General features: G+C 35.1%; 2 long non-coding RNA genes across 2 annotated transcripts; one reads left to right on the plus strand and one right to left on the minus strand.

Moving 5' to 3' along the window:
* Window positions 1–12,979: 12,979 nt before the first annotated feature.
* On the minus strand, window positions 12,980–50,825 carry LOC103098048 (uncharacterized). Its single transcript, XR_008915507.1, has 8 exons — window positions 50,772–50,825; window positions 47,467–47,520; window positions 45,425–45,565; window positions 44,620–44,707; window positions 42,787–42,941; window positions 21,171–21,320; window positions 20,841–21,003; window positions 12,980–20,085 (listed from the first exon to the last, which is right to left on the minus strand). It is a non-coding gene; the product is annotated as an uncharacterized LOC103098048 (long non-coding RNA).
* On the plus strand, window positions 39,439–51,469 carry LOC103097816 (uncharacterized). The gene is made up of 3 exons (XR_458773.3): window positions 39,439–39,565; window positions 43,747–43,812; window positions 49,412–51,469. It is a non-coding gene; the product is annotated as an uncharacterized LOC103097816 (long non-coding RNA).
* Window positions 51,470–72,089: the final 20,620 nt, after the last annotated feature.

Below are 72,089 nucleotides of genomic sequence, written 5' to 3' on the forward strand. Positions count from 1 at the left end.
AAGCAATATACCCTCTCTCCCCTCTCTCCTCCATACCCTGCTACAAACCTACCATTATCCCCCTGTTTTCCAATCCCATTTCCTTTCCCAATAAAATATTACACTACACAACTGGTAAGTGTCTGAAGTCAGATTTGAACCAGGTCCTCTTGAATCCAGGCCAGGTATTCTATCCACTCTGCTACCTAGCTGCCTCACTTCTCTTGATGATTTTCATTTTATTATGGCATGGTAATTTTACATTATATTTATATACCACAACATATTTAGCCATTTTCTAATTAATTAACATCTGTTTTGTTCAATAAATCAGCAAGTATCCATTAAGAATTTACTAAGTACTGGGCATAGAACTAGGTGCTGGGTTAGGAGTAAAAAAAAAAATACAATCTCTCAGTGAACTTGAATTCATTGAAGAATGTATATAGAGAGATATAGACAGGTATGGCTATAGATGTAAAAATGTATACAAAAGGCATACACATGTGCATATAAAACAATTATATGTATTGATCTGTGATGTACATATAAATATGTGTATAAATATATATATATATATACACACATACATATATACTGTTGTATAGTCTTTTCTTAGAGCTTCAAGGGAAATAATGTGATGATAGGGAGATCACTTGCCTGTAATCAGATAGTATGAGTTAAAATTCTAGATATGATATAACTTAGTTTAGCCATGTGTTCATAAACTGAGAAAGATAGACAAGCAAATAGAAATAGATTATCAGATACATACCTATGTATAACATAGATATATAAAAAATTTCTGTATCATAAATATAAAGTTAATTAATACATTTTATGCAATCCATATACATACACACAAAGTAGTTAAATTTAGAGCATTTTGAAGGGGAATGAGGTACCTGGATTGGGAAAATGAGGAAAGGTTTCATACAGAAGATGGTGTCTGAGCTGTTTCTCAAAAAAGGAGAGGAATTTGCTCAAGCAGAAGTGAGGAAGTAGTGAATCCGGACATAAGAAATGAACAATACAAAGGCTTGGAGATAGGAGATAGGAGTATTGTGAGTAAAGAAAAGAATCAATTTGGCTAGATTACAGGCTATAAGAGAGGATGTAATGTCCAATAAGTCTGGAAAGGTAAATTGAGATTAGGTTATAAATGGCTTTAAAAAGGTAAATTGAAAGTTTATATTTATTCTAAAAAAATAGAAAGTCATTATAGTTGATTGGGTAAAGAATTCACATGGTCAGGTCTGTAAGGAAAATTATTTTTATAGCCATATGGATAACTCTTTCATAACTGAAGTGGTGAGAGATTCAAGACAATGTGACAAGTTAAGAAGGTACTTCAATAATCTGGGCAGGAGGTGATGAGCACCTGAAGTAAAGTAGTAGCTTAGTAAGTTGAGAGGAGAGATATGAATTCTGTTTGTTGTGAAGGACAGATTTTGGCAATTGATTCAGTATGTGAGGTAATGGAGAATAAAAAAATTGAGGATAATATTGATGTTATGAACCAGACATTGGAAATATAGTGGTACCTTTGACAGAAATAAGGAAGTTTGGGAGAAGAAAGGTTTGGGGAGGAGGAGAAAAGAAGTTCAGTTTTAGAAATTTTGAGTTTCTGAAACATCTGGTTAGAAGTAACTAATAGTCAACTGGTGATGCAATGAAGTTCAAGAGAGAGAGAAGGTAGATATTTAGATTTTTGAGTCATTCATAGAAATAGTTATCAAATCCATGTGAGATGTTAAAGTTGCTAAAAGAGAATATAAAATGAGAGGGAAAAAGATATAGTATTGCGGGACATCCATAGGTAGGGATTTGAATATAGATGGATGAGAAGCCTGTAAAGGAGATTTAGAAGTAATAATCAAACAATTAAGAGACAAACTAGGAGAGAAAAGTGTCATAAACCTTAAGAGGAAGACTCACTCTCTCTGTAGAGTGTGATCAACAGTGGCAAATGCAGCAGGTCTATAGTGATAAGAATTTGTATTGGGGAGGCAGAGCCAAGACGGCAGATTAGTAGCAGGAAAAACCTAGAGCTGCTTAGAAATTTCTTCCAAATCAATCATTACAAAGCTTCTCAAAAGGACAGAGGTCAAAAAAGTATGAGTTAAAAAGTCTCTTCCACTAGACACAATGGAAGATAAGCAGTGAGAGACAATTCCTACACTATAAAGGGGGAAAGACTGCACAAGGGACTACCCCTCTACCCACTCACCATGCCAGTTAGAACCAGGGCTAGGAAAGTCTCCAAATTCTTGGGGGCTGGCTGAAAGCACCACAAACTCACCCCTGAAGAATGTGCCAGACCTGGGCAGTAAGTCTTGGGAAATATCAGGGAGTTCTGTCCCATTCAGCAATAGCAGCTAAGGAAGATAGCCAGAGGGCAAAATTAGATGAGGTATGCTACACTGTAGACCAATCCTTGAAAATACCAGACATAGGAAGTGGAGCATCAACTGAGAAAAAGAAGGCAGGAATCACAATCATGATATCTGATAAAGCCAAAGTAAAAATAGATCTGGTTAAAAGAGATGCAAGGACAGATTATTAGGAAAACCATTCACATAATTGACCATATTAATAATCAAACCAACAGAAATCACATTATTATCTCAATAGATAAGGAAAAAGCTTTTGACAAAATATAACACCCAATACTGTTGAAAACACTAGAAAATATAGGAATAAAATGGTCTTTTCTCAAAATAATAAACAGTATTTATTTAAAAACATCAGCAAGTATCATCTGCAATGGGGAGGTTAGATCCCTTCCCAATAAGATCAGGAGTGAAGTAGGAATGCCCATTATCACCACTACTATTTAATTTTGTACTAGAAATTCTAGCAGTAACAATTAGAGATGAAAAAGAAATTGAAGGGATCAAAGTAGGCAATGAGGAAACTAAACTGTCTTTGCAGAAGGCTTGATGGTATACCTAGAGAATCTAAGAAAATTCAACTAAAAAGCTAATATAAATAATCAATATCATTAGGAAATTTGCAGGGTACAAAATAAACCCATATATGAATCATTAGCATTCCTGTTTCCAACAAAACTCAGCAGCAAGAATTAGAAAGAGAAACTCCATTTAAAAACACTCTAAACAATTGTCAAATAACTCAGGAATTATATGAACATAATAACTACAAAACATTCTTCACACAAATAAAACTAGATCTAAACAATTGGAAAACATTAATTGCTCATGGGTAGGCTGAGTTAATATAATAAAAATGACAATCCTACCTAAATTAATTTACTTATTCAGTGCTATGCCTATCAAACTAACAAAAAACTTTTTTATAGAATTAAGAATAATTATTACAAAGTTCATTTGGAAGAACAAATAATCAAAAATATCAAGGGAACTAATGAAAAAAAATGTGAAGGTTGGAGGCCTAGACATTACCAGATCTCAAAATATATTATAAAATGGTGATCATCAAAACAATATGGTACTGGCTTAGAGACAAATGGCTGGATCAATGGAATAGACTTGGGGTAAATGACAGTAGTAAGATACTGTTCTATAAACCCAAAGATGCCAGCCTTTGGGACAAGAACCAACTATTTGACAAAAACTGCTGGGGAGAACTGGAAAACAGTATGTAAGAAATTAGGTTTAGGTAAATATCTTAAACCTTATAGCAAGATTAATTCAGAATGGGTAAATAACTTAAGTATAAAGAGGGAAATCATAAATAAATTAGATGAACATAGAATAGTATACCTGTCAGATATATGGGAAACTAAGGAATTTAAGACCAACCAGGAGATAGAGAACACTACAAAATGTTAAATGAATGAATTAAAACGTTTCTGTACAAACAAAACCAATGCAACCAAAATTTGAAGGGAAGCAACAAATTGAGGAAAAGGTTATAACAAAAACTTCTGACAAAAAGAAACTGAGTCAATTGTACAAAAAAAAATCAAGCCATTTCCCAACTGACAAATGGTCAAGGGACATCAAAAGGCAGTTCTAAGATAAAGAAATCAAAACTATCAATAAGCACATGAAAAAAGTGATCTAAATCTCTCATAATTAGAGAAATCAAAATGAAAACAATGCTGAGGTACCACCTCATACCTAGAAGATTGGCCAATATGACAATAAAGGAAAATAATAAATGTTGGAGAGGTTGTAGTAAAAATCAGGACACAAGTGCATTGCTGGTGGAGTTGTGAATTAATCCAACCATTCTGGAAGGCAATTTGGAATTATGTGCAAAGGGCTTTAAAAGAATGAATACCCTTTGATCCAGCAATACCACTACTAGGCTTGTACCCCAAAGAGATAATAAGGAAAAATACTTATACAAAATTTTCATAGCCACACTCTTTGTGGGGCCAATAATTTGGAAAATGAGGGGTTGTCCCTCTATTGGGGAATGGTCAAACAAATTGTGGTATATGATGGTGATGGAATACTATTGTCCTGTAAGGAATGATGACCTGAAGGATTTCTATATAAACTAGGAGAACCTCAATGAACTCATGCAGAATGAAAGGAGCAGAACCAGGAGAACATTATACATAGAAAGTAAATCATTGTGGAACTATCCAAAGTGATGGACTTTGGTACTAGTAGCAATGCAACAAGCCAGGGCATTCCTGAAGGACTTATGGAAAGAATACTAACCACATTGAGAGAAAGAACTGTGGGAATTAAAATGCAAAAGGGAAGAAATAACGTCACTTATCACATGTATACGTGGGTATGTGATTTGGAGTTTAGGCTTTAAAAGATTTCTCTATAGCAAAAATTAATAATATGGAAGTAGGTATCAAGTGAAAGAAGAAAGGAGGGAAAGTGAAACATGTAAACATAGAAAATATTTAAAAATAAACATTTTTAAATGAATTTGAATTGAGAGAAGACCATCAGATTTGACAATTTAGAGAGCATTAAAAACTATAAATAGAATCATTTTAGTTGTGTAATTTTGTCAAAAGTTAGATTTCTTGGAGTGATAAAGAGGAAGGGGAAAATTGAATGAAGGCAACTTTTAAAAAAATGTTGAAGAAAAGGAGGAGAGTAATAAGATTCTGATTCAGAGGATCATAATACCTAGGGAAGGTTTTGTTTGTTTTGAATGATAGAAGAGAATTGAGTATATTTGAAGGCAATAGGAAAGGCTGAAGATTTGAAAGTGACTGAGTGATTGAGGATAAACAGATGGAGAGGATATGAATGAATGGGATCCAATACTTATATAAAAGAATTGGCCCTGGTAAAAATCATTTTTTAAAAAAAATTCTTTGTTATAGAAAAGTAATATAAATATTTTAGTTTTCATTGGATTTTTTCCTACCTTAAACTTCCTCTAACTATATGCCTACTAATGGGGTAGTAGAGAAAGGAAGAAAGCACTAGAGAGAACCATAGAACTATACCTGGAAAGGATCTTTGAAATAACCTTGTCTAACTCTCCCATTAAAGGAAGGAAACAGAAGTACAGAGAATGGAAGAAACTTGTCTAAGGTAGTAAGCAACTGAGCCAGAATTTAAATTTAGATCTTCTGATTACAATTCCAGCTTTATTTCATTTGAAAAAAAGTTTGATTATTTAATTTATGTAATTAAAAATAAAAGTAATCTCAATATACTGAACATTTTAACTTTACATAAAATTATTTCTTCTTAAATTACATACAAAAATGCTTATTGTATTTGGTATTTACTACATTCAGAAAATGAAAAAAATAAAAAAATAAAGAATGGGGGAACACAAAATCCTATTCCCTTCATAGATGAAGAAATGCAATGGCTTTAAGTCTTTAGGGGTTATTTCTGAAAGGGCTATAATATGAAGAAAGTATTCCATAGCAATAGACCATTTGAGAAAATGTATCATTAAAGGGAAATCTATCCCAAACTATATTGGACAAAGATTAAAATAATGTATTAAAAATATCCTTTAAAATATTTAAACCATCTAAATATTATTTTATTGATAAATATTTCCAGAATTTATTTTAAAAGTGGAGTTAAGTATGCATACCCAAAGCTAGAAAAAAGCATTCTTAAACTCTTAAGGGGTGAGTTTTGTATGTTCTCAAGCCCCTAATGCAATATTTTGCATTTAGTAAGCATTTAACAGATACTTAAATTGAGTTGAATATTATTTCCCTCAGTTTCAGTAGAGAGTAATACTGATTTCCTGCTTTGAAAATTTAAGAATACTGCATCTTATTTTTTGGAGGAAAATGATATATTTCTATGGAATAACTTCTTTGTATGATACTCTTTTTTGCATTTACCTGTTAAAATTTAAATCTATTACATTTTCAATAAAATTTTATTTTTCAATCAATGAAAGTCCTTCTCTCCCTCCTATCTCTTCACTTTCTCTTACATTGAGAAAGCAAGGAAAACAAAGCCCCTCTTATAAATGTGTATAGCTAAGCAAAAATAATTTTCTTTATTGGCCATGTTAAAAAAAAAAAAAACATGTGTCAGTCTGCAGTTTGAATACATCATCTCACTATCTGTTGGTGGCCAAAATATTTCTTCACAAATCCTCTTGAATCATATATTGATCAGAGACAATGTTCTTTACTTTGGGATACTGCCAACTCAAGTCAGAAAATGTGCTGTATTTTCCTACTCCCTAACCTGCTGTGTTGTCTTATATTTGGCATCTGTAATATGAGAATACAAGACAAATAATCTTCAGGTTCCCTTCCATATCCATTCTGTGATTCCTTGATTCTATTTTTATAGAAACTAACTATAACATAGTGACCTATTTGGCAGAAATTCCGCCCCAAAAGAATCACTTAACAGACAAGATTTTGTGGGCTATTATAAAACAGAAAAAAAAATGTACAGACTCCCAACTGGCCTTGACCGTTTGTTAAATATCCTGATTTCTCCTACCTCAAAAATATGGGCTTCTATGCAAAGGCTATAATTTATGCTTTTTATTTCTTTAAAACTCTGCCAGTAGGGAAGTTACCTAGCTTGAGTATTATGAGGAAGTTATAAATTAATCTACACTCTAGAAATATGTGGAAGACTAATTAGAATTGTAGCCTTCTATTTAATGGCCATTCTCCTGAGAGTCTCCAAGTACAGGCTTTTTATCTTTCCCCAGATTGGAATTGAACTATGGCATGATCAAATACATTATCATAAGACCCATCATAGAATGTCATTGGGAATGATGACCCACTCTATTGGTGTTTTTCTTCATGTACAATCAGTTTATTAAATTATCCCTTAGATCTTATCACAAAGACTATAATTATAGGGGAAAGGTAGCTTTAAATCTCCAACTTAAAAAAAATAGTATGTCAATGTTCAAACAAATAATAATTAAAGAAGAATCCTCAGAGTTTCTCAGACCAAATTATTAAGCCACAATGTTTATTTCATTTTTATTTTCTTTTATCAAAACAATGGAGAATAGTGGGCCATTTTTCCATAATTGTAATGAAGTATTATTGGTTATTCCTTTAGTGTTATGAAAAAAATAAGTATGAATTATGTTAAATTTTCTACTTCCTCTTCATTTCAAAAAGTGCAGACCAAAGCAGAGTCATTGTTTTTTGCTGGTTGACTAATATTACCAAGTGGGTTCTTTGCATGGGATCTAAAAACCCAGCAGTATAGTGAGGTATTCCTCAATAAGATGGACTGGAGAGAGGCACAGCTTGAATAAACACTTGGATTGTCATGAATAATGAATGAGGAATGGATATAGGAGGAAGCAGAGGGAATTGTCTAAAAGAATGAAACCCAGGATCTAAGCACCCCATTGAGAATGTGAAAACAGAACATGTTCACACCTGAGCCCAAAGTGCCAACCATTTTATGAATTGTTATAATGGTCTTGATTTGGTATAATTATGAGACAAAGTATTTATATTTATGTAATTGGAGAGAGGTACAAACTGCGAAATCTGGGTTTTCCAAGAGTTTGACTTTTTCCTGTAATCAAAATATTTGTTTAAGATTCACCCTCCACTTCTTAGTTTGTAGGATGGACTTTCTCCTCCATCCTCCTCATTCAATGCATGATCATGGTTTCAAAATGGTCCTCCAACCTAGGGAACAATATGGCAATGAATTTAAGCTCTGTAAAGTCCTAGAGAGGTTCACAGCCTGCAAGTATTGGCCTAATAACAGACTGATGGATTACATGCCAACTCTGCCAATTCTTCTCACTTCCTTTTCCACAAGATCTCTCACATTAGTCGTCTTCTCTACACTCATACAACTGTACTAACTTATGCTTTCATTTGTCTTCTGAAATATTACACTAGCCTCCTCATTGGTCTTTCTTCATCTGATCTCAAAACCTTTCTGTGATGCAGGTTGAGGAGGCCACTGATTTTTTGCAGCTTGGCACGTCAGAGGATTTTTTTAAAGTGTAAAGGAAAAGGTGGGCATAGACAGGACCCAAAACATGAAGTTACCTCTTCTAGCTAATATATGAACAGGGAAATGCTCTCCAATTTTCTCCTGTTAAAGGAATTCAGAGTTAATTGAAAAAAGAACTTTGATGAATACCTTTATATCTAGGAAAGAAGAAACAAGGAAGGTTTTGGAATGCCAAATGGTCATATTCTCTCCACTTTGCAGAATAGTATGCTAGAAGCATATAACCCATCTACTTCACCTAGAAAGACCAAAAATTCTGTCTCTGTGTTATTAATAATGTGATTATGCTCTGATCAAAAACACTGAGCTTGGTTGGTTGGTTTGTTTGTTTGTTGTTGTTTTTTACCATAAGTGGTCAAAATATGATTCAGACAAGATCATGGATTCTTCACACAAGTACCTAATTGATATCCCTAAATCACAAGTCTATCCATGTCACTTGTACTCCAGTAGCTTCATTGGTTCTCTATTGGATCTGAAAGAGGTGATGGGACTTGCCCATGACTAGAGAACTATTCTTTAGTGATAGCACCCAGATCCTGTCACTATGAGTCCACATAGTTGTCATTTTCCCTATCATACTATACTTCCTCTCACATAATTTGTGTTACTCCTAAGGGCAATGCAATTTCACATACTATTATGATACTCTGTTTTGACTCTTGGCACTAAACAGAACCTCAGAAGTTAATCCAAAAATATGGGCTGCATATTGTCTTAGAAAGTCATGTTAACATTGTCTGTGTTCCATTGTGTTTTTACTTATTTGTTTAAATATATCCCAATTACACTTTATTCTCATTTTGTAGGACATTTGCTGGCTCTAATCTAGTTCAGACCCTATCTAGATAAGAAACTCTTCTATGATATACCTGACAAAAGGTCATCTAGCTTTGGTATAAGGTTTCCAGGAAAACCTACACTCCATAGCTTCCCCTTCCACCTTCAGGTAGCTCTAATTGGTTATGGGCTTTTCCCCCTCTTCCCTCAAGTCTAAATTTTCTTTTGGAATCAAACTGAATAAATCATTCTCTCAAATATTTGATAGCACTTTGAATACTTAAGGTCAATTACCATGTCCAACCAGTGACAATGGTAAACTTCTTCCCACCGCTGTTCCTTTTCCCATTCTCAGGAAGCACCTCACTATATCCCTCTATTATGGAAAGCTTAAATGACCTCAAGTTCCACATAAACTAATATTTTACACATTCACAAAAGCTTTTCTCCAACCCTACTTCTCTATAATCCAAAATGATGGATACTGATGGCTCCATCTGCCAAATACATTTTTAATACAATGTGGTATCATGCTCAGAGATAGAAAACCTGGATTTGAATCCAGGCTCCAACAATGACTAACAATATAGCCAAATCATTGACATTTCTGAGCCCATTCTTTTCATCTAAAAAATGAAAAGTAAAACTAGATTTTCTACCTCACCGGGTTGTTTTGAAAATCAAATGAAATTATGGATGAAGCATATTTTTAAAAACTTTAAAGAAAAGAAGTACAAATATTTGAGTTAGTTGTTTTTGATGTTGTTACTATTTTGTAATATATTACTATACCACAAAATATGAATTATGAGGCTAGAGAGGGGAAACAGACACATTACTGATAGACTTCAAATTCTGATTTTCAAATTCAAGTCACTCAGTTACTCCAAGCATCATTCTCTTCAACTGTAAAGTGGAAAAAGAATAGCACCTATGTAGCAAAGTTTTTCAGATCTATGTTATGATTCCAGCTGTTTTCTAGCTGATTGTATCTTCCTCAAAGTTAATTTTTTTTCCCTTGTTTATTTTCTTTCTGGCCTCCATGACCCAGTTAAGCAAAATGCATGTGGCACTGAAGTTCTTCCTCATACTGACTCTGCAACCACTTGCTTACTTTTCCACCTTCTATATACAGATAATGTTGTTCAAAGGAAGATTTAACTCACAAACAATGGTTCTCCATTCTCAGGACAAGCAAGACAATCCAATCTAGTAGGAGAACATTTATCTAACACATTCAACCATGAAAATAAGGATGTAATCCTGTTCCCATTCACAAATGGGTCCAGTTGTCTATAACTAAACTGGTGAATGAGGAAAAAAAATTCTCAGCTACTCAAGGGTTAGGAAAATAATTTCTCTTCCTCAGAGGAGTGAAGATCATCAGTCATTCCTTCATCTCCTCTTAACATGCTTCTTCATACCATTGCCAAATAAGTTGCCTCACACTTATATCCAAACATGTTACTTCTCTCCTCCAAGAATTTCATTGATTCCCCATTGCTTACAAGATGAAATACAAAATCTTTATCATAGAATTCAGTGTATTCACGAATTTGCTCTGACCCACTTTTTTGAACATATTTCACATTATCCCTAATCTCCCAAATATGAACTCAATGTTTCAGCCTAAATGAACTTGATATTTTATTCCTTCTCTCCATATAGATGAATGGGCTTTCTATGATGCCTGGAATACACTCCTTCCTCTTCTCATGAGAACTCAAGTTTCTTCAGGGTTCAACTTAGGTCATGTCACCTCTTACATAAAGCCATCCCTGATTCCTTTTAATAATCTCTTTTTAAAATGTATCATGTACATGATGTGGTCCCTCTCAAACCTCACAGAGAATGTATTTCCCACGAGAGTAGATACTGTTTAATTTTTGACTTTGATTCTTAATGTTGAATTCGGCATCTTACACAAAGGAATCACTTAAAATTAAAATATTAGTTGAATTTGATCCTCATTTTACAGATAATAAAACTGAGTCTTAAAGAGATGAAGTGAATGATTTATGGTCACTGAGCAGAGCTAGAACTTGAGCACAATTTTTCCTGCTACCATGTTCAATTGCTCTTTTCACTATATTATACTACTTATTTAGCAATGAAGAAATGTTGCAAGCAATATGATGATAAATTAAATATAATTACTTTTTTACACAAAGGGGTATCTCATTAATATATAGTCGAACTACATTTTTTTCCTTTTAAATCTGGCTTTTCCCTGAAGTATTTTTAGCCATTTGTTATTCATCTGCTTTGTATGGATGGTGCACAGCTGTCTGTTAAAAGGGTCTGGATGTGATGGGCATTTTTTAAAAATTGAAATGAGCCTGCTTTTCCCCTCCACAAAAGTTTGCCTCTGACTCTCTATTTGATAGGGAAAACTGGCAACATTTCCCAATTTTTTCTATTAAAAAGGGATTTTTACACCCATTCTGTTAGTGGCAGAAATTTTTCACATACTTTTAGATGCCAGAAACATTTGGCCCCAATCCTTGAATTTGGTTTTGTATTTTTCTGGATATTTTAGGGAGTCTATAACAAAGATTAAGGAGACAAGGAGGTGGGATTAGAATCTTGCTCATTTCTAGCAGATGACTTTAAAAGACCCTCATCAAGCCCCCACCATAATTGGAAGGCTGAAAAATTCGGAAGGAAAAGGAGCAACTCTCCAAAGGTGGCATTCCCTATCTTGTTCATGAACATCAGAGTTAAGTGTTTGTTCCTTGTCTTCTTTATCTCATCAGAAGGGAGCATCAGTTTGTCAAGAGGCCCTCCTAGCACCAAGGGCAGGGGCAAAGCAAAAGGAGTTAAAGCCTATAGAAAGCATTAGAAAATGGACATGGCTTAGCAGGAAGACTATTGAATTTGGCCTAAAGAAAACTCAATTCAGTCTTATGATTCTGGAACATGAGAGTTTTGTGATTATGGTCTGTCATTAAAACTTTAGTTTCTTCATCATTAATATAGGAATAATCATGGTAGATAATTAGATGGCACTTTAAAGATTGTAAAGTATGTTAAAGTATATCACTGGAACCTCATAATAATTTTGTTACATAGATGATATTTTATTCCCATTTTACAAATGAAGAAACTGTCTTATAGTGGGTAAGTGACTCAATCAGGGTCACACATCTAGTTAGGAAGAATAACAATTCAGATCTTCTTCAATACAAGTCCAGTGTCATATACATGAATACTAGTGCATACCTTCTTATTGAACAATAGTAATTAAATGAGATAATATAAGTAAAATTCTTTGCATACCTAAAAGTTTTATAAATATGTCAGCCATTACTCTGAAAACAAGTTCCTATTTCTGTGATAGATGATTGATTTGTAGGCCTCATAGTTCATTCAAGTTAAAGGGATATTAGTAAATATTTGCTTTTGACAAATAATGAAGAAAATCATTTTCACTCATTCATTCAATCAATCATTTATTTATATAGTGGTCTGGGCTGCACAAGGGCATCACAAGTATTTATAGATGCTGCTAGGTCAGAAAAGCTTCAAGTTCATTAACAGGGAACCATGATTCTACCATCTGAGTAGTAAACTAGCTAAGTTTAGAGGAGCTCATCAGCAGAGAGATTTCCATCAAAGAAGAGTTTATTTTGGCTATAGAAATTCATCAAAAACAATTAGCAATGACTCTGAGGGGCTATGAAAAGTAAGAAAATATTCATATTTTTAAATAATATATTTTACAATCATATGATATTTTAAATATATTTTATTTATTTTGTTAAATACCTTTTAATTACACTTAAAAATTTTAACATTCATTTTTAGATGATTTCTAAATTCTCTTCTTTTTTCTTGCCTCACTCCACCCCTTAAGAACGCTAGCTATGTGTTGATTCAACATTCAGTCATACAAAACATATTTTTATCATATAACAGCACCATTAAGAATATATCATTGATTCTTTAATTCAGTCCTAATATTAGTAACTTTTAAAGAAACAATATATTTGCTATTAACTTATATCCCAACATGATGCAGCAATATCAGCATCCACATGACAACTATTTCCAAATAATTTTATAAAATAGGATGTCGACAAGGGTGGTACTTGGGGGTAGGGAATGATTGATTATAAAATGTATTCACACCCAGCAAATGCATTATTGTCTTGTGATGAAATGGCCAAAGCTAGTCTATAGGTATCTCACATCTTTCACATATATGAATTTGCTACTGGAAGTGGTAAAAAAATATTTAGACAAACAAATACTTAATAAATTTTCAATTAATACTTAGAAAACACGTACATTTGATGACAAATGTATGCACTGATTAAGATTCATTCTGAACTGACTTCTCACCAGTAAAATCCCACTTCTTCCATGGAAAACAACAAATTCCTGCCACTGTGAGTAAGCAAAACTATCTGATAAAATGGGGAAGAGTAATAGAACTACTATTAGGAGACTCTCAAGCTCATACTCTACATCAAATATTTATAGGTTATTTCCTCAGAAAGTTATTTAAATGCTCAGAAGCCAAGTTTTCTCATTTAAAAAAATAGAAATGATAATTCTTGTCCTCTCTCCATCACAGGCTTATTATGAGGAATGTGCTTTATAAACATTAGACACAAAAGAAATGGTAATTATTGTTAAAATAAATGTCCATGTTTTTGATCGAGATTTCATTTCTGAGAATATACTTTAGAGATATCAATTACAGAAGGAAAAAATGTCCTGAATATAGGCAAGCTTGTCTAGATGATGTAGCAGGTCCCCTAAGGGAGAGAAAGGAGGCAACATATTCCAGACTAAGCAAATCAGCACTAGCACCTCCCCTCAAGTAACAACACAAACTGGCCTTGGAAAAGAGTTGAAAAACTACAGCAGATTCATGGAGGGGAGAAATGTGGTTGCAGAAAATCAAATGCATTGTCAGACATAGTTCATATGTTAATTTTTTAAAATAACTCTTTTTTTAGTTTTGCAAAATATTTTGTTTTAAGGAGTGGCTCACTAGGAAGGAAAAGGGAGGAATGTATTTAGAAATAAAGATAACAAGATGTCAATGATTTTTATAAATTAAAAAGAACTAGATGGACAATTACAAGTTGATTGTGAATCTATGTCAAGGTACCACAAGGTAGAAGATGACCAAAGATCATTGCCCAATATCTAGCATGTCTATCTGATCACTGATTATTAATATTTGCTAACATTTAATGCTTTATGGTTTACCAAGAAATATACAGATACTATGCATTCTATCCTAACAATCTTAAAAGGGCATTGGTATTATTATTTCCCTTTGACAGAGGAGAAAATTGAGGTAAAGTTTAAAGTTTAAGTGATTTGCCCAAGATCACACAATTTTCAAGTGTCAGAATCAAGATTTGAACTCAAGTTTTCTTAAATCCTGTTAAATACAGCAACTCTATCTACTTTGTTACCTAATGAATAGGCCCTCTTGAACCACTTCTGATAAAGGGAAGAGTTGGCATGATGGCTGCCTGACTGTATTCCTTGAAATTAGAACATAAGCTAGACTCTGCTTCCCTGCAACTTCTACAAGAAGTTCATCTGTAGTCCCAGTGACTAGACTTATACTGAAAGTTTTTCTTGAAGACAATAAAATATACAAAAGTGATTTGTTTTCTTAATTATGAGAAGTTCCCCCCCAGCTATGGGGCAGGTTGTTATAGTGGAGAAAGTATTGGGTTTTCAGTAAGAGGAACCAGGGCTTGGATTCAGGTTCAGACACTTACCAGTTGTGTAATACAACAATTTTCAAAGCCACTCTCAGACTCAGTTTTCCCATCTTTGAAATGGAGAAAAAATAGCATCTACCTTAGGAGAGTAATCTTGAGAATCAAATAAGATAATATGCATAAAGCACTTTGCAAAGATTAAAGTGCTGTGCAAACGATATTGCCTTCCTCATAATTATTATTAGCTATGTTATCTTAATTAAAGCATTTCAGATCTCTGAGTCCTATTTTCCTCATCTATAAAATGAAAGAGGTGAACTTAACCTCTAAGGTCCCTTCTAAATTTCAATCTATAGTTCTATGATATAAAAACACTTCCCTTATTGAAGTCCTCTAACTTAGAAGTTTGGTTCTAATTAAATCCATTTTCATGTAAACCAGAATACAACATAGTGTAGTGGGGAGAGATTCAGCCAGAAGTCAGAAAGATGTGTGTTCAAATTCCTCTTTTGAAATATACTAGCTATGGCCCCTGGACAAGTCATTAAATCTCCCAGATTTCCATCAAACTCTAAGAATATAGGTTTTAGAAAAAATGTTGTTTCCTCAAACAGGAGTAACCTATGCCAATGAAATAACAAGTCAGATTCCCATTTATTCTCTTTCCAGATCCTAAGAATAATTTCAGTCATGGGAAATAGTAGGAGCCCTAGGCAAGTTGCTAACACACTCAGCTTAAAGTGAGTTTTAAATGTTGAGAAAAAAGTTACCCTATCAGAATCTTTTTACAGTATGTAGCCCTTTATAAACAAAACAGGGAGTGATGAAGCAATAAATATCAATTAAAAATTTTTTAAACAAAATACTATTAAACAGACTGTAATACTCCATCCAAGAAATCATTCATCATGACCAACATACATTTACACCAAAGATGCAAGGATGATTTAGCACTAGGGAAACATTTGAAACAAATATATTAAAAACATCATCATCAATAGATAAACAAAAGTCTTTGACAAAGTACAAAATAAAATACTCATTTATACTAAAAATCCCTACAGAGTATAATTCTAAAGAATTATCTTAATGGTATAATAAGTAACCCAAAAGTACACATTACCAGGAAATATCTCCAACAAATAAACATGCTTCCTTTACCTACTATTGTTTTATACAATATCACAAAGGCTAGCAATAGCAATGAGGCAAGAAAATGGAAATAAAGGCACAAAGATAGGCAAAGAGGAGAAAATTTACATTATTTGTTAGTAAAATGAGGGTTACTTTAAATTTCTAGAGAATAAGCTAGGCAACTAATTAAATCAATAGTTTCAGAAAACTTGTAGGCTGCAAATTAAACCTGCAAAAATCAATAGCATTTCTACATACAAATTCGCAATAAAAACAAAATCCAGGAGACAAAACTACAGAAAGACGTTTCATTCCACCTAACTACAGACTATATATAATCTTTTGGAATCAATCTTCCAAAATCCACTCAATGGTAGTATCAATTCAATTACAACATGAAGAATTTATTTATTTATTTATTTATTTTTTGAAATGTCAGAGATTTATTCAGAGAAATAGGAACACTTTCAACTTGTTTCTGTGCCTTGGCAACTTTCTTCCCACTGTTCATGTTTTCTTTCTTTTTTTTTTAAATAATATTTTATTTGATCATTTCCAAGCATTATTCATTAAATGATTATTTTCTTTTCCTCCCCTCCACCCCCGTAGCTGACGCATGATTCCACTGGGTATCACATGTGTTCTTGATTCGAACCCATTGTCATGTTGTTCGTATTTGCATTAGAGTGTTCATTTAGAGTATCTCCTCTGTCATGTCCCCTCAACCACTGTAGTTGGGCAGTTGCTTTTCCTCGGTGTTTCTACTCCCACAGTTTGTCCTCTGCTTATAAATAGTGTTTTTTCTCCTAGATCTATGCAGATTGTTCAGGGACATTACACCACTACTAATGGAGAAGTCCATTATGTTCGATTATACCACAGTGTATTAGTCTCTGTGTACAATGTTCTCCTGCTTCTGCTCTTCTCGCTCTGCATCACTTCCTGGAGGTCGTTCCAGTCTCCATGGAATTCCTCCACTTTATTATTCCTTTTTTCACAATAGTATTCCATCACCAACATATACCACAATTTGTTCAGCCATTCCCCAATTGAAGGGCATCCCCTCATTTTCCAATTATTGGCCACCACAAAGAGCGCAGCTATGAATATTTTGTACAAGTCTTTTTGTCCAATTATTCTTAAATTATCTCTTCTTCCTCTATTTTCCAAGTCTGTCACCTTGTCAGTGAGATATTTTATGTTCTCTTCTAATTTCTTGATCTTTTGGCTTTGCTTTATTGATTCTTGCTCTTTTACCTGCTCGTTGTCTTCAAGTTGCCTAATTCTGACCTTTAAAGCCTGGTTTTTCTTTTCAGTTTGGTCAAACTGGTTTTGTAGATGCATGAATTTCTTTTGCATTATTTCCCACTTTTCCTCCCAGAAGGCTTCCATCTTTTTTTGATCCTTTTCCGATTCAAATTCTTCATGGGTTTGTGGAGAGTTTCCATTTCCTTTGGAAGGTTTTGGAGCATTTGCTTGTGTTTCCTCTTCTATCTCCTCTGTATTTTGTATTTTTGCTCCATAAAATGTGTCCAAAGTTGCCCCCTTCTTCTTGTTTTTCTTGGAATTTTGGGGTTTTTGTGCTTCTGTGGAGTTTGCCATCTCTATCTGAGTGGGGAGGACTAGCTTTTCTTATCTCTGTCTGGTGTTCAGAGGTTTTAGCCCTAGGCAGATTGTCCATTCTATGCAGTTGTTGTTCTGTCTTCCCAGGGAAGCCAGGAATTGTTGGTGTTTCCCTGTTACTGCCCTCCTCAATTCCCTCCCGATGCTTCTCTGTTGCCTTACTTCCACGCTCTGAGCCTGGCTCGGCCCTTTCCTCGGGGGTTTGTTTCTGTGCCTTAGCTGGCCAGGAGAGCCAGCACTCTGAGGGGGGAGGGACCGCGGCTTCCCGGAGCTCCGAGGGTTCCTGATAAGATTAAATTTCTCTGGGTTGAACTGAGTATGCTTTGAGGCAGGGACCTTGAGACTCGGATGGAAGGATCCAGCCAGGGGGCTGCAGGCTCCCCCATCTCTTTCTGTTTCCCTGCTGTCTGGGTGCCCCCGCGACTGGGTCAGGTTGTTTTCAGGATGTGGCCTTCAGAATAGCAGGCCCTGAGGCTCTGAGGTTCCCTCTGCTGCCTCGGACTCAGCACTCTGGGTTGGGGGGATGGATCCTAGGACCTTCCTTCTGCCTACCCCTTAGGTCCGAGTGATCTCATGTTCTGGCTTTTGGGGGGGCCATACCTTTTGATCCAGGTCCAGGTCCAGGAGGAGGATTCCCAGGGTCTATGCTGTTGTTTGTTTTGAATTTTGGTGCCTTAGGAGCATATAGTTTGAGTTCGGTAGGGAAAGGTTTCCGGAGATCTGAACTTTAGCTTTCTCTAAGCCGCCATCTTGACCGGAAGTCCAACATGAAGAATTTAAAGAGAAAAATTAGTCAAGTAATTAATTAGTGAATGGGTCTAGGATTTACCAAGATAAGAGAAAGAAGAACAGTAGCATTGTTTATTTACAGATACAATGTTATGCAAGTCAAACTAAAAAGAAGATAGTTTACAGAACCAGAAAAACATTACAAATTTCATTTGGAAGAATACAATATCTAAAATAGGGTTTTTTCACTTTGTATGTCATGTACTCCTTTGGCCATCAGATGAAGCCAATGAATCATTTGTTAATTATACTTTTAAAAGCATAAAATAAAATACTCAGTATTTAAACATTAATCAATTATATTGAAATATTTATCACATTTTCTAATGTTATTAGACTCAGATTGCAGAATGATTTAGGCTATCAAAGGAACTAATGGAAAAATAAGGTAAGAAAGAAAGGAAAATAGCACTCCTGTAACTCAGACTACATTATAAAGCAGTAATCACCAAAAATATCTGGAAGTGGTAAAAGAATAGAAAACTAGATTTATGGAATAGGCTAGATATACAATTTAAAATAACTGAACTCAAGAATTCAACATTCAACAAATCCTAAAACATTAAGTCCCTAGGAAAGAACTCCCTATTTCATAAGAATTATTGGATAAACTAAAAAGCTGTCTGGCAGAAATTAAGTATGATCCAACATCTTACAGATTATTACATCAAAAGACATAAAAACATTCCTTGAATCTTAAGGATTATACCACTAACAATTAGAAAAAGAGACCACATATTCTAATAATTATGAGTAGGAGTTGAATTTTTGAACAGACAAGGGAGAACAATTATTTTGAAACATGCTAAAAACTTTTCATGAAGAAGTGATAAAATGAGGAAAAAAATTGTATCAGAGAGTGAATGTGAGTCAACTACTAACAGAAATATATAACCAACTGCTATTCTGCAATAGATAAGTAGTCAAAATATATGAATAGTTCTCATTAGAATAGACTACTATAAAGCATTTGAAATACTTTATATCATATATAATAAGAGAAAAGCAAAACAAAATTCCCTGAGATTTCACCTCACCCCCAGCCAATTGGCAAAACTGACAAAATGTGAAAATAGTTAGGGTAGGAGAGGTTATAGAACGATAGAAACACTAATGCACTCTTAGGGGAGCTTTCAATTGCTATATCCATTTTGAAAAAGCAATTTGAAACTGTTCAGTTAAAGGACCTGAAATGTCTATACCTTTTACCGTAGAAATTCCCCGGTTAGATATGCACCCAAAATAGGTCAATGAGAAAAATAAAGGTGCTATCTGCTATCTAAACCAAATATATGTAACTATATTTTTAATGGTAGCAAAGAGCTGGAAGAGAAGTAGATGTCCCAGAACTGAGGAATGGCTAAATACATTGTGGCATATGAATATAATGGGATATTACTTTGTTATGAGAAACAATGAATATAGTCAGTATAAATGCAGAGGGGGGATTACAGCAAGGCAATACAAAATGAATGCTGTGGAATTATAGTGACCAAGATTTGTCCAAAGAGAAGAAATATAAGAAAATAACACACACACACACACACACACACATCTATTATAATGTAGGTGGGAGTGTTCACGGTGGATATAAAATCAAAATTTTTCGATATATTAAGTGGCTGTGCTGATTATTTTTCTTTTATTCATCTTTTTAATTGTTTCTTGTAAATAGTTGCTCTCTGAAAGAAAGTAGAAGAAAAGATAACAGGGGTAAATCTACATAACATAAAACAAAAGACATTAATAAAAATTTTGTTTAAAAAAAGGTAAAAAAGAATCAAGGGATAGTGGGGAATTGCTACAGTTAACTCACTTCCTTATATAACAGAATTACTTGCCTAGTAGATAAGGCAATGATATAGGGATAATAACAGGCCTCAGCAAAGCATTCGAAAAAAAAATCATAGAATCTCAGACTTGGAAGGTACATCATAGATTTTCTAATTCAATCTACACATCCAAGAATCCAAGTATTTTCTCTATAAAAGTGGTCACCTGCTCATCACTTGAATAGTGAGGAAGATCCCACTATTTCCCCAAACAGCCCAAATCCTTATGGACCAAATGGAAGAGATGGAGGCTGAATGATTCTTGATTGATTTGGATTCGAGAAGGAACATACCAGAAGTCCTAATGAGTAGTGATTAATGGGGTTGATAACAATCTAGAAGATTATCTTCAGTGCCATTTAAGTTATCCAAGGAAAGACACAATTTTATGTAAAATAGTGAAGTAGAACAAATTCCTACTTCTATGAGGGAATCCATAGTAACAAGGGATCAAGCACTGACTGTAGTTAGAAGATCTCATTTCAAATTATACCTATGACACTTATTATTAATGTGGCCTTTAGTAAGTCTTTTCCTACCACCACCACCCCTCGGCTTCCATTTCTTTATCTATATATAGTAGGTATCAAACAAGATGATCTTACAATCTCTTCCAGGTCTAAATCCTAAGATCCTAAATATCCTTAAGTATCTTCAGCATCTTCTTTTTTTTAATTTCACATGAGATAAATTTTTTTAATGTATTGAGTGATTGAACTGATTTTTTTCTTTTCTTCTTTTTTCTTCTTTCTGATAAGTAGTTGCTCTCTGATCCGGAATGGGAGAAAAGGTATAGGGGTAAATATACATGATATAAAAACAAAATATATTAATAAAAGAATACTTTTTAAAAGAAATTAGTTAAAAAAGCATTAAAGGGTACTGGGAAATTACCATGGTAACCTCATTTCCTTACATAACAGAATAACCTTTACCTTGATGAAGTAGTGTCCTTCTGATTTCTCTCCTGGGGCATTTTTAAGTCAATGCTAAATGTGAAGCAGAAAGCTTTATCTTTTTAAAAGAATTTAAGGCCGATGATGTGAAGGTGCCTCTTAGGAAAACAGAGAACTCTTTCTTGATGCCTGTGAAAAGAGATCACATGGGAATGGGCCCATAAATGAATTAATGAATGAAAAATCATTTACTTTGTGTATGTTATATGCCAAGTTACATGCTAAATACTTGAGACACAAATAAACAAGGAAGATAATTCTTCACTCAAGGCATTCATATTTTTAAAAGGGAAAACCATGGAGGAGAGCTCAGGAGTGGGTCCCCAAAGTCTTAGTGCCTTAAATATAGCTTAAAACTTAAAGCACTAAAATCTTGGGACCCTCTGAATCTGTTGTAGGTATAGACACTGTTTCCTTGATTCAGATTGTGATTCCTCCTCTCTCATCTTGTGCAGTTTTGAATGAGCTCTTGTAGAGAGAATTTCCCCATGAATTAGAGGACTTGTTTTGTTGTTATATATGTATGTATACATATATATATATAATGGATGACACCTCAATACTAGATTCAGCCTTTCTGTTATTCTTACTCTTACTACATGATTGGTATACCTCTTTTTTCCAACCATACATCATTTTGATTATATATCTCACACCACTATTTACACATATACATCAATAACAAAATACAGAAACTTTTTTAAATCAATCATGAAGATTTTTTACTGCCTTTTGGGTCACCTGGAATCATGATATAATAGTGCCATGTGATTTATGGTAATTTTACATCACTAGAAAAGTAATCAACATTAAGAATATAAGAGACTAAGTTTTGTGAACAATTTTATGATCACTTAAACTATAGCACAAACTCCAAAAAGCAATTCAGCCCATTTTCTTCTAAGAATTTACATAGTAGATATTATATTATTCCTAGACAGACTCAAGTCCCAGGTTTTCCACTCATTAGTGAACTTGGTTAACTTTTTTACCTATCTGAGTCTCAGTTTCCTCATAAGTATAATCATGATATTGAACCAAACAATTCTTAAATTCCCTTTCAGCTTTAAGGGCTAATGGTGTTTCAACCTGATTAACCAACAAGCATTTAGTAGACACTTAGTATGTGCCAGATTGTGTACTAAGTAAAGTCTGAGTTTACAAAGAAGGCAAAAATAGTCCTAGGCCTCAAGGAGCTTTACATTGTAATATTGAAGGCAACATGAAAATAAATAGGTAGAATCAAGATACATAAGAAAGTAAATGGACAATATCTTTAGAGGGGGTTGGGAAGGGAAGAGAATAAAAGAATTGAGGGGAAGGTCTGAAAAACCTTCTCCCAAAGGTGAGATTTGAACTTGATCTTAAATAAAAATAAGGAAAATGAAGAGTATAGATAAAGAAAGAAAGCATTCCCATAATAAGGATCTGGAGAAGAAAATTTAAGAGGAAAGAAGAGTTTTGTTTTAAATAGGTTTGGGAATCATCTGGATAGATACAAAAAATGGATCAATGGAAGATAATGAGATCACTAAGATAGTATAATGATGAAGTGACAAGGACTTAGGACAGAGACTTTGGAGTAAACTGGCAAGTTTTCTCTTAATTAGTGATTCTTCATCTTCTAGACTACTGTCTCTGTAAAAAATGCTCAGCTAGGGGGCAGCTGGGTAGCTCAGTGTGTTGAGAGCCAGGACTAGAGACAGGAAATCCTTGGTTCAAATTTGACCTCAGACACTTCCCAGCTGCTTGACCCTGGGCAAGTCACTTAACCCCCATTGCCTAGCCCTTACCACTCTTCTACCTTAGAGCCAATATACAGTATTGACTCTAAGATGGAAAACAAGGTTTTAAAAAAATGCTCAGCTACATTATTTGGATAAGACCAGAATATCTACTATCTGTACATCAAAACTAAAAGCAGTTTGTCTCTCTCTCTTTACAACTTTGCCCTCTCATCCTCAAATTTGCCCAGTATTTCAGGTTAATGATTGCATGATGTTTCAGGCAATAATCTATTGTTCATTGCAAAGGGTTTCATACTTAGAACCCTAAAGAGCAAGTGGTGAGAAATTAGATATTCTCATGCTGAGTGCCATCCTTTAAAAGAAGTACTCTCTTGCCCAAGGCAATTTTTTTCCATAGGCTTTAGTTAGTAATTTTCTTCCAGTTAATTAGCCTTTACCCATTGATCTCACAGTAGCTAGTGGTTGTTTGGAATTAAATTTTTTTGACATATTTTAAATTTAGACCAAATTTCCCTCAGGTGCCAGCTTCCTGCTTAGGTTTAGGAAAGCAAGGCTTGGAGAATCGTTGGTGAATACTCACTGATGCTTTCTACAGCAACACATCATTAAATTAGGTGCACTTATGCTGGGCCCCATGTATGCTTTAAGGGCTACTTTCATAGATATCAAGATATCAAGGACTCTATGAACTTGAATGGGAAAAAAGATCAATGATTATTTTCCTCTGTAGAAATCTGTATTTTATCTTATACATGTAAACATATTCTGACAAAGGGTCCATGGGCTTCACTAGACTGAAATGGATCCATTATACAAAAAGATTAAGAATCCCAGCTCTAAGCCATCTATATGGATGAATTATATGAATCAGACAAAATTCTAAATGCTTTCTAGAGCCAAACTTCTGAAACTGGAATTGACATTGTCTAAATTAGTTTCTGCCTCCTTGACAAATAAAAGCATTTTCTGATTATTAAAAATTCTTAGCATCACCTGCTTTTTTTCCCTTCTCTCTCTATTGTGCATGTTCAGGCATGCCTGCCCACAAGCATATGTACTCATACTGCAGCCAGTCACTTTCTTAGCTAAGTGACATAATGCAGGAAATTGCTAGTAACAGCTTTCACAGGGTCATACATTTAGACCCAGAAGGAGCTCCGCAAATTACTTTGTCCAACTCCATTTTACAGTTGAAAAAACTGAGACCCAGTAATGTTAAGGATTTCATTCAAATTCTCTCAGGTAGTAGGAAGTAGAAGAATAAGGATTAAAATGAAGGTCTTCCAAATCCAAATCCAGAATACATTCTATAATATCATGCAACAATAAGGTGTCATTTCCATGCAATTAACCTATACATTCCTATTGCAGAAATAGCTCCAGAGCATAGTTTGAAGGTTTTGAATGCATATACCAAAGTTAAATTAAGACTACTTGTTGTATTTAAAACTTCAAAAATTTGAACTATAGATCATTTAAAATATCTACTCTTTTTCCAGGCTGATAAAGTTGTCAAGATTCTACTTACCCAGCAATTCTAAATAAATTGACCATATTGGATTTTATTTTCACTGACACATAATGCATGATAGTGAAGCATGAAAATGGATTCCCAAACAGTGGTATGGATGAATTCACCAGAAACATAAGAAACATCACATCGAGATTTGGGGCCTTTACCCTATGAGGCATAAATTGACCATATTGAGAAGTCTAACTATGCAATTATCGCCAGAAGCAGAGTAATATACAACATAACCTTCAGCTATAGCACATGCATCGATTGACTAGAAAATGTTTAGAATGGTGAAATTAAACAATTTTGGCAATGAACTTTATTCCAATTGCTATTGGAGAAAAGGATTAGCCAGTGGAGGTTACATTCTGTAAGCCATGGGGCTCCAACATATCACAGTGAGCCCATATGCTAGAGCACAAGAGTGAAGGAAATTCACCCCCAACACCAGTGTCTCCCCTCTGTTCTTCTCTGCCTCTTCTATTGCTTGACAACAGTCAATCAATTTCTTGCATTCTGTTCCAACATTCAGATGGCAGCTCCCTACAGCAGTTGAGTGAGTAACCTTCCTTTAAAACAAACAAACATTATCACAGCTCACTCATTTGGTTATTTTCAGGATACTCTCACTCATATGACACACCACTGATTATCAAAGGATGGAGGCTGTTTTAGGAAAATGGAAAGGACATTGCCCAATTTAAGCAAAGGTGCTTTGTACAAGCCAGCTCAATTTTCAGATACTCAGCATTCTTATTTATAAAATGAAAGGATATGGGGGGGGGAGGAATATGACATAGAGACAGAAAACTAAAATTCAGGTGCCTACACTGCCCAATATGTTACCCTAAACAAGTTATTTAAGTTCCCTGACCTTTGGTTTCCTTCTCTGTAAAATTAGGGCATTGGACTAAATTGTTTCTAAGGTCTTTTTCCACTTCTAATTATCTGTGCTATAGTAGTTAGGTTGGAATGAATGGTATCCCTTCAACAATCAAAGGCAAAATTATCCTAAACATTCAGGGCATGTGAATAAGGAAAAGTAGAGAACCTCTAGGCAAGATCCTAAATCCATAAAATTATGGATTTTGAGCTAAAATAAATCATTAAGCCCAACTCACTTATGTTACAGATGAGGAAACTGAGTCCTAAAGATTAAGTGGCATATCTGAGATTAGATAGCTAATAACTGACTGAGGAAAAATTTAAAATGAATTCTTTCTGAATCTAGATCCAATATTCTACCCACTATGCCAAGGAAATTATACAAAGTAGACAAAATTATCTCTATATTCCTTTCCAGATTTAAAGTTTTATGACATTTTTGAGTAAGTTCTTTGATTCTCCTTTTGCTTTCTTGAATGCTAGTCTTTGAAATTCAGAGAACTGGCAGAGAAGGGTGTCAATGTGGTAAAGCAGCCATTGCTGAAACACTTTGGATATAAACCACCAAGTCACAAATACAAAATGGAGCAATCTAATGTTACATTGCTATCACTAATATACTTATGTATATGTTTCTACATATGTATTTATATAGAAATATATTTTATCTTTTGTATTATTACTGATATATTTTGTTTTGATAACACAGTTACTTCCCAAACTCTCCTACTACCTCCACCAAAACACATTCCAAATGAAGAATTTAAATATAACTACCAAATAGAGTAATATTATTTTCTATTTTGTAATTGCCTTTTGTTAACAAGATGGAAGGATGTGTCCTATAAATTAAATAATTTAGAACTGAATTATCTGTTGTAACTCACCTGAGTTTTGTTGTCATTTTATTTTATTTTTTCCCATTGGGATTGCCATACTCTTCATGATTCTTGTAGTTCTTTCTTTACTTTTGCATCAATTCTTACAAGTCTTCCTTTATGTATATACAATATGTATAAATCCTTACAAGTCCCCTTCAAATCTTATGTTAGTCATTCCTTACTATACAATAAATAGTATTCTATTGCATTTATACAAAATAATTTGTCCAAACATTTATCAGTCTTTGGATACATAGTTCACTTCCAGATTTTTGCCATTACAAATAGTTATGCTATGAATTTTGCATATCAAATATATATGTACCCTCTTGCTATTATTGACTTCTTTGGAAATAAATCTAATTGTGGGATTATTGGATCCATAGGTATAAATAACTAGATGCATTTTTGCATAATTATTATTTTTCAATAAAGTTAGATGAGTTCATAGTTCTCATCTGTAGTAAATTATTGTGTATCATAGGCAGTTGGTGGCTCCATAAATACATAAATTGGCCTTGGAGTCAGCATAAACCTTAGCTCAAATCTGACAAAAGACAAAAGCTATGTAAACTTGGGGAAGTTAATTGATCCCTTTTTGCCTTAGTTTCTCTATCTGTAAAATGGGAATAAGAGCACATACCTTTCAAGTTGCTGTGAAGATCAAATTAGATGATATTTGCAAAGTGCTTAGCACAGTGCCTAGAACATGGCAGATGCTACATAAATGCTAGCTATTGATGGTAACAATGATGATGATGATGATATATCTTCCTACATCTGCTCTGACTTCATGTTTGTCTTTTGTCATTTTAGTGTTGTCAGGTAATAATTCATCATTTTAAAAAATTTGCATTTCTTTGAAGATTAATTATTGCAATGATTTTCCAAAATATTGTTGACATAGTTTTGCTTTGTTTTAAAAATCATTTGACTATATTTTTACCCCTTATTTATTGCTTTGTGGTTATTATCATTATAAATTTGTGGCAGTTCTATCTAAAGTTTGAATGTTATACTTTTTCAGAAATGTGTTTTAGAAAAGAATTTTTTTACAAAATATATTTTTGTTCATTTTATAATTACATTGAATTGATGTGTTTGTACAGATGTTTTAATTTGTCATAGAAGTTATCTATTTTACCTTCTATACATTCCTTTTTTCTACAACTACTTGTAAATGATAAACCAATTTAAAATTATACCAAATATAACCTATTATTCACCTATAATATTAATGTTATATTTTTAATTCAGAACTTTCTCCTATTTGAAGTTTATTATATCATGTTGTAGAAGAAAGTATTCTAACTCAGCTTCCATAAAACTGTTATTAATTTTTCCCAGGAATTCGGTTCAAATAAAGTATTCCTTTTCTGATGCTTTTATATTCTAGAATTTTTCAAATAATAGTCCACTATTCATAATCCATTCTATAGCTTGCATAGAAGTAAGGAAGCATAGGCAAAAGTACCGACACAATGTTCATTACAGTGACTAATTTTTTATAGTTTAGCAGGTACTATAACATTATGATTTTGAAATAGAATGTGATGTCTATAAAGACTACAAACCTTTAAATTGTACTTTCAAATAACCATTTCTCTTTATATTTAATATTATTGACCTTTTGTTCTTCCAGATTAGTTTTGTCATAATTCTGTTTAATTCTATAAAGTATTTCCTGGATAATCTGATTGGTATAACATTAAATCTGTAAATTAACATTGTAAATGCAGCATTGTCATTTTTACTACATTTGCACTATATAGCCATAAGCATGAAATATCTCTCCCCTAGTTTAGGCCTTCCCTTATTTCTGTAACAATAATTTTGAAGAGTTTGCATGATTTGCAGAAAGGCAAAGTCATTTTTTTCTGCATAACCTCCCAATCCAAAAACTTTATATAGTAAAAATACATACTGTTATAGTAATTAAAGCTGAAGCTATAAGCTAATAAGGCACAAACATCACACAAAATGGAAGTCTCAAGAAATGGTTTTAAATCCAACACAACCTCCCCACATACAATTTGCCCCAACCTCCACTAAGGAATTAGAGTAAGGGGGCAGCTGGGTAGCTCAGTGTATTGAGAGTCAGGCCAAATCTGGCCTCAGACACTTCTCTAGTTGGGTAATCCTAGGCAAGTCACTTAATCCCCATTGCCTAGTCCTTACCAGTATTCTGCCTTGGAACCAATACACAGTATTGATTCCAAGATGGAAGGTAAGGGTTTAAAAAAAATTAGAGTAAGGATGAAAGAAAGAAAAGAAATAGGTAACCAAGTAATAAAGAATATATAAGAAATTAAAAGTTTTAGGGCACCCTAAAGAGCCAGAAGGAAAAAGGAAAATATGAATTAGCATTCCACATGCAAAATTCTATTCTCCTCCCAAGGAAATAAAAATCTTTTGAGAGTAGATAAAGGATAAAACACAATAGAAAGTTATTTAATAAGAGAGAGAATAAAAAAGAAATAGAAGAGAGCTAGTGATGAATTATAAATGATAATATCAGAGTCAAGCCAACTGACCCCATAAAATAGTTACAAGGTAGAGGATGGGAGGGTACCAATAGCCTGTATTAAATATATGTTTTCTTCACTTGTTTTTCAGACTTGCTAGTCAGACTTGTACATCCATGATACTAAATTAGATGTGTACAATGGATTAAAGAATGGTTCAGAATAAAGAAAAGAACCATTTTCACCTAAAAACAAAGCCTATGATTAAATCAATAAGTAGCAAACAAAAGACATAGAAGATATGGAGACAGATGGACAGATAGATAGAAGGAGAAAGAGAGACAGACAGACACACAGATTGCTTGTTTGTCTTTATATTCCTAGTGCTTAGTTTAAAAAACCTGTCCATTGGACAAGTTGCTTCCCTTCAAGGTTCCAATTTTCTTCTTCTGTAAAATGGGGAAATGCAATCATCTTCAAGGATTGTTGGGCATAAAGTGATTTTCAAAATATAAATACTTTATCATGGTGAATTATTATTGTTTTACAAACAAAAAATCTAGTGGACTGTTAGGAGAAACAAAAGTCTATTTGCAGACATTATCAGTGGAAGTTCCTTGGAGTTAGATTTTGGTTAGAGTTCTTAGTAAACTTTGAAGATGGAAAAAAGAATCAGTTTGGCATTCTGTAGCTGATAGTGAGCCTGATCTAATTGGAACAGTGCTTGAACAGGTGTACATGATGGGAGGGGGAGGGGGAGACCAAGGTATGTGTTTACCTCATTATCTGCTTGTGAAAGAAAACATCCAGTAGATTGTATCTGTGGGTTTTATTTTTGAGTGGCATGATGTTGTATTGGGTTATTTAATCTTTTTGTCAACAAACATGCAAATAAACAAGAACAGAAGGTAAATACAGAAAATAGAAGCTACAAAGACCTGCGGAAAATAAATCATTATGATGTCACTGAATGAAGGACTAACTGCCCAATGATTCAAGAGGAAAGAAAGGGTAAAAGTCTATTGTTAACTGTATTCCCACTAGTCAGACACCTAGAACACAGTTTTTTGAAGGGAAAAAAATAAGGATCCAAAGTCTTCCTAGTGAACTCTGTTCTTGACTGAGGATAGATCAAAGAACTATAGGATTTAAAGCTGAAGGAGACCTTAGAAATCATGTAATCTAACTTTTAATAGAATGGGAAATTGAGGTATGAAACTATGACAGGGCTTGCCCAAAGTAACAAATAATAATATGTCTATCATAGAATCTTAGATTGAAAACTGGGAAGATAATTAAAGATCAGCTGGCCCAACCTCAAATTATATGTAGCAACCCTCCAGGGCTGACACAACCAAGTTACACTCTGACTTGATCTCACAGATTAAAGACCCCAAAAGGTAGTAGTCTTCTCTCTCTCTCTCTCTCTCTCTCTCTCTCTCTCTCTCTCTCTCTCTCTCTCTCTCTCTCTCTCTCTCTCTCTCTCTCTCCTCCACCCAGGTATAATTCCAAAAAGCTGTATATCTACTCCTCTCACTAATGACCACCTACCATGGTTCTTCCCCTTAAAAATTAGTTTGCTAGGCCTCCTTCCTTCTCATTTTTTTTTTCGTGATTTCCCTGGATATCCTTGATCTTTTGTTCTTCCAAATGAATTTTGTTATGGTTTTTTTCTAATTCAGTAAAAAAGATTTTTGGTAGTTCAATGGGTATGGCACTAAATAAGTAAATTAATTTGGGTAGAATTATCATCTTTATTATGTTAGCTCATCTTACTCATGAGCAATCAATGTTTTTTCCAATTGTTTAGATCTAGTTTTAATTGTGTGGAGAGTGTTTTGTAGTTGTGTTCATATAGTTCCTGTGTTTGTCTCTGCAGATAGTTTCCTAAGTATTTTATATTGTCTAGGGTGATTTTAAGTGGAATTTCTCTTTCCAATTCTTGCTGCTGAGATAGGTTGGAGACTTATATGGGTTTATTTTGTATCCTGCAACTTTGCTAATGTTTTTGATTATTTCAACTAGCTTTTTGGTTGAGTCTCTCTAAGACTCTTTAAGTAGACCATCATATTGTCCACAAAGAGTGACAGCTTGGTCTCCTCATTGCCAATTTTAATATCTTCAATTTCTTTTTCTTCTCTAATAGCTACTGCTAGTGTTTCTAGTACAATATCAAATAGTAGAGGTGATAATGGTCATCCTTGTTTCAGTCCTGATCTTATTGGTAAGGCTTTGAGTTTACCCCCATTGCAGATGGTGTTTGCTGATGGTTTCAGATATATACTGTTTATTATTTTTAGGAAAGGCCCTTCTATTCCTATGCTTTCTAGTGTTTTCAATAGGAATGGGTGTTGTATTTTGTCAAAGGTTTTTTCTGCATCTATTGAGATAATCATGTAATTTTTCTCAGTTTGTTAATATGGTCAATTATGTGGATGGTTTTCCTAGTATTGAACCATCCTTGCATTCCTGGTATGAATCCTACCTGCTCATAGTGAATAACTCTGGTGATGACTTGCTGGAGTCTTTTTACTAGTATCCTAATTAAGATTTTTGCATCTATATTCATTAAGGAGATTGGTCTATAGTTTTCTTTCTCTGTTTTTGACCTGTCTGGCTTTGGAATCAGTACCATGTTTGTGTCATAAAAGGAATTTGGTAGAACTCCTTCTTTGCTTATTCTGTCAAATAGTTTATATAATATTGGGATTAGCTGTTCTTTGAATGTTTGATAGGATTCACTTGTCAATCCATCTGGACCTCGGGATTTTTTCTTAGGGTGTTCTTTGATGGCTTGTTCAATTTCTTTTTCTGATATGGGGTTGTTTAGGTAATTCATTTCTTCCTCTGTTAGGCTAGGCAGTTTACTTCGCAAAGTAACAAAGAATAATATGTTTATCATAGAATCTTAGATTGAAAACTGGGAGGATAATTAGAAATTAGCTGACCCAACCTCAAATTATATGTAGCAACCCTCCAGGGCTGACACAACCAAGTCACACTCTGACTTGAACTCACAGATTAAAGGATCCAAAAGGTAGCAGTCTGAGCTCTCTCTCTCTCTCTCTCTCTCTCTCTCTCTCTCTCTCTCTCTCTCTCTCTCTCTCTCTCTCTCTCTCTCTCTCTCTCTCTCTCTCTCTCTCTCTCTCTCTCTCTCTCTCTCTCTCTCTCTCTCTCTCTCTCTCTCTCCCTCTCTCTGTCTCTCTCTCTCTCTCCTCCACCCAGGTATAATTCCAAGAGGCTGTATATCTACTCCTCTCACTAATGACCACCTACCATGGTTCTTCCCCTTAAAAATTAGTTTGCTAATCTCAATGAATTAATATAAGAAAGAACATTTTCTCTAAACCTGACTCTCCCATAAATACTCATATGAAGAGACTAGGCAAAAGTTTTAAAGTACAAATGTAATGAGGCATACATGTAGAGAACATATTGCTAAAGAGTTAACTTGCAATTTCTGCACCAGAAGTCTTTTCCATCTCTATCAGCTTCATGAAAATCTTCTGAAATGTAGTTCACTACTAAGAGGACTATTTTTCCTGGTTACCAATATCCATGTTTTTCCAAGCTACCAGCATCCAGGGATGACTGTCTTTCAACATCCATTATAAGTATTTCCACTGCCATTGACCACCACTTCTCCAGTAGACTTGGCTACTGTCATCATTTAGCTTTAATTACCAATGGGACCTCAGAAAATATCAAACACTGCAGGTCACCTAAACACTTCATTCCCAAATACCATTAGTCTAATATCAGTAAAGAGTGAAAACAATGAATAGAAGCAGCTGTGGTCTCAGAGCCACCATGACTGAGTAAGAGGCAAGGCAGCAGCCCTTTCACTACTGACTCCTAGAAGCAACTCAAAGCATTTTTGCCTCCTGATAACTGAAAATAAGGGGGGAAGCAGTAGCAGCAATAGAAGGGTAAGCTATTCCCTTTGCATGCTAATTCATTTCAGGTTTGGTAACTCCCGAGTCATCAGTCCTTCCAACTCCACAGTCAATTAGAAGACTTTTCATCATCAGAAAGAAGCAGTCCCCCATCAGACATAGACAGAAACCAGAACCTCCAAATTTCCACAGTCACTTTAACTGAAATCAAGCACAGAATATCTGCACGTGCTCCAAAGATTTGCCATCAGAAGCTAGTCCAACTATTATAAATATAGCTAAGGAAAATGATTCTCAGAGAAGTGATTTGTGCAAAATTTCATGAAATAGGATTAAAGGTCCAGCTAAAATAAGTTTAACAAAGAATAGAACTTATTTTTCTGTTTCTGGAAGATAGGAGATAATTTGCAATTTCTGATTTGGAAAAGGTCAAAGTTTGAAAACAAATGTTAGTTTTTCATAAATATATATAGCACAAAACCATTCCCTCTCCCTCCCCAACCTTATTAAAGCTCTCAGCCCAGTTTTGTCTTTTTGGCTGGCTAATTTTAATAAGCCCCACTTGAAGATCTTGTTTCTTTAGGGTACTTTTTTCATATATGAAATTTATATATTGTATGTTTGAAAATAATTATCATGTTCATTATTTCACTTATGCCTCATGTATGTATCTTGAATCTACAGATCATAAAAATGGGCTTCAGACCATAGAAGTAGATTACTGATGATCACTCAACTAGAAACTGGAGGATCAGGAAGTCAAATCTTGGATGTCTGACTCCAAGGCGGATTTGCTTTCTACTGTATGTACCACATTACCTCAAAGCTCTTATAAGTTTTTTGCTATGCTTAGGGACAGGTATTAACAGAATAATCCATGAGGGTAAATGTAGGAACTGTCCAGCCAAAGCAAATTCAGAAAAGCAGAAGAAAGAACAGGAAGTTTATGATGATGTGTCAGAATGTGCCTATTCTCCCTTATACATGCTCACCTAACAATGTATGTGACACAGCAAAAGAATTATTTGCCAAGTTCCAACCCTGGTTGTCCAGATGTAGAGTCTAAACTTTTCTGATTATTAGCTCACTTAAAAAATTGTTTATGACAAACACAGGAACTATATGAACACAACTACAAAACACTCTCCACACAACTAAAACTAGACTTGAACAATTGGAAAAACATTAACTGCTCATGGATAGGACAAGCCAATATAATAAAAATGACCATCCTACCCAAACTTATTTATCTATTTAGTGCCATACCCATTGAACTCCCAAAATATTTCTTTACTGATTTAGAAAAAAACATAAAAAAATTCATTTGGAATAACAAAAGATCAAGGATATCCAGGGAAATAATGAAAAAAAACCACATATGATGGGGGCCTTGCAGTCCCAGACCTTAAACTATATTACAAAGCAGCAGTCATCAAAACAATTTGGTACTGGCTAAGAAACAGAAAGGAAGATCAGTGGAATAGACTGGGGGAAAGAGACTCAGCAAGACAGTATACGATAAACCCAAAGATCCCAGCTTTTGGGACAAAAATCCACTATTCGATAAAAACTGCTGGGAAAATTGGAAGACAGTATGGGAGAGATTAGGAATAGATCAACACCTCACACCCTACACCAAGATAAATTCAAAATGGGTGAATGACTTAAACATAAAGAAGGAAACCATAAGTAAATTGGGTAAACACAGAATAGTATACATGTCAGACCTTTGGGAGGGGAAAGACTTTAAAACCAAGCAAGACATAGAAAGAATCACAAAATGTAAAATAAATAATTTTGACTACATCAAATTAAAAAGCTTTTGTACAAACAAAACCAATGTAACTAAACTCAGAAGGGAAACAACAAATTGGGAAAAAATCTTCATAGAAACCTCTGACAAAGGTTTAATTACTCAAATTTATAAAGAGCTAAATCAATTGTACAAAAAATCAAGCCATTCTCCAATTGATAAAGGGCAAGGGACATGGATAGGCAGTTCTCAGATAAGGAAATCAAAACTATTAATAAGCACATGAAGAAGTGTTCTAAATCTCTTATAATCAGAGAGATGCAAATCAAAACAACTCTGAGGTATCACCTCACACCAAGCAGACTGGCTAGCATAATAGCAAAGGAAAGTAATGAATGCTGGAGGGGATGTGGCAAAGTAGGGACATTAATTCATGCTGGTGGAGTTGTGAACTGATCCAACCATTCTGGAGGGCAATTTGGAACTATGCCCAAAGGGCGACAAAAGAACGTCTACCCTTTGATCCAGCCATAGCACTGCTGGGTCTATACCCCAAAGAGATAATGGACAAAAAGACTTGTACAAAACTATTCATAGCTGCGCTCTTTGTGGTGGCCAAAAACTGGAAAACGAGGGGATGCCCATCAATTGGGGAATGGCTGAGCAAATTGTGGTATATGTTGGTGATGGAATACTATTGTGCTAAAAGGAATAATAAAGTGGAGGAATTCCATGGAGACTGGAACAACCTCCAGGAAGTGATGCAGAGCGAGAGGAGCAGAACCAGGAGAACATTGTACACAGAGACTAATATACTGTGGTATAATCGAACGTAATGGACTTCTCCATTAGTAGTAGTGTAATATCCCTGAACAATCTGCAGGGATCTAGGAGAAAAAACACTATGCATAAGCAAAGGATAAACTATGGGAATAGAAACACCGAGGAAAAGCAACTGCCTGACTACAGCGGTTGAGGGGACATGACAGAGGAGAGACTCTAAACGAAACTCTAATGCAAATATTAACAACATGGCAATGGGTTCGAATCAAGAACACATGTGACACCCAGTGGAATCACGTGTCGGCTATGGGGGGTGGGGGGAAGGAAAAGAAAATGATCTTTGTCTTTAATGAATAATGCTTGTAAATGATCAAATAAAATATTATTTAAAAAATTGTTTATATTGGTTTGGACCCCATTTCAGTTCTAAACATTATTTTCCTCCTATGTACAATAACACTTATATGTGGTATCCCAGTTAAAGAATTTTTATTTTTCACAAGATAATGTGTTCCTCAAGAGGATATTTTGAACTTATGTTGTAAGTCTTCCTGCTCCCTCCAAATTGGAAATGCTTTTATTTGGGTGATGGCACTCCCTCACCATGGTTTATGATGAGGCATGCTACTGTCCCCATCCTGGGATCAGACACTACAATTAAGTAGAGTCTATAGACTAGAAATTGCACTGAAAACATACTGAGTTTCTTAAATTCCATGGAGCCATTCAATCCAAATCTATAAAGTGAATTGAATAGTTTTATGTCTCATGTCCCCAGGCTGTATTACATTGACAGAGGAAATCATGAAGTAAAACTGATTTTATTCACTAAAATTCATGGCACATAACCTCATTCAATAATCATTTAATTTTAACCATGTGAATTGTCTATCTCAATATCTAATGTCTGTCCCAACTTTTTTCTTCTCTTCTACCACTACAAATATACTCCAAACCCTTCTTCTCAACAAAAGCGCATCAAATGCTCTAGACCCCTATTTCACTGAGATTGAAGCGATCTACATTACTTCCCTTGCTTTTCTTGTTTATTTCATAAAACTTCTTAGCATCATTGCTTTCTCTTTCCTCCTTCATTCCAGAAAAAAAGAGGATCACATATGACTCCATACTAAAATTGTTAATATATGCCCTTGCTCTCATTCCTTGACAGACCCTCCAAAATCTTGTGCCAGGAATTCTTCCCCTTCATGTACCTTCCATCTCTTCATCATCACTAATTCCTCCACAACTACATACAATCCTTCTCATATCTCCCCAAACCGAAAAGAAAGTGTTTCTTTCAATCTGCCATGGTTTAGTATATTCTGTCTCCCTTGATTTTATTGTAGAAAATAATAATTACAAGGTACAGATTAAATTCATTTTTTGTTACAAGCAAACCATCATCCTAGGCAGGAAGGCATCCCTAAAGAAAGAGAGTGGGGTGGAGACAGAGAAATGCTCCTTCATATGTACTCACTACTCTGTAATCCACAAAAATCTTTTGATAGAACTAGTCCCAACAATCCAAATCCATCTCCTCTACCCCCACCCCCAGGTTCTATAGCTGAGTTACCTTGAGACAGGAGGGAGAGTATTTTGAGATTCTGGGAAAGGAAGTTGAAGGAGACCAGGGATTCTGGGAGGTCTCATTATCTATGCTTTCCTTAACCTTCTGCAATTAAACTACTGTTTTCATCACTCTACTCAAACTATTTTTTCAGAATTCACAATGACCTTCTAATCACAAAAAGACAATGTTCTTTGTTCAGCCCTCACCCTCCATAACCTTTCTTCTTTGTTTAATGCTGCTAACTATCCCCGTCATTTTTGCTACCTGCTCCTCACATTGAGATACAACACTGTCATGCTTCTTTTGCTGTTTCTAACTGTTCCTTTTCTGTTTCCTTCCCAGTGTCCTCATCATCTTCCTGGACTGTTATTTGGGCATTCCCCATAGTCTATCTTTGGCACTCTTTGCTCTTCCATAATCTCCGCCTTTGAAATCTCATTCAATTCCACTGTTTTAACTCCTTTGTGGATAATTCTGAAAATCTATGTTGACAGTCTTGTCATTTCTTCGGTATCTTAGACCTTTTTATACTCAGCATTTCTGAACCTGAACTACCCACAAGTCTTCAAAGTCAATATGCTTGACCTCTTTGAAATATGTTCTCCTTTTTCAGTGGAATGGGATTAGAGCTGGCCTTTGAGTAGAAGGACCCAGACTCAAGGCTCAACTCTGCCATTGATTCATTACATCACCTTGAGCAATTAGAGTACTACCTCTGGGCCACTCAACAAACTCCCAGGTGTTCACATTAAAAAACTGGGTCCCTAGATGGTAGCTGAATATTGTTCTTAGAGGTGACTCTGAAGGACTAAAGTTTCCAATATTCACAAGCTTCTAGTCAATATATTCTCTCCAGAATCAATTAATTAACTTATCAATCTTTTACAAGATTATATTTAATGAGAAGATATAGCTAAGATAGAAGTTACAAAAACATTACTCAAGGAAAAAGGGTACTGTTCCCTCTGCACACCACTTATATGTGTGATACTGTTCATATTAAGTCATTCCCTTGATCAGGTGGGCCAACTCTTCTGGAATATGTTTTTTTTCATTGGAGAGGGCAATCCATTGCTGGGTTAAGTTAAAGAGTTTGATAATTAAAGATGATTCCTCCCAAGATACAGCTACTGATGCTAGTGGTCTTTGACACTGACTCCAATTATTGAAGAGATCTCTGATGGTTCTTCAATCCTTTTCAGAATAATCAGTACCGAGTCATTTTTATCTACATAGTCCAGGATGAAGACTAAATAAACAAAAAAATACACAAAAGAAACACTGAGGTTATGGGCTTAAGGATACATGCCTTCCAGATGGGAGAAAAAGAGGCCTACCCTTTTCCCAATCTCAAAACTCATAAAAATCCTTCTCACTCAAAAATAATCAGAACAAAAGAAAGAAATCTATTTGAACCTTTCTTATATACCCTCATTTCTGATACCTAGCCAATTAGAAGACTGTCACTTCAGTGCCATTTCCTCCATTATATATGGCCAGAAGTAGACTCCCCAAGTATCCATGTGTTGGACTAAAAATAGGTAGCTAAAATTAAGCATTATTAATATTAATTTATTAAACATAATATTAATATTAAGTTCTATTCTACCCAACAGGAATGGCAAATTCATACATACTATAAGGAATCTTCCCTCATTGTCCAAGCCCTCCATTATGCAAGTCATTGTAATTCTTAATGTGCCAGCTTTACCATCTCTCAAATGCAGGGTTTAAACTGGATTATTTTTGAGATCCATTCCAATTCTGAATCTATGAGCTCAGGATTCTACATATTATCTCCTTCAATGGCTGTTCTCAGAGTCAAATAAGATAATATTTGTAAAACAATAGCAGTGTCTAGTGCATAGTAGGTACTTAATAAATGTTTGTTTCCCTTTTTCCCATCCCTCTCTCATTTCCTCTAGAACAATCATCAGTCATCTAGTTTCCCATAACCTTTTTTATCTCCCCCAACTGAAATCAATGAGTTTTCAAATCCTATCAATTCCATCTACTAAGCATTCCTTGTTCTTTAAATGATATTCCTAATTACACTATTCTACAACCTGCATTATTGCAATAGCATCCTAATAGGTTTACTTACCTTCATTCTCTTATCCTCTCCAGCCCATTCTTTCTACAAATGAAAGTAATCTACCATACACAGAACTCCTCCTTTATTCAAAAGTCTTATTTGTTCCATAGTCTTCCATGAACAAATACAAACACCTCTGTATAGAGATCAGGATCCTCCAGTCTATTTCTGCACTTTGAATTTTATGTTACAGTTGGGATCTCTTTTGTGGCTGGGAAGGCACTATACCAAGTTTCAGGCTTTTTTGTGCCACTATTTTCAGAGTCATTTCTGGGGGATCTATTAATATTTTGTGTTTCCCACATGATATGAACCAAGGGAGAGGTATAGTCATTTTCTGTTCTTTCTGATCTTTTCCCAATAAAGGTAATTGCTACCCTGTAGTCATAAACACTACTAGGGACCAGTGTTCCTCCTTACTTGTGACTGATCACAATCACTCCTCTCCACCCTGGAACAATGATCCAGAACTGGACAATGGAGTTGCTTAACAACTCCAGTCCCAGTTTTATGTCCCAGGCTTATGTCCAGTGTCAGTTTAGAATAGCTTCCTTTCCAATTTGTTCAATTCCCTTACCACTTCTGGACTGAGAGCTCCTAAAACTGTTGATCTTGTCATTATGGCTACCTATAAGACTCACTGCTAATGTTGCCAGCACAGGTATTCTGGAATGACTCCCTTACCGGCATCACAGATTTCTCCTGGGCCATTCTAAATTATCTTGGGAAGGAAAAAGTGTCCCACCCCAGTCTTTTCTTGGTTTATACTGATCCAAAAGGTAATTTGATGTATTTTGAGAATATTTGGTGGGGAAAATTTGGCTGGTTACCTCCTTACCTCTACCATCTTGGCTCTATTCCCTTACCCAGTTAAAGTTTAGTGAAACTGAAAATATATTTTTGCTCCATCCTAGTTCACAGGCATGCTTTGAATCTATCCATGGATGTTGTAGGAGTCTGTGGAAATCAGGTTAATAAGCTCCGCTTTATATATTACCTTATATCCTAACACCTCTATGAACCTTCCCATAATTCTTCTGTTTATAAACTTCCCTATGGAAATTACATAATATTTTAATATTGTTTAATCTTGTATGTTATAATTATCTATGTAAGCATCTTATTGTCCTAATAGAATGTCAGTGTTGTTCATGGCAGGGTCCTTGTCTTAAGTACTTAATAAGTATTTGCTATGTATTGTATTGTATAAAGATAATTAAATTGAGAGCCAGAGTACCTGAATTAAAATAAAATCCCTGACATTTAGTTAGTTACCATTGTTCTGTCATTTCAATTCTCTGGGTATTAGTCTTCCTATTTTAAAAATTGATACAGTTGAACTATTTGACTTTTACATTCCCCCCAAATCTAAAATCATATAGTATCTTGATCCTAGACCTGAGTGTCATTGACTACTTAAAAAAAAAAAAGGAATTTTATGTTGATTACTTGGATTCCTAGTCCATAAGAATTTGTCTCAAAGGCATGTAGAGACAAATATTTAGATATAGATATACTCTTAAGTTTTTATTTTGAATAATCTCAGCCTAGGGTGGCCATCCTGATCTGAATCTTCTGTTCAATTCTTAATTCATGAAAAGAAAACTTAATTGAAGTCAGAGGACCAAAATTAAAAATGTAGTTCTTCTATTAATCACCTTTGCATCTTCCCAAGAACCAGAATGGTCATTCAGTTTTCTTATGACATATCTGAGTCAGCACAATTTGGTGGAGAGTAATGATCTTATTGGGAGGAAGATTTAGGTTTGATAGAAGAATATAGATAGAAGAAGATCTGAGTTTGAATCTGGCCTTATATTAATAACTTGTGAGCTTGGGCAAATGATTTAATAGCTCTTATCTTCAGTTGCCTTGTATGTGAACTGCATAGGTTGGACTGCACAATGTCTAAGGTTCTATCAAGTTTTAAATCTATGTTTCTATGATCTATGCACTCTCTCTGTGGAAATCTGTATGGCTTTGCATTTTACTATCTCCATCTCTCCAACTTCCTAATTTACATATATTTCAAAACTTGGGAGTAAAATAAACTAGATTCCTAGTTGACTATTGGTCTCTAGGCACAAAATCATTCTTTTGACATACAAATAATCAAATTGAAAAGGATGTAGCAATGTAGTTGATGTGATTTCTGAAAACAAACAAGTTTACTTTTAGCAGTGAAATGTATTCAAGGCTCTGGTCTACTGACTGATTTTCAAAAAGCACAGATGAAAAACCTTATGCTTTTTTTTCTCAGATTTTCCTGAAATGTATTGCCAGGTAGTTAGGTTAATTTAGTTAAAATACTTGAAGAAATCTATAGTTGGACATCTTTTTAAGACAGCATGAAATGCCAGAAAGAGAATTGGCCTCAGGATTTGGAGACCAGGGCTGAAGTCTCAGTTTTGCCATTAACAACTTGTGTGATCTTGAAACAAATTATTTCATTTTTTCCTAATTCTCAGCTTCTCTATCTGCAAAATGGGAATAGTAATATTTGCAATACTCTCTTCACAGGATCATGGTAAGGACCTTTGGAAATCTATCTGCCATGGCATCTGAATAGTTGTTATCTATAAATTTCCAAATCTCTATGGAAAATAAACCCTATCATTTTATACAGATATAAAAATTAATTTTCTGGAGAGTCCCATAAGAGGGAACTCTAGAAAGTAACTACTACTTTAATGGAAACACTGAAAACCATCAAAGCAATTCTAACAAACACTATATATATATATATATATATATATATATATATATATATATATATGTAAAATTAAATTTATATATTTAAATTTATACACATATATTTAAATATACATATATATTTACATTTGTGGTAGCCTGATTTAAGCAGTATAAATTTCTTCACATTGATATTAGTATATCAGTTCATTCATTGGCTCTACCTCTGTCTCTGCCTCTCTCTCTCACACACACACACACACATACACACATGCACACACACACACACACACCCTCTAGGGTCCTTCTAATGAGAAATTAGCAAAGTGATTCTGTATTGTAACTCTGACATTCAACATCCTGACCTGTTCTCTCCTTAGCCTGCTAATTAATATTTGTTCTTTCTACAAAAGGTAATTAGAGGAAGTGTTTTTTCCCCTTAAATTTTCCCAGCCTCAAAGACTGTCCTCAAATGAAACATTTTTATAAATTCAGAGTACACAAATGGGATTCACTTTTCTCACCTATAAAATGAGAGGATTAGACTTGATGATTTCTAAGCCCCCTTCAGACTTGACATTCTGATTCAAAACCAATTTATTGTGTAACCTTGGTTAAGCAGCTTCAATTCTCTGAGCTTCATTTCTCACAATTCAGAGAAGGGTCCAAATAATGCTACCACCTAAAATAGTCTTACACATAGTAAGTACTAAAAAATACTTTTTAAATTAAATTATAGGTCTAATACTCTATGCTAATAAACAACTCAAACTTGGTTTTAGCAAGTTAAAAACCTTGCCGTAGCTTTTAACTTTTGTATGGTAAAGAATCAGTATTACCTCCAAGGTTGAAAATAATCTAATTAAAAAATCTAATAATGTATTTTTATTTGCTGGATTGTTTGCTTTCAAGCAGGAAATCAGTAAATACCAATATTCATCATTCTGTTTTTGTTCTCTCTCTCTCTCTCTCTCTCTCTCTCTCTCTCTCTCTCTCTCTCTCTCTCTCTCGCTCTCGCTCTTGCTCTCTCTCTCTCACACACACACAGAGTGTTCAAGGTAAATTCAAAATTTTGAGTTCTTTTTGCTCTGGTTGATGGAGTACATTCCCTAAAGGAAATGCTTAATTGTATATGCATTTACAGATATGCCTATGAAAACTTTTCTGAGGTAGGAGCTCTATCTCTAATAGCTATCTAATCAGGACCCATATGATGATTAAAAATATTTTAGTGACAAAAGAAGATATAAATTTGGTTCTACTTCAGTGATTTACTAGTTAAATGATCATGGAAGGACAAATTACTTACCTTCTCTGGCCAACCATTTCCTCATCTGTAAAATGAGAAGTTTGCATTCAAAGGCCTTTAAGGATCCTTCCACCTCTGAATCCTGTGATCCTAGGAGTGATGTCTCTTCCCTCTCAGAAGATTGTCTCTCTCTTTCCAGTACCCCACTTTCAATCCTATCCAGTGTTACAGAACCAGTAAGAGAAAAATCAAAGATGTTGCTACATTCTTGAGGCAGAAGAATATTGGTGCCTTTGGAACTTCAAAGTGTTGGAGATCATTGACTATTCGTGTTTGATTATTAATGTTCATAGTATTAACTTGGTCAAATTTCCAGTATCATGGAACCCAACTTTCAGTTGGACCTCCCAGATGAGCCTCTCAGGCCTTGTAGTATAGCCACTGCCTGGGATCTCTGTGTTTCTTGAATAATTGATGATGTTGAATGTTCTCTACAATATAGCCTTGCATGATGTTGAAGAATGTAAATGTTGCCTTCTTAGACCAAGTGAGTAACACATTTAATGAGTCACATGGAACTCTGAAACCATTTTTTTTTCTGGGAAAGCTTTATGGCCTAGAATATAAGCCTGGAAGGATGACAGAATATTCCTTAGGATACTCTCTGGGGCTCATCTCTTCTCCCATTTTTTCTTTATTTCTTTTGCAAACAAAGTTGATAATGGGGGACAAAAAACAGGATTTAATTGAAAATTAATTTTCTTTGGTTCAAGTTCCAATGACTAATTTTCAAGTTTTCTGTCACATTAAGATTTCAGTTAACTGAAAAAGTCACTTAAGACTCAGTTTACTTATCTTTAAACCAGGAATGAAAGTCTTTTCAGTACTGAACTCTAAGCATGGTTGAGAGGAAAGACAATTTTTAAATGATACGATGTTATAAATACATGAGCTATTCTTATGGTTTCTGCTTTCTGCATTTATGAGGCAAATGTAATGTACTATGCATTTATTCTGCAGGAAAGTGCTAAACTGCATGTCAGCATTTTGGAAAGCACATAATAAGCAATTTGCATGTGCCCAAAGGTATGTAAACTTTGACTTATAAAAACAGTTCTTAGATGTATTTCATTATGATGGAATTTTAAATGAAGTACCATGTTTGGAAAAGATGATGCCAACACTCACAGAAACACATTTTAAACTAACAACCTCATTTTTACATGTCAAACTATAGCCTTTCCAAAGGATACCATATGATAAAGTAACACTCTGCACCCACCCCCATAAAGGCCATGTCCAAAATATATCATCTATGGAAGAGAAACTAGTTCAGAATAGTTATGGTACCCTAAGACAGCTATAGATGTAGAGTAGGGATTCATACTTCTCAGGCTTGTCAAAGAAGTTATGGATTCATTTATAAATACACTTAAATTTTTAAGTCCCCTGCAACTATATCAGTCTTTAAGTATAATATGTATCTCCCTTGGAGAGCCACTAAAGCCCTAAGGAAATCCCTTTCTCTCTTTCAAAAGATTGAGTCAATTCCTAATACCTTGTTCATGATGAATTAATACTCTTTATGGGATGAGAAAAGAGAGAAAAAGTAATCCAGAAGATGTATGTTATGAGTGGGTCTCTGAAATACTTCCAAGGAGATTAGAATACCCGTGTGGAAGATATCAAGATCTGATGTAACTACATATAAGCCTAAAACAGACCTCTGTTTCCAAGGATCTCAATAGGTAGAGCACTAGGCTTGGAGATAAGGAGACCAAAATTCAAATCTCATTTCAGCTATTTTACAGCAATGTTACAAGTCACTTAACCTATGTCTACCATAGTTTCCTTAACTGTAAAAATTGGGATAATAATAATAATAGAACATACCTCACAGTATCAAATCAAAATATTTTGTGAAGTACCCAGAACATAGTAGGCTTGTTCCTTTCCCTCAATTTCTCCTTGATGCTACCACCTGAAAGAGAGTTACCAAATCCCTTCACTCTGTGAACCTAAGGTGCTATTTTTTGAGGATAATTTCTAGAAAGTTTCCCTTTCTAGAAACATCATAGAATTTCAGGATTAGAAAATACTTAAGATTATCTGACCCAGGGTGCCAAACTCAAATAGAAAGGAGGCCACTAAACATTACATATCCTTACCAACAAATGACACATTGACTATTAGAATACCCGTGTGGAAGATATCAAGATCTGATGTAACTACATATAAGCCTAAAACCTCTTAACTTAACCTATGTCTACCATAGTTTCCTTAACTGTAAAAATTGGGATAATAATAATAATAGAACATACCTCACAGTATCAAATCAAAATATTTTGTGAAGTACCCAGAACATAGTAGGCTTGTTCCTTTCCATATTTTTTACACTATTAATGTTCCACCCTACTTTTATTTATTTTGTTAAATATCTCCCAATTATATTTTAATCTGTTTAAGGTCACACTTGAGAGTGCTGTAGCCACATTGTATCACATGTTTGACACCTCTATCTAGTCTTACCTCTTGTTTTTAAAGATTAAAAACTGTATACCCAAAAAGGAAAAGTAACTTTCCCAAGTTGCTATAAATAACAAATGGCAAAGTTGGGAATCAGGCTCAGGTCCTCTGCCTCAAAATCCAGCTGTTTTTACTATACCAAACTGTTTCCATGTGTGTATATGTCACATACCTCTTTCTGCATCAATAGCTTGGCATAGTATAATGGATAGTGTGTTGGACTTGGAGGAAGGCTTGGGTTTAATTCTCATTTTTGAGTTCAGGAAGCTCTGTGACCATGGGCAACATCCTTTCTTAAACTAAATTTTCTTATCTGAAAAATGGAGACAGCAATACCTTAAATGTTGTTTTGAGGCTCAAATGAGATAATATATATTAAAAAAAAAACTTTAAAAATTAGAGTGATGGCAATCACAATTATGTAGAATTTGAGGTTTTAAAGGGATCTCAGTGCAACAAAAAGGAATCCTAATTATAACATACCTCACAAATGATGGTATGGCCTCTGCTAAAAGATCTCCAAGAAGGAGAAATGTACAGACATATCATATTATGAAGGGTGAGATTATATTGTTTATCATTTTAGAATCTGAAGCACCTAGCATTGGGCTTCTCACATACTGGGTACTTAATAAATTTTAATTGAATTGAATATGTGTACATTTTGGGGGAGACTACAGTCACAATTTCAGATCAACTAGGTTCATCGTTGTTGATGTGTCAGATGTACAAAAAAGGAAATTCTGATACGATTCTCTCAGCTTTTGTTTCCCCAAATCTGTATTATCAAAAGTCCTCAAATTTAAACTCATTTATATGCAAATTTATAGGCATCTAATAAATATCTACATGTAGTACCTGTGCTCTATTGCAATTTTCAGAGATGACAAATTTATCTGGGGGGGGGGGCATAAGAGAGAGTCACCTGACCTTGCTACAGGTATATAGGTAAAAAGTTACTCATTATTACCAGAGTGCTTCTTGAGAATTTTCAAAGCTCAAAGACAATGTGTATGGCTCTGGTCAGAGTAGCCTGAAGTAATATCTCCCAGAGATTGACTCAATCGATAGATGATAGCAAAGTTCTACAAAGTAGAATGAAGTGATAGATTTGGAGTTAGAAGGGTATGGTAACTGCAGACAGAAAGAATTAGTAATGGAACAGAGATGGCTGCTGGGAAATGGGGCAACAAAAGTTACATCCCCTGGATTGTGTGTGGTACAGAGAGAGTGCTCCCTCTCACAATAGTGCTGTGGATCTCTATGGGAGGTTATATTCTTTGGTGTTTTCCACTGACATTTACTTTATTCTGATCTAATTATAAGCTCAGATATTAGCTTTATGTCTCTTAATCTTTCAGGAGTAAATGAACTAGAAAGTCATCATACATATTTATATAATTAGGATTACCCAAAACTCTTCACACTAAAACCAAGGGATAGTGAGGGATTCTAGAATTTTCTGTGATCCATACTATGTATCATTTAATTTTTATTTGTCAATTCAAGCAAGAAGTGATAAGAGCTTTTTCTGTGGTCGATACTATGCACCATTTAATTTTTATTTGCCAATTCAGGTAAGAAGTGATGAGGACTTGAAATAGAGTAGTGGTTGTGTGAGTAGAGATCAAGGAATATAAACCAAAAAAAAAAGTTGTAGAGATAGACACTATCCCTTTGCAAAGAGGAGATATGGCAGCCAAGGGCAACATTTCTTCAAATATTATCCTTCATATGTTGCTCTATAAGCATCATTCATATAAGTGTGCTTCAGGATAAAAACTCTTACAAAACCTAACAAAAAATGATTGTGAAACATTAAGAAAAGTATCATTTAATAAAATTGTAAGAAATAATGGAAGAAGAAATAAGTCTATAGGAAGCTTGGGTTTTGAACCAATTAAGGTAGATAGTCTTAATAAGATTTATAAATTATGACAGCAGATAAAATAGAAAAGATTTCCCAACATTTCTATAATAAACTTTCAATCATCTATAAAAGAGTGAGGCACTACACACACACACACACACACACACACACACACACACACACACACACACACACACACACATATATATATAATGCCAGTCTTAATTCCCACTTCTAACACAGACTGGCCATGTTACTTAACTTGCTAGTGCCCCAGGAAATAATATAAGAACTTAAATTGTAGAACAGCTGGTAATTTGCATCAGAAGAAGGTGTTTTCTCACCTGAAGTTTCATACATTGACAGGATCAAAGGTCTACCACCTTCTTCCCCATCTCCTGAAAAAAAAATAACATGGGAACCACTAAATTTGTACTTCAGCATGTCAATCTCCAATGAGCTATTTTAAGAAAGTAGAAATGGTACTGTGAAATGAAGATATCCTATACAAGTCTGTACTTGATGTAGCCCAAAGGCTGGCTTCACTAGGACCCCAAGCAATGCAAAAAAGACATAGAAGAAGTCTTCCAGTATTTGTGGCAGAAACTGTATGCAGGATTTATGGTAGGACGCGATAATCATTGTACAACAGAAGGCATGGTCAGCTTACAATCCATTAATAGGAGAAGTAACCACTTCAATGAGATAATGAATCAACTAAAATACAGACACATAGAACAATTTTACTTGTATTGAAGGGGAAAAATTACCAAAAGACATCAGAACCAAGAAAGATATCATTTTAAGTTTGTGGAAGAAAAAGCAATTAATCAATCAAGGAGCATTCACTAAGGACCTACTATGTGCTAAATAAACAATGGGGATCTGAGGACAAAAATGAAATGGTCCCTGTCTCAAAAAGCTTGCAGTCTATGAGGAAGACAACACATACACATAAAATATAAACAAAATAAAGAAAGAAAATGTGGAAGGAGGAGTCACTAATAACTAGTGAGATCAGTAAAGATGATGATGTGGAGGAGAATTTAAAAAAAAAAAAAACTTTTTAGGAGGTACAGGAGGGGAAGGAAAGCATTCCAGGCACAAAGAATGGCCAATGCAAAGGCCTGGAGATAAGAGATCATTCTTCTACACTCACGTATTTAGATATACCTAAAACAACTATAAGTCAAAGCCACTGTGTATTTTGCCAAGGAACTATGCAAGCTACTGAGACTCACAAAACCAATAAATTATATGAATTTGTGTGTATCTGTGTTTTTCTCTCTGTGTGTCTCTCTGTTTCTCTATGTCTCTGTTTCTGTCTCTCTGTCTCTTTATCTCTGTCTCTCTGTCTGTCTTATGTCAGTTAATCTATCTCTCTCTCTGTCTGTCTGTCTCTGTCTTTTTCTCTCTGTCTCTCTGTGCCTGTCCCTCTTTCTGTGTCTGTCCCTCTCTCTGTGTCTCTGTCCGTCTGTCCGTCCGTCTGTCTGTCTGTCTCTGTCTCTGTCTCTCTCTGTCACTCTCTCTCCCTCTCTCCCTCCCTCCCTCTCTCTCTCTCTCTCTCTCTCTGTCTCTCTCTCTCTGTCTCTCTCTGTCTCTCTCTCTGTCTCTCTCTCTCTCTCTCTCTGTCTCTGTCTCTCTCTCTCTCTCTCTCTCTCTCTCTCTCTCTCTCTCTCTCTCTCTCTCTCTCTCTCTCTCTCTGTCTCTCTCTCTCTTTCTCTCTCTCTCTCTCTCTCTCTCCCCTTTTCTTTCTTCCATCAGTCATCTAAGTAAGTAACACCACCCTTGGATTTTCCTACCTTGGCCTTGAGTGGGTGTTGTCAAAGTATCTCAGAATGAATCCTGGGTTGACATGTGCATATTTCAGTGACTCATGGCCATTTCACCCTTGATAGTCCTCAGTGTGACCACCCAGCCACAGAGCTACACCCTTAGCAATTTTTCCAAGTGTTCTCTGGCAAATCAGCCACTGACATGTCCAGGTGGTAACTCAGTTCCCTTCAGTCTGCCTAGCCCAGGGCAGCAGCCTCGGCCTGCGGTGAATTCCTTGCTCTTTTTAATATTTGAAAAGAAGTTATTTATGTTACAGGATTATAGAGAGATTGTTAGCAATTACCAAATGCGATCGGTTAAGCTGTGCTTTTTCCAGGGGGAAGGGTGCTAGAATCTGTCAGCCCAGCTTTTAAAGTCATGCAGATAATTTACGGTGTTTTATTGAATTTCGCATTCATTTCAAAGTGGCTTTTGCCAAGTTTGTGTCTAATGTTGCTTCTTTTCTTCTTTCAGGAAAAATCTGCCTCCCTGGCCTAATCCCCTGGAATCGGCAGGATTTTCTGTTGCTGCAGTGACACCTGCTGTTGAAAACAAAGTTAGTCATTTCTCAGAGAAAGCCTCTGTGGGGCAAAGATTGCTTACAGACAGCCAACATCTGGGTGTTAAAGCTGATTTGTATTGTGAGGGATAAGTACAGGGCTGAAGCAGAGGAATTAAATGAGAGGCAAGGGAAAAGAGAGAGACAGAGAGGAGGGAGAAAAGGAGAAAATAAAGAGAAAAAGCAGGAGAGAGAAGGAAGAAAAAAGAGGAGAAAAACAGAAAGAAAATGAAAGTGGGAGAAAAAAGATGGAAGAAAGGAAAAGAGGAAGGAGGAAAGGAAAAAAGGACAGAATAAAGGAGAAGAGAGAGTGAAGAATTTATTGGATTCAATAAAAAGGAAGAAAAAAAAACAACATTGTTGGCAAGGTATAGAAATGTCTGGCTACTATCTAGGTCTGACAGAGAAGGATCAATAACAAAGAGGCCCTTTCAGGGTAAGATTCTGTTTCATTGGTTCAGACTGCCAGGAAGGACTTATCTTGGACCAAAATTCACACAGCTTCCATCTTAAAACAAACAAAAAACTCTTTTAGAGCAGAAATAATTAATCATAAAGTCAATCAAAAAATCTTTTAAAAGCCATTACAATGGACAAACCCTGTACTGGGCACTGTGGTAGTAGATAAAAAGTTGAATAAGACAAAGTTCCTGCCCTCAAGAGGTTTTATAAACCAATAAAAGGCATCAGATAAAACAGATCAATAACATTTAAAGTAATATGTAATACTGATGCTGAAATCGGAAGAAATGATTCCTAGTCCTATCTCAAACAGTTACTATCCAGGTGATCTTGGGCAGGTCATCCAACTGCTACTTGTTTTAGTTTCCTCAACAGTAAAGTGGGGATAATAATAGTACCTAGCACCCAGGGTTTTGAGAATCAAAGAAGATAACAGTTGAAAAGTGCTTAGCACAGAGCCTGGCACATAGTAGGCACTAGAGGGGTGCCATCTAACTAGTCATTGTAATAGGAGGAAGAAGAGAAGAAAGCAGAGAATGAGGGATTTGTCAAATAGAGAAGTATGATGAGATTCAAAAATGTAATGAAAGTTCTGAGGAGAAATCATTTCTGATGAGAAGGATAAGGGAAGTTTTTAAAAAGGAAATGGCATTAGATTTGAGTCTCAAAGTTTTTCAAAAGACTAATGTGGAGGCAATAATTCATATATAGGAAATAGGTGGAAAAACACCAAATATGTTCAGAATATTGCAAATGGTATAGTTTGGCAAGGAAATTAAGTGGGGGGGGGAGAAATAGTAAAAGATAAGGTACCTTGTTTCTACCAAATGAGAAAGGTAGATTGTGTCCTGTCTGTGGAAAACCTTGAATGCCAGGCTAAGAATTATGAGCTAAAAGTCCAAGATCAAGAAGGAACAAAGTTAGTTACTATGTTTTACTTGTTTCTTCTGAAGTAGAGCACTCCCCAATAAAGTCTTTTAATGCCTCCTCACAGTCTAAAGGTGATTTTTCTTCCTTAAAGGCTTTATCAATGAAGCATAAGCTCTAGCAGGTTCTGCCCAGCTTAAGTCTTTTGGTATAGACCCATTTATCAGTTGAATGTCTGTTTCCCCAAAACCCACCTAACAAGTATGGAGAGGTTTGCCAACAGATGTTTGGAAACCCCAAAATTAATATTCAAATTCAAAAAGTGACTCTTAAAGCAACTACCAAGGAATAGAGAAGTTAGGGTATGACGATCATATTACTCTTAACAATGAAATCACAGATCTTTTTGTATGTATCAAAAGTAAAAGCAGAGAATTGTGTCAGGTCCCCTACTTATTATCCATTCCAGAAAGTATTATGAAATCAAACAAGCAAGCAAGAAATTTAATCCCAATTCTTTGTGCCTTCTCTACCAAGAGTTAAAATTTTAAAGCTATTTTGATGGTTATTTCACTTTGACTGGTTTTCTTTATAATGTTTGTAATTTTAAAACATTTTCCTAATATACTTTTATTCATTGCCTTAAATATTTATAAGTTACATGTAGAAAATTAACATTCTTTTTTTATTTTGTAACAATATTATTCTAAGGAAAGTTTCATCAGAATGCCAGAGGTATGTATGACACAAAAATCAGTTAAGAACCCCTGCTCTAGGGACTCTTTCAATGATTATAGATGAAGCATTGGAAAAATATTCATGAACATAAAGATATAAAATGAATGCAACTTCTCACAAATATATATTCTCCTAATGATATTAACAGAAAAGAACATTCACATTGAGCATATGGTGTACACAGTCAAAAGTCATTTTTTTTTTATTTTTTGTACTTTTGCTCAGCTATAACCAACTTTGGTTAAGCTAATTATCACCTATTTTCTCACCTTACCTAGTTTTTGCAATACAAGGGTTTCTATATGATTTCATGTATATCATCCAGTTTGTATTTTTATATATCTGATATTGCATCAATGTGAGTATTATCACCACCTCCCACCTAGCACTATAGATCATAACCCATCTACACATTCTCATCATGTCTTATATAAAAGTTTTGGATCTCTTTGAAACTGTATACATATTTAATTGATTCAAAATTATCCTTTAAAAAATGAAACTTAGATGTAAAAAAGACCCCTGACCATAAATTCCAATTCTAATTTTAATATGGTAAAGATTACAGAGCAGTCATCATGTCATGAAAAGAATATTTGAGAGTCAAAGAACTTGAGTTTGAGCTTTGACAGTATCTAGAGATCTAATGCTGGACAAGTTATTAAAATTCTGGGTCTTAATATTCTCCTTGATAAATTGAGGACACATCCCTACCTTGTGTGATCATAGGATAGTATATTTAGAGTTATAAGGGATCTTAAAGGTGACCTAGTCTAATTCCCTTTAAGTTACTTATAATAAAAATTGTCTAGAAAGGTCAAATGATTGTCAAGGGTACATGGGTAAAACTCCAAGTGGCAAAGTTAGAATTTGACTCCAGGAATTCTAATTCCAAATCTAATTTTTTTTTCCATTAGACCACACTACCTGAAAGTTCCCTCATCTGTAAATTAGGCTGGAGAAGGAAATGGCAAACCACTTCAGTATCTTTGCCAAAAAAAAAAAAACAAATGGGATCACAAAGAGCCTGATAGGGCTGAAATGGCTGGACAACACGACATGAAAGCACTTTGAAGAACAAAGATTCCAAATGTGGGGGAAACTGAGTACTCCTTGCCTGCCTTGCCTGTATTACTTCGTAACACAGTGAGGGGGTACAGGGGTGATGGGCAAATCACTGCCCCTACTTGGACTTCAATTCCTTCTTCTATAAGATAAAGGCTAGATCATTTCTAATGGATCCTTCTAGCTCTAACTTTCTCTGTTCTGTGTTCTAAGGTAATTTCCAGCTCTGAAGTTTTACATTCTAAGTTCCAAAATTCTTTGCAGCTCCAACATTCTATGGGTCTATGAAATACTATTTGATCCTTTCCACTTGTTGTGGAATGCTTTGCACATGGACATGAAGCAATCAATCAGTGGATTCCAATATTTTGTGCATTACACCAACATTCCTTTCTCTGACTAGCATATATAAAATATGAGCATCGCTAATAAACAGCAGCTGTAGCCCTAGAACAATCTGAATCTTAGGATGGGGGATGAGAGGAGGGAAAATTTTCTTTAAGGTGTTTTTGGCACAACTTCCAACTGCTTTGACCCACACTTTCCCAGATGTGTAGGATTAGGGTCCATCACTGTTGGCCTCTCTTAGGAAAATGCCTGCCATTCACCACCACACCTGGGTTAGAGATTATTCCCAGCAAGGGCTTCTATTTTCCTTTCCTCCATCTCCTCCAGCCTTCATTGTCATGCCTATGTTCTTCCCTTTATCACTTAATACAGTTTCCTCATTATTGGCATCTGGGCTGGGGGCTGTAACATAAACACTGAAAGTCCAAATCAAGATTAAAAAAGAGCAAAAATATTCCCAATTCAGATGGAGGAGCAGATGGAGCTCTTGGCACTTCAGAGGATTTAAATTGACCCTCTGCACCAAGCTAGGGGAAGACAGACTGTCACTACTGACTGGGAAACACTAAAGAGACCTGTTTTCCCACAGAATATACAGTAACATTTTGGAGTTCATCCACTCTGTGCTGTGCCTGAAGAAAAGAGGCCCCTGATTTTATCAAATCGGACAATCTTAAAATCCCAGAATAAATAATCTTCTTTCAAACCCATATGACAACTCAGAATTATTTCAAATACTTTCTCTCTTTATTCTTTGGGTACAATCTATTGGAAAAACACTTCTACTTTCTGGTTCTCAATTTCCACATCTATAAAATGAAGTGGTTAAACTAAGTGATCCCTGAGGTCCCATATAGTTCTGAATTTCTTTAAGTGTCTGATTCTGTGACAAAGGAAAGGAAATGAATGGGGGTAGCTGGGAGGGCAGAGAAAGGCATGAGGATGACAAAGCACAGTTAGGGGTGAGAATTGTGGTTTTAGAACCAGAGGAATGCATTGCAAATTCTAGTGCTACTACTTTCTACCAACATGACCTTGGATGAGTCATTTTACTTGGCCTTGGTTTCTAAATCTGTTAAATGAAGGGTTTGGAGAGAAAAGCTAGAAGGTCTGTTCCAGCTCTAAATATAATGATTCTTAGTATGTAGAATCCAGTGAAGAATGAGTTTGACTTTATAAACGATTCCTTAGCATAGATGTGGCTAGATAACAAGAGAACATGGAAAGAGCAAAGGATTTTGACTCATAGAATGTTATTAATCATCATCATTATAACAATGACTACTATTTATAACTTTCTAATGTTTACAAAGCATACCTACATACATACAGATATTTGTTGTTAATTTATTTAGTCATGTCCAACTCTTGGAAATCCTGTGGACCATGGAAACCAGTCCTTTCTAACCTGAGGACCCATCTTTCTATGTCATGTCTTTTAGTATATTAATACTTCCATAGGGTTTTCTTTCCAAAGATACTGGAGAAGTTTGCCACTTCCTTCTCCAATGGATCAACTTTTGTCAGAGTTCTCAACTATGACCTTTCCACTATGGTTAACTCTGCATAGCCTAACTCATTGTTTCATTGAGCTACATGACAGGGCTCCAGGACTGTAAAGACAGACAGATACATACATACATACTGTCAACATGGAATCTAGAAGCTCCCAAACTTGTAGCCTAGAAAAAGTAAATGAACCCCAGTTTACTTAGCTTAAGGGTGAAGGCTCCTGGTTTGACCTTGTGACATAGGAGTTCCTCCCCAAGGGAAAGTCCTACTTCACTGCCTCTCAGACTAACAATAGTCTTTAAGATGTTGAGTATCTCTTTTGTCCCAATGGTTTCTCCCCTTAGGCCAAAGTCCTTTACCAAGATGGCCCAGCCTTTGGCTGGGTCTTTCCCTTTTGGGTCCATTGTAAAGTATCAGCCCTTCACTGTTATTCCTGTGTGGAACTCCTCATTTTCCTTCCTTACCATTATAAAATCAATCAAATGGATCTCTCATCCTTAGCCCCCATGTTTCATCTAGAAAGATATTTAAACTCCCCAACTTTCATGGCTCCTCAGAGTCCTCATCTAGCTAGCTTGGTGGCACTCCCAGGGATAACATCCCCAGAGTCCAGGGTGTATAGCCTGTAAAAGTTGTGGCACCAGTCTCTGAATAAAGAATTAAATACTGGACTTATCCCTATCCTGATTAAAGATTTGATTTCTCTGACTATTTGATAGTTCTGTGTTATTTCCAATTAACAATACATACATACAAACAATACAAACATCCATACATCCATACACACAAAGATTGATGGATGAATGGACAGATAGAGTGATAGAGTGATTGATAGAAGAGAGACACAGAGCACCTTTATATACATACACACATATACATATATATTCATTTAATCTTTAAAAGAAATTCTATAAATTAGATGAAATTATTATCCCCACTTACAGATGAAAAAGCTGGCACTGAGAATTATTAAGTGACTTGCCCAGGGTCACATATATAATAAATATGTGAGAAAGGATTTCACCCCAGATCTTCCTGATTTCAAGTTCAATCATCTACTTTTCATATACCACACTGTCTAGAGCAGTGATGGTGAATCTACAGCATGGATGCCAGAGATGGCACTCAGAACATTCTCTGTGAGCCCATGTTTGCACCCCTTCATCCACCCTTCAAGTTTGTTACTAGAGAGGCAGAGAGACTTGAGTGCAGCTGCTCTAGTCCCCCTATCCCCTGGTCCTGATGATCTTTTTCACCCCCCCATCCCTCTGTCCAGCAGCCCAATGGGAGCTCATAGGGGGTAAGGTGGACTGCTCATAGGTGGCAGAGCTAGAGGGGAGCCAAGTGCTCAAGCCACTCCACTCCCCCTCTCTATACTCACTGAGGACATTCCTTACTTCACCCACCCCTCTACCTATAGCAGCCCAATAGGAGCACTTTCTCCCTCCCCTGTGTGGGGTAAGGAGGAGGCACTGCTCAGCACTTGGTCTGGGGGGGGGGGCAAGGACTGGCACTCCATCTCTAAAAGGTTTGCCATCACTGGCCTAGGGCTATGACAGCTCAGAGGTCATTTAAGGTATGCCATTTTTGGAGAAGAGAAACCTGAAGCAAAGGAACATTAAATCAGTGGTTTCAAACTCATAGACTTAGGTGATCACAAAAACTCTCTAGGCCAGCCTAAACCAGAATAAAATGTAATTGGGAAATTTTCATCAAAATAAATAAAAATATAATAAAACATCAATAAAATCAATTTGTGGTTTTCTAAGTCAATATGCAGGTGACAGAAATCAGTTTCTATTTAAGTTTAACACCACTAGCTTAAAGGACTCATCTCAGGGCACAAGAGTAGGAATATAGCTGTATTCATGCCCTAAATCTACTACTTACTAACTATATGACCAGTCCTAGGCTTTAGTCATTGGACCTCAGTTTTCTCAGCTGTAAAATGAAGAGGTTGAACTAAATAATCTCAGAAAGTCCCTCCACCTCATTCGATGATACTTACACATTGTGGAAACTGCAAGAACTGACAGTGATAACCCCCAAATTCTAGTCCTATTTCTAATATTGATTAAGCAATGTTATCTTGGGAAAGAGATTTTTGTCCAGGACCTCACTTTCCTTCTTTATAAAATGAAAAACATGAACTTTAAGATCCCTTCTGAAGTTGAAACTTCCATGACTCCAAATGAATGGTGGTTCTGTTTTCCTTCCTCAATCATGTTCTACTTAGGACTAGTACTACACATACATGGGAAGTTAGGTGGTACACTGCAGTTTGCTGGTTCTTAAGTCAAGTAGACTCATCTTCCTGAGTTCAAATCTAGGCTCAGATGCTCTATGATCATGGGCAAATCACCTAACCCTGTTTGTCTCAGTTTCCTCATCTGTAGAGTGAGCTATAGTAGGAAATTACAAATCATTCTAGTGTTTCTTCCAAGAAAATCCTAAATATGGTCACAAAAATCAGATATGACTGAAAATAACTAAATAACAACACCACTACCTATATCGACATAGATCCAGCTCCAGAAGGCCCCATTGTTTCTCAGTTGTAATATTCTACTGTTGGCATATCTATTTACAACTAGTCTTTGATTATTGTAATTTATTAGGTTAGATAAAGAAAAACAATCCTTTATATAAATTGTTCTTTTAGCTTTCACAGAACTTGAACCAAAAATAGCTCAATCCCTCAAAAAAATTAAAACTTTAAAAATTATTCCACTTTACAAAATGCTTCAAGTAAAAAGAGTGAAATCTATTTGGCATACTCAGTAATGAATATATTTACTATAAAGGAAGGGAAAGGACAGAGAAAGAAAGAAAGAAGAAAAAGGGAGATACAGGATGAGAAAACAGAAGCTTGGAGGGTTAGATATCCTGTGCTCAAATTTTGGCTCTGCCTCATACTGTGTAACTTTGAGAAAATCATTTCCTCTCTTCTAGACTCAGTTTACTTATCTGTTAAATATAGAGTTGAGTTAAGATAACCTCTCTAGTCCCTTTTAGCTCTAGCATATTGTGATCATTTATTGATGGTCTTTACATTTTATCTCATTAATTATACCTTTTTTTTTTAACTTTTATTCATTAACTTGGCTCAACTATGAAATTATTACCTTTCCTCCTATCCTTAGCCATGGATTCACCATACCCTGGTTCATGGTTAATCTTTTAAAAAGCAAAAATTAACAACAGCAGCAGCAGCAGCAACAACAAAATTACCAACAAAGAAACCATGATCATTCTTTACTCGCTCTAACCACATAACTCCATGAGTGGGCAGTTTAACCACTGTTGTTTTTCAGTTGTGTCCTACATTTCATGACCTTATTTAGGCTTTTCTTGGCAAAGATAGTGGAAAAGTTTTCCATTTCCTTCTTCAGCTCATTTTATAGATGTGAAAACAGAGGCAAACAGAGTAAAATGACTTCCCCAGCGTCATACAACTAGTAAGTAAGTGTCTGAGGCCAGATGTGAACTTAGGAAAATAAGTCTCTATCTGGTACTCTATCCACTGTACCACCTAGCTGCCCCCCATATAATTTCAGAACTAAAGAGCATATGTCTACTCTCTCCATTTACTATATGGAGAATCTAAGATTAGAGAAAAGAGTGGAAAAAAGTCACAGAATTAGGAATCAAAACCTTGGTTTCAAGTATCTATAATTCAGTAGCTATGTTTAGCCATGGATATCTACTTTAATCTCTCTGGATCTTAGTTTCCATGCTAATATTTGGGTTTTTTTTCCCAATATCTACTCATAGGAATGTTACAAAGAAAAGACTTAGTAAACCTTAATGCCCTTTGCAAACATTAATTGTTAGTATAATGTAACACTCAACTTTCCTGTCCATAACTCTCATATGACACAAAATGCCTGAATTAAAAAAAAAAAAACTATGAGACTTCTTACTCTTGTGACTCATAGCATCTACCAAAAGATCTGAGAATTTTACTCTCTGATGGCATGAGGTGCAACACCCCTTGTCAACCCTCTTTTACAAGCCCAGTTCATAGAACTCTAAGCAGGTCAAAGAGAACAAATTAGAAATCCACCAAATTGCTAGCAAATGAATGCTCTTGTCCTTGTGTATTCTAGATATTGCTGTGTCTAGGACTTGTGGCTCCCTAATTTAGCTCCTTTTGCAGTCCTGCCCAAATTCTGGGAAAAAGTCATTGTATGGTTTCCTATCATGGCTGTACAAGCAGTACAATGTGGTACAACTCTTTAATCAATCAGGAAGCATTTACTGGTGTCACACTTTGTGCTTAGTCCTGAAGATGTAGGGACAAAAAAGGAAAAAAAAATCAGAAGGTTAAGTGAACAAGAGGTAGTCTTAACCTTTTTCCTCAATAAAATACTTCTCTATGGTACTATGCCACTTGAAGAAAAGAAAAAGTATGTGACAGTTTCCCTGCTTTATTAGAAAGAAGTTTCCCCTTCATAACACTTCTGCAATGTTTTTCTTCTTTCTGACTTATGAACTCACTAAAATTTGTCCAACGTTCATAAATATCTGATTTTTAGTTAGGTATAGATCTCAGTCACTGTCACAAAGGTACAAATTTCATTACTCCAAAATCAGTGTCTTTCTCCCTGCAAGACACTGAGTGCCTCTTGACCTAATGAGGATTTGACATTATTCTGAAAGCTTGATATTATAACCTGATTTTTCCCAAATGCCTCTCAAGTCTCAAGGAGTTTCTTTGGGTAGAATTGAGTACAGTTATTCATAGAACCATAGGATCATATGGAACAGATCCTACCAATTACCCAACCCAAATTTCCTCCATTTTACAAATGATGAAACTGAGATCCAGGGATTATGGTTAGCCAAATTACTCAAGGTCATAATGGTACCAATCATTGCATCCTACCTCCTTAATAGTCTGCTGAACATTAAATCTCCATTAAACACTTAAAAGCAATACCGTGATAGTGATTTGCCCCAGAATGATTTCCACCTGAATTCCATTAGCTGTGATCACTATAGACAATTAATAAAATGTTATGCATGCTGAAACATAGACTTTTGGTGAGCAGAAGGGTTATGTATATTAAGTAAATGAAATAGCTGTTGAACCATTTTTAGAAATAAATCATTTTGCTCACATTTATTTCACAGCATGTGACTTCTGCCAAGAGGCAAGAAGAATATATTTCTTCTTGAGATTTTTATTTGAGAAACTAACTCTTCACCTTTGGCCTCTAAGATGAGGGGTTTGGACTAGATTATTTCTAAAGTAACATCCACATATAACATATAAGAATGAAGCTAAATAGGGAAAAGTACTTAGAGTCAGCATTTGCTATTTATTAATTTCAGAACCATTACTATGTGCCTACTATGTGCAAAGCAACATTTCCAGCCCTGATATAAATACAAAGAAAAATAAGACTGCCCTCATGAAATTCACAACTTAGCCAAAGGACATCACACATACAAAAATGCACAATCAGTTTGATATGGAATGGAGGTTGTTTTTTTTTTTTAAAGAATGTTTTAGTTTAACAGATCTTTATTTGTCTTTGTGCACATTTTCACATTTTATTATGGACTTTTAGTTCTATTCTAGATTAAATTCATGTGTGGACTTTTGGTTCTATTCTAGGATCTTTGCTTTTTTAAAGGCATGTACCATAGGGGCATGTACATGCTGTCAGCCTTTTTTATTATCCAATTGATTAATGTCTAATAGTTTCAAAAGTATTTTTATTTTTTTTACCTGAAGATCAGTGTTCTGTGGATTCCTATTAATCTTCTTCCTCTTTATTTTGGGGGCAGGGGAAAGGGTGGAAAAGTGTTGTATGGAGACAACCAAAATATTTACAAATATCATCATTGTCCCTTGATTCGGTTTTATTTCTGAATTCAGATTTGGTTTATATCTTTCTTTGGCATATGTTATTATACCTTTAGAGTCTCAATGACATTCTATTATCACTAAAGAAAGATTCCATGAGAAGAAAAATATATCTACCATGGTTTTTCGTGGAATTGTAGAGCCTGAAGCAAAAATTTTGGTCAATATTGAATAATTCTGTTCTTTAAACTACAATTATTCCTCCTTTTGTCTTAATTTTGACCTTTTTTTTCATCATTAGAGAAGGGCAAGAATTTCTGATCCATTTTTGTTTTCCAGCTACCATTATTTATGTTTCTTTTTTATCATCTTTAACTGGGTAATGTGGCATTTAGGTTTTCTATTGTGTGTAAGAGCTAGATTCCGATACAATGTTCTATTGAATTCTCATCATTTAATAATACATGTTGCGCATTTACTATCTACCATGTACTGTGCTTTGTAATGAAGAAGATAAAAGATAGTCCCTGCTTTTAAAGAGCTCACTACCTAGTGGGAGAGACAGCATTCAAACAAATAAGTACAAATACACTATATACAGGGAAAATTGAAAATAATTAAGAGAAATTATTAGAATTAAGTGGGGTTGGATAAAGCTTTCTAATATTTTCTCAAATAGATTCTCCCCAAACAGTGTTGTTTTATGCCATTCTTTCAGACTATTCTTTGGCAGTTCTAATTTTATTTTTATGGTTCTTAACATGGATGCAGATACCACATATGTTATTACATTCAGGTTTTGCAATAGGGTCATGCTTGCTGTCAAGTATTATGCAAGAAGACCTTTCTTGGTCTACCTAAATACTACAGCTTTCCTCAGTAGTGTAAACTTCCATAATAAAATTCTTCTACATATAAAATTTGTGTATTTTATTACTTAATTGTACATGTTTTCTTTTACACTGAAATTTACAAAGACAGTGGCTCTTTTTGCTTTTCTTCATATCCCTAGGATTTAGAACAATGTCTATTATCTAGTAAGAACTTAATGTTTATCAATTAATTGATTTTTCATTAATGTTATTAAATGCCAGCTTAAAAGCATTATTTTGATATTCTAAATATTTATTGATTAGAGAAATGCAAATTAAAACTATGAAATACCATCTCACATTTTCAGATTGGGCTAATATGTCCAAGAAGGAAAATGATAAATGTTGGAAGGGATGTAGGGAAATTGGGATACTAACAAAATGTTGGTGGAGCTATGAAATGATACAACCATTGTGAAGAGTTATATGGAACCACAGTCAAAGAGCAATAAAATTATGCATATCCTTTGATCCAGCAATGCCACTATATGGTTCTATATGCCAAAGAGATCAGAGAGAAAAGAAAAGCACCTACCTGTATCACAATATTTTTAGCAACTCCTTTTGTAGTGGCAAAGAATTAGAAACTGCAGGGTAGGGTCATCCATCACTTGGGGGAAAAGTTTTGATGGAATGCTATTGTGCCATAAGAAATGACAAACAGGATTAATTCAGAAAAACCCAAAAAAGACTTATATGAACTCATGGTAAGGGAAGTGGGCAGAACCATGAGAACAATGTATACAGTAACAGAAATATTATAGGATGATGAACTTAGAAGGACTAAACTATTTTCAGGAAAGCAAATTCCCAAGATATTCACAAGAGACTCATGCTGAAAAAATGCTATCTATAGCCAAAGAAGGGTCTATTGGAATCTGGTTGCAAATTAAAGCATTCCACCATCCACTTTATTTCCCAAGTGAGTTTTTATGTGATGTGTGATATGTATCTTCTGTCACAACATGAGCAACATGGAAATATGTATTTCACAAAGGCACTGATGTAACTTATATCAGACTATTTATCACCTCAGGGAGGAAGGGAAAGGGAGAAAGGTAAAGAATCTAAAATCTATAATGTCAGACAATGATTGTCAAAAGGTGTTTCTATATGTAATTGAAAAAAAATTTTAAAGCATTATTTTGTTGTAACTGCTATGCTATTTTGATTCCATACCCAAAAGAACTTTTGAAAATCCCATTATAAGTATTCCCATCTCCTTTAAAGTTGTTTGGGACATGGTCATTATGTATGTATGTATGTGTATATATATATATATATATATATATATATATATATATATATATATATATGTTTAGAAATTGTGTCAATTGAAGATTGGTTGTTTTTTAAACCTTTACCTTTTGTCTTAGTATCAGTTCTAAGACAGAAGAGAAACAGCAGCTAAGAAATCAGTGTTAAATGACTTGCCTAGGTCATATAGCTAGGAAGTGTCTGAGGCCAGATTTGTGCCCAGATCCTCCTAACTCCAGAACTGAAGCTCTATCCACTGTGCTGCCTAGTTGCTCCCAAATAAAAATTTTTCAATGAATTGAGGTTCCTCAGTCTTTAGCTCTTCAGATTTAATAATTCTCATTTAGTAATTTAGTAATCCTATCTAGTCTTGGGAGGCAGTTATTTCTTAGAATTTTCCTGCACCTCATAGCAATATGTTGTTATTTGATTTGGATCTGAGAATAGGAGAAAATAGTATTAAGCCTTTGACTATAATTAATAACATCTATTTATAGTTTTGTTTTAAAATAATGTTGGTGCATAAAGAAACTAATATCTTTAGTCCATTTTATGTGCACTCATAGTTTGCCTGCTTGAGTGATCATCTCCATCTGCATTGAAGTATTTCTATCAAGTGGGGAAATGTATGTTTGACTTTTACCAATGTATTTTCTTCTTATGGTAAAAGACACAAAGGTCTATTGCACTATTACCACTATCTCAAACTAATTATCATAATGGATGTACTTAGGACAGGATACAACCACCCTCTGCCTAATTCCTTGGCTCTTTGGAGCAGTTATATCAAGTGTGTGTGTATATATATACATATATATATATATGTATATATACATATATATGTATATATTTGTGTGTAAATATATATCAAATTACATATATAAACATATATATATATGTGTGTGTGTGTGTGTGTGTGTGTGTGCGTTTCATATATATAACCAAGATGTCTACCCAATAATTGTAATAGGGGTCTAATTTGCCAGGATTTCTGGTCAAACTATCATAGCTACTATAATAATTTCAGAGCAAAAGAATTATCTACTATAGATTGCCTTGCCTATCTCCTTTCTATTTTGTCATTGACTTCCCCTTACAGTATAGAGGATGGGTTGGCCTTGACCATTCACTTTTGAATCCACTCGTATTTATTATTATTGCTATTATTATTATTATTTCTTTATATAAAATTAATTACTACACAAATAATATAAAACTTAACCAACATCCAGTATATTTCCATTAAAATTAATGATTTTGGTTTTAGAATCACATTCCTCACCATTCCAAAATGATAGTGTCTTGTAATCTAAGATGACACTGTCAATTAATCAACCTGGGTTTATTATGTGACAACAATCTCCATTTGCCTCTTCCTACAGGAGTTGATTCAATATTGATCTCCCCTGAAAACATTCCTTCACAGGTTCCACAATCTGATTTCATCCCTTTAAATTCCTTCATAAAATCATATAATACAGCTGAAAAGGATATTAAAGACCATTGTAATTTTACAGATAAAGAAAATAATTCTCAGAGATGTTAAGTGATTTGATTAGGGTCATACAACTAGTAAGAGGGTTTAAACCCACGCCTTCATGACCCCAAGTCAGTGCTCAAAAAGCATCCATTCATAAGAGTCAGAAGTTCAAATGTCACCCTAGCTTCATTATTCCCTACTTAAATGACCTGTAGCAAATCATCTGATCACTCAGAGCCACAGATTTTCCATCATTGTCTTGTAACCTGTGAAGTGAGTTATCAAATGAAATAATAGATATGAAATCATTTTGAGAAATAAAGTGCTTCATAATTATAAATGATTCTTTTTATTATTTTTTGTCATTTATATTATATGTTAAGTTAAAGGCATACTGCCTTGAGTCCATTTCCAATCCCCTGAGTTACCCATCTGGCCAATTTAAAAATGATGCTATTAATATCTGACATAAGAACTGTTTGCAATCTGTCATTAAAACTACTTTTTCAGAAATTACAGTACACAATAAATGAAGGTTAAGGTACTTTTCTCTTCTAAATTAAGACTAGTAAATTATCCCCAAAGCCCCACCCCAAATATTGAAAAGGCTAAGACCTAATATGCCAAATTTAAGCTTTAATTTCAGAACAACTTAATAATAATAATTGTAGCTCATAATTATAAAGCACTTTACAAAAAATAGCCTTGTAAGGTTAACTATACAAGAAGAGAAGGAAAGATTCAAAATAAGGAAATCATCTTGCCAAAGTCAGGGATTCATTCACTTACTTATCTACTCATGAGGTAAGTAGGGGAAACATTGGATAGAATGTCTGGCCTGGAGTAAGGAAGATTCATTTTCCTAAATTCAAATCTACCTTCCAACATTTTTAAATTATGTGACTCTGGGCAAGTCACTTAATCCCATTTGCCTCAGTCTCCTCCCCTATCAAATGGGCTGCAAAACTTCAATATTTTGTTGTATGAGGCATTCAAAGAAGACCAACACCTCTAATGAAAGGGTTTGCTAAGCACTTTTCAGTGTTACCCACTTTTGGTGTCTACCTTTCTCCAATCTCTCACCTATGAATTAAAGAAGCAAGGGCAGCCGCAATTTCCCAGTAAAACAACAGATGGACTAAACCAGGTTGAGGGTAACTAACAGGCTTTAAACCTGTTGATAATCAAGAGAATGTCCAATTCAAGTATATAAAGTCTTCCCCCAGCAGAATGGGCAGATGTGAATAATTTGTTCCAATTATCATGAAGGCAACTGACATAGACACCGTGAAGCTCTTAGAGCTTGGTCAGACATTGAAGATGCCAAGGTCATCCATGGCATCACAGTCATCCTGAATTTTGTCCTGCTATTAGACTTTTATGACTCTGGAAGGGAGAGTGTGGATGACAATTTTGTGCAACTGCCTCATTTAACTCTAATTCATGTATAATCCAAGACAAAATCCCTTGATGTCATTGGTCCTTTAAAAAAATGAAGGACCAGCAAGAACATCCACTCAGGCATTCAACAAACATTAAAGGGTCTTGTATGTTAAGGACAGGTCTTAAACGTCCGAGCTATCACTTCTTAAAGGATTGTAGAACTTAGATGTGAAAGAGATCTCTAATCCAACCCTGTGCCTTTTTACATAGGAGGAAACAGAAGTGTGCCATATCTTCCTATCTATTCACATAGAACATAGTGTCTTCCCAATAGAATGTAAGCTCTTTGAGGGAATGGACAATGTTTTTGGTGTTAGCACATAATGAGCAATTAATAAATGCTTGTTAAGTTAATTTGAGTATGACAGGTACAATTGAAAACCAGGATTTCTGATCCTAAATTCCCTGATTTTCCCCCTCTAACTTAGCTATATGAAGGCATACATTTGTTAAAAGTATATATAATTTAATATAATTTGGATAGGGGAGAGGAAAGTAATACAGAGGGGGGGAAAACATAAATATTGTATTTATTTAAACATAGAAGGGATAGGGATGAAGGAAAGGGAAAGGGGAAAGGGTGAAATCTGAATTCTTTTACTCACTAACTAAGCAATATCTGACTTACAACTAGACTAAAACCCAAGTTATCTAAAGGCAAGTCCAACAGGGAATCAGTATCTCACAAAGAGTCCTTGGTGAATCAGGTACAAGAGTCCAACTGATGTCCTCAGATGTCCCAGCAGGGTAGAAATCTTTTCCCCAGTCTGACTGTCTACCAGGAAGACTGGAGATATTCTCTCACCACAGCTAGAAAATCCTCAAGGCCAGTTGTTTGATGGATGGGTTTCAAGATGATTCGCAAATACACCTGTCTCCTCCTTCTCTCGGGCCCAGAGTGCTGTTGGGGAAACTGTCTCTTCAACAGTTTGGAACCCTGACAGCCCTGGGAGAATGCTGAGTCTTCAGGGCTTGTCACTCAAACTCTTTGCACCCTGTAATTTCCCTTGCTGCACATTATAATGAGGATTACCTTCCTGTTCTTGCCTCTGTTTCACAGGATTAAGAGCTAGAAATGAGCAGAGATTATCCATCCCAAACCCTCATTTAATAGAATAAATTAGAACAATCTACAGAGAGAAGTGTCTGTTCTAAGATCTCAAGGCTAAGAGGCAGCAGTATCCCAAAGAACGCAGGTATTTTAAGTTTGAGTTCCATGTGGTTTAAAGTATACTCAGAAAGATATTGTGGACTAGCAGAGCAAGTGTTGGGCCTAGAAAATCAGAAAGGTCTATGTTCAAATCCCACCTCTGACATAACAACTCCATGCCTAGGGGTAAATCACTTGTCTATCTAAAAGGAGTTGGTAACACCTGAAGTATATGCTTGATACAATTGTTCTGAGGCTCAAGTGAAATAATGCATGCAAATTCCTTTGTGGTCCTTAAAGTGAGGTTTAAATATGTTATTATCATAACTTACTACCCAGAATAAAAAATAATTCTGAGTCCATGCACTGCCAACTATTAAAGAATCACAAAAATCTAAGGGATCGCCATTTTTAAAATTATTGTGACCTGAAGTAAAGACACACTGATTTCTAACCTATTTCTTACTGCTGGATGCACAAAAATGACACTTAAGACCCCTTCTCCTCCCAGAAGCTTTCAAGCAAGGATGAATGCTGCAAGCAGATGAGTGGAGCAGGAGCAGGCTGTCTTATCTCCCACATGGAACAAATGGCATTCCTGTTCAAGTACTATTTCTCCTTTCCTGATATTAGGTAAATGAGTCTTTTTAGATAGGCATGAAACCAAGAGATCAACAAAAGCCATTCAAGGTCCTATGTACAACCAGAGTCCCAGAGGGTGTAGCAATAGTGGTTGAGTCTCACAAAGAACCAGTGTAGTAACTAAACAGATTATTGAACCCACCCCAGCCTTCCATTGACCTGTTATCTGAAACACCAGGTTCTGGAAGGAACCAAGGCATCTCAGCAAAGAAACAATTATTCCATACTAGGCCATATTTCACTTAAGTTCTGATTCTGGCCATCACCCCCATGATCTCCCCAAATACACTTCTATTCCCCATTCTTCTACCTCTCACAGAACTAGAATCATGAATCACCATCAAATCAACTCTGGAGCTGTCCCTAGATGGAATATGTTAGATCTACTCCCCCACTGCTGCACTCATCATCCTCTTACAGTACCCCACTTGTCTCCCTTATTAAGATTTAAGCTCCTTGAGGACAGCGACTGTCTTTGCTTTTTGTATTTGTATCCCAAGTACTTAGCATAGTGCTTGGCAGGTAACATTAATAAATGTTTTATTTCTTTCATTCATTCAGTGGAGAGGGACTATGGCCACAGTGGTACCATGTTAGGTCTTTAAAGAGCAACAACTCAACACACACAAATTAAAGGGTTCCTTTTTTCTTGTGAGTCTTTTTACTAATGTTTGAGAGGCAGAAAGTCCATTTTTTTTCCACTATCATTCACAGCAGCTGCCTTGAAACCTCTATAAAAATACTCCCAGTACAGATCTTTGACCGTAGATCACTGTACCTAGCCCCAGCTGCAGATGGATGGAGCAGCTGGTCCAGAGAGGTGTTGTTCCCGACTCTCCCCCACACACATGCTCATGATGCGCAAAGCAGTACATCCACTCCCCAGCCTGCCTTTCCATTTTCACCCAGATTTATGAAGCAGAAATGCCAATCCAAAAAAAAAAATACCCAACTGTTTTTTGGATGCACAAACACACACACATACACACACACACACACACACACATAACAGGCAATCACATAAGAACATTATATAGTTATAAAACACATTAGAATGTCTATATGGCTGACAATACTTGTGGAAGACAAGAAAAATGAGAAAGGTTAATCTCAGGTGCAGAAGGTAGTTTCTTCCAAAGGGAGCATCATATAGTGGAAAGAGTCTTAGAGTTGAGTGAGGTGACCTCTGGAATCCTGGCTTTTCTATTTACTAGCTCTGTAAATTTTAGAAAGATAGTTCATCTTTATAGGCCTCAGTTTCCTTATTTGAAAAACAAAGAAATTGGACAGGAGGATCTCTAACTTCTCTTTTGACTCAAAGTTTTTGGCTTTAAATCTTTGGATCTCCCAGAAGGTAGGAATTCTATGTGTATACTGTATTGGAATGCCAAGTATGTTGTCTGTCCTGGGGATGGGATTTCTCATCACTGTTTTCTCTGAAACATAGTACAAGAGCCTATTTGGGGAAAAATGATTGTATTACTTTACATAAACAGAAATGTGTTTTATATAGGTCTATTTAGTAATTATTGCATCTACTCTTATAAGCATATGAGATGTGTTGTTCAGTTGTTTCATTAGGGTCTAACTCTTTGCAATCCCACTTGAGGATTTCTTGGCAAAGATACCAGTCGTTTGTCCTTTATTTTTCCAGTTCATTTTAGTGATGAGGGACCTGAGGCAAACAAAAGACTAGTCCAGAGTCACACAATTAGCAAGTGCATGTGCCCAGATTTGAATTCTCAAGAAGATGTCTTCCTGATGATAGGCTCAATACTCTAACTATTGCACCACCTAGCTATATATATGAGACACAGATTAGTTTTAAAATGCCAGACCCCACCCCTCCTGCTTTATCATGGGTACACATGATAAAATGATACTCAGAAAATACTTGTCAAGGACAGCGATATTAGTAACTTTGTGACAGTATCCTCATCACCCAACCCGTGTCAACTTTGTATAAGAATTCAAGAAGAGTTCAGTATTACCCGATGATACTTTTAAAAAACAAAAAGTATAGGGAAAATATTCATATACTTTCTGGTCATGACTCCCCAGAGCTATTCTTCTCTGCCTTAAAGTAGAATTGAACTAAATTTAGGCCAGTTTAAGAAACTAATCAAAATTCTTGATTCTCTCTGCTTTTACATGCTGCATTTAGGAAGTCTAAGAGTAGGAGAAAAGTTGGTGCCCTCTTTAGTGCTGTTGGTAACATCTGCTCCTTACCTATTTATACTTATGAACCTGCTAAACTCCCTGGTTTAGGGCTAACCAGTAGGAAGTAGAAATATATTTAAAGACAGGCTCTTTTATTGAAGTACACACAGTACAAAATTTAGTAAACCAAAGTTAATTCCATTAACAGTATACTTCCAAAGAGAGATCACAAACTCATACATTCATGGCTGAAAGTGATCTTAGAGATCATCCAGTCCATCCCCTTCATTTTATGGAGGACAAAATTGAGACCCACAAAAGGTAAAGGACTTTCCCAAGGTTACAGAGATGATGAGTAAATAACAGTAAATACCAGAGTTGAGATTCAGGTTTGCATTTTCAGAATGATATGTAATAATTAGCAAAATTTAAATGATTTTAGTATCATAAAAAATAACTGGTCATTTTCTATAACATCATTATTTTTCTTAGGAAAATATTTCAAAGAATGACAGTATAAACAAACATCAGTCCAGCATCTTTCAGAAGATGTGTTGATTCAACTCCATAATTTGAGATATGAACCTGTCAAGCAAGGCTTTTATTCACTTAAAATAAATTATTATCCATCAAAAAAGAGGAAGAAATTAATAGATGTGATCAGTGTCCATAATAAATAGAAACTAAGAGAAATGTTTTTGAAACACATCATTTTATTGATAACTTTAAGAGATGAAATTGCATATATGCCACTAGATTTTTCAAAGGCAATTAGAAATGATTTACCTATAAATTGAGCCTATATAAAAGCTAATATCCAAGAGTAGGGTCTACACGAACTCAAAGAATATGTTGACAAAAAGTACTGATCAAATTTTATTGAGTTTAATGCATATTGAGTGATGCATATTTATTTATAGACATGTAGGGGCTTATCGTGGCAATTAAAAATCAGGTTATCACCACCCACATTGTGTTCAGAGAAAATTAATACCTCTAATATGAGGGCTTGCTGGACCTTTTTTCATATCTGCCTCCCACCTAGCTCTCACCTAGTCCCAAAACACTATAACTTGCTCATTGCTTATTCTCCAATAAATCATCTGGACAGGTAGGCTAAAAAAGTTTCAAAGTAACCAACAGAGCTCAAACCCTTTGGTGACTTGCATAGTGTCTACCTAGGCAAGAGAAGATAGTGGAAGGGATAGATAACAATTCATTCTAGTGACTTTGAAAGTGGAGGAAGCAGGCACAGTAGAGTGCTTAGAGCTTGGTTAGACATTGCAGAAGCCAAGGTCAACCATTGCAACCCAAGCTATCACCAGTCATCTTTACTTTTGTCAGATGACTTTGTGCAACTCTGTTTCTCTTAAATCCAATTTTTGCTCATGCCAAAAGACGGCAACCAGTGATGTCATTTTTGGTTCTCTTTGAATTAGAAGTGTAATAGCCAACCCTCACCACCAGAAATTACAAAGGGCTTTCTTTTCTTAAGGATTCCTTGCTTATTGATCTATGTAGACTATGAAAAGACATGAAAGAAAGTGTTCAGTATATATGATTGTGGGCTGCAAAGATTTTATACCTACAAAATATCAAGTAAGGTATGACCTAGTGGTTAGAATTATACAAGAGAAGCAAGTTCTCTTTCATACACCAACAGATTTTTAAAATTCCCACACCTCCATTACAGACTTCTAAATGTCCTTGAGCAGTCAATAAAAAACTATATTGGGACAAAAGTGCTGTCAGATATAAAAGGGTTATTCCAAATTACCTAGATATAACATTGGTCCACAAAAATTTTAAAGGCATGTTTTAATGGATGTCACCCTCTTGATGGAAATAATCTCTAATCTATGAGTAATTAAAATCTTTCCAAATACCTACTAGAAAAAATCAAACCATGTGGGAGGAGGCTGAGATATATATCATTCAGTTATCCTATCTGCTTACTGAAGTTTCCTTAAAGATTCTTTCAGTGAGACTACAAAAGGTGATCGTATGTCTCAGTATTTTTACTTAATTACAAGAAGCATTTATTTGATGTACCCTTGAAATAATTAGTAGGATATTGAATATAAAATGAGTAATGGTAGGCTGTTGCCTTGTCCCAGGACCATTTCTATCTGAAAACCACTGAAAGCAATGGATAGAAAATGATAATGATGATGATAAATGTATATGACACCTAAGAGTTACAAGGTATTTTACATTCATTATCTCATTTGAACCTCATAACAACCTTGTGAAGTGAATTGCATGAATATTATTATCTTCATTTTACAGATGAGCAAACAAAGGCTTCGTTATTTGTTCAGTGTCATAGCTAGTAAGTCACAGACTCAAGATTGGAACCTGCATCTCCCATTTTCTAGTTGAGTGTTTTCTGCTATATTAGAGCTGGTCTTATAATGCAATGTCCATTCACTAACCATACAGTGAGACTCCAGACTTTAATACTGGTTTTATGTTCAGATTCTGATCTTCATTAGATTCATAGCTTTGGAGTATGCGATAGTTTTCTCATTGGTAACATAACTTATTTTGACTAGGTTCCCAAGAGTGGGGTTTTTTTAGCTTTAATATCTTCTGAATAATAAATATAAAAGCAGCATGGTATAATGGATTGAGGGCTGGGTTTGGTGTCAGAAAGTCTTGTGTTTAGGTCTTGCCTCCCACATTTATAAAACCTGTGATCCTGGACAAGTCACTTACCTTCTAGGTATATCAGGAAGCACCATAGGCTAAAATTTCTAAAAAAAAGTCATTGGTAGGTTGC

The sequence above is a fragment of the Monodelphis domestica genome, chromosome 1 (assembly GCF_027887165.1).
Source record: "Monodelphis domestica isolate mMonDom1 chromosome 1, mMonDom1.pri, whole genome shotgun sequence".
Taxonomy (NCBI): Eukaryota; Metazoa; Chordata; class Mammalia; order Didelphimorphia; family Didelphidae; genus Monodelphis; species Monodelphis domestica.